General features: G+C 42.9%; 1 protein-coding gene across 4 annotated transcripts; it reads left to right on the top strand.

The window, feature by feature from the left end:
- The first annotated feature begins 21,238 nt into the window (after positions 1-21,238).
- DDX6 (DEAD-box helicase 6) lies at positions 21,239-65,544 on the top strand. 4 transcript variants are annotated; one of them, XM_023208402.3, is made up of 14 exons: positions 21,239-21,365; positions 26,440-26,908; positions 32,128-32,191; positions 33,546-33,650; positions 44,239-44,368; positions 47,323-47,469; positions 49,036-49,130; positions 51,952-52,074; positions 53,093-53,221; positions 54,733-54,849; positions 55,705-55,768; positions 57,757-57,858; positions 58,380-58,562; positions 61,190-65,544. In XM_023208402.3, the coding sequence occupies exons 2-13, from the start codon at positions 26,709-26,711 to the stop codon at positions 58,553-58,555; spliced, it is 1,452 nt and encodes a 483-aa protein (XP_023064170.1). In that variant the 5' UTR covers positions 21,239-21,365; positions 26,440-26,708; the 3' UTR covers positions 58,556-58,562; positions 61,190-65,544. The 4 variants fall into 4 exon arrangements, with proteins under 4 accessions (XP_023064170.1, XP_023064167.1, XP_023064168.1 ...); XM_023208399.3 differs by lacking the exon at positions 21,239-21,365 and adding an exon at positions 21,450-21,887; XM_023208400.2 differs by lacking the exon at positions 21,239-21,365 and adding an exon at positions 22,004-22,098.
- Positions 65,545-69,573: the final 4,029 nt, after the last annotated feature.

Genomic DNA, 69,573 nt, shown 5'->3' with positions numbered 1-69,573 from the left:
CACACCACCATGCCTGGCTAGTTTTTGTATTTTTTTGTAGAGATGGGGTTTTCCCATGTTGTCCAGGCTGGTGTCAAACTCTTGGGCTCAAGCAGTTTTCCTGCCTGGGCCTCCCAAAGTGCTGGGATTACAGGTGTGAGCCACCCTGCCATGTTGAACTCATGTTCTAATGAGGGAAACAGACTTAAGGCCTTATGGCTTTGAGCTGAGGTTTTGAGGATAAGCAGATGGACAAGAAGGATGAAGAATATACTGGGAAATGAGAATATAAGGATTAATTGAGGCTGGGCATGGTGGCTTACGCCTATAATCCCAGCACTTTGGGAGGCCAAGGCAGCAGGATTGCTTGAGCCCAGGAGTTCAAGACCAGCCTGGGCAACACAGTGAGACTCTGTCTCAAAAAAGAAAAAAAAAAAAAAGCAATTAAAAAAACAAAAAAGATTGATTGAGGAGGCTTCTGAATACATGTAAAGAGTGTGGTCCCGGCTGAGCGTGATGGCTCATGCCTGTAATCCTAGCACTTTGGGAAGCCCAGGTGAGCCCAGGAGCCTGGGCAACATACTGATAGACACACACACACACACACACTTATACATACAGAAAAAGAGACCTCTCTCTCTATAGAATCTTTATATATATTATATATATATAAAGTCTCTCTCTCTCTCTCTCTATATATATATATATGTATGTATGTATAAAGACTCACAATATTTGTGAGCAAATTTCCTAAAGTATAGTCCTCCTCTTGCAATGCAGATGTCACACAGTGTCTATCTGTTCCAGCTGCCTGGACCATTTCCAGGGCTGTCTTCCTCTTCTCTTCAGCCACTGAGGTCTTCAATCCAGATGTTTTTCTCTCCAGTTTCTGGTCCTCTTCCATCTCAGGGGTGGTTTCCAGATCCTCAGGTGGTACTGGTGGATGGGGGCTCTGCCCCATGTTGAGATGCTTGTGGGAGAAGCAGGAAAAAAGGAATGACCAATGCAGAGATAGTTCTCAACTTCCCCAGACAAATAGGTGTCTTGGCCGGGCGCGGTGGCTCAAGCCTGTAATCCCAGCACTTTGGGAGGCCGAGACGGGCGGATCATGAGGTCAGGAGATCGAGACCATCCTGGCTAACACGGTGAAACCCCGTCTCTACTAAAAATACAAAAAACTAGCCGGGCGAGGTGGCAGGCGCCTGTAGTCCCAGCTACTCGGGAGGCTGAGGCAGGAGAATGGCGTGAACCCGGGAGGCGGAGCTTGCAGTGAGCTGAGATCGGGCCACCGCACTCCAGCCTGGGTGACAGAGTGAGACTCCGTCTCAAAAAAAAAAAAAAAAAGACAAGACAAATAGGTGTCTTGCAGAGGGGGAAAAAAAAAGATTTAAAGTGTTAAATCTAAAAACCAGTGATTTCTATAAGGATTAACTCAAAGAAACTCTGCAACTAACTCTCCTAAGGTCCAGTTAAGGATGTTAATAATTTGGGAATTTGTATTTCTCTTCATTTCTCCACCGGGCCTATTTCCTATTAGAAGGTACTTTGGTTGCCATGAAAACAAACAAATACAACTAGTTTCCTCTAGTTGGACTACTGAATTCCACGCTTAGCAGAACCTCTCTGGTTCCTCTCTCACGACCACTCCCTACCACACTTCAGTGAACCTTTGCCTCTTCACATTAAGCTACCTGCTCCTCCATCTTTCTCTCCTAGGCTCCCTCTCCTGGTGTGATTGCACCCTTGAATGTGTGGATAACTATGGGTGTTTGCCTCCCAACTTAACACATTCCTTGTGCAAACTGATCTCCCACCAGTGGGTTGACTCCTGCAAAGACACATTCTTTATGGAGCTATATTAGTTGGTCATTGGAATTAGGAATACCTTGGATATTACCATTTTATTTCCTATTAAACAGCTATATGAGGAAATAGTAATCATTTTTTGCGAGTAGGAATCTAAATAGCACAGAGAATCAAGGAAGTTGTGAGATGTATACAAATCAGTACAAAATGGTGATCCAAAACCATGAGTTACCTAGGCAAAATTAAGAATCAGATTACTGCCTGGCTGTGGTGATTCATGCCTACCCAAAATGCCCCAGCACTCTGAGGGGCTGAGGCAGGTGGACTGCTTGAGTCCAGGAGTTTGAGATGAGCCTAGGCAGCATGACAAAACCCTGTCTTTACAAAAAATACAAAAATTAGCCAGGCATGGTGGTGTGCACCTGTGGTCCCAGCTACCTAGGAGGCTGAGGGTGGAGGATCACCTGAGCCTGGGGAGATCGAGGTTGCAATGAACTGAGATGGTGCCACAGCACTCCAGGCTGGGCGACCTAGAAAGATCCTGTCTCAGAAGAAAATAAAAGAATCAGTTTACTGTACAGCCCAAATATGAAGAAAAGGGATTCAGGCAAGTAATCAAAGCGTGGGAAGTTAATAAATGAACTATGAATTAATTATTCTCTCCCTTGCCTTCTCCTCCCTTCTCTTTTCTTCTCCCTACTATATAGTCATAACTTGGGGAAGGATGTGATCGCACATGGCATAAAGTACGGTGACATTGCTAATGGGATGAGAAGCAGATCAGCTGGGGAGGACATTGGGCTTTCTGAGGAAAAGCTCCTGAAATGTCCTGAAGTAACAGGTGGATCTAATGTCAGAGCTGTTTGTAAAATGGAAAAAGGGTGAAATGTGTCATCTTCTGGGATAAGTGCTGTCAGTATAATTCATATTTTACGCACCTGTTTGTGCTTTTTACTGCTGGGAGCACTTTCCACCAACACACAACTTACTAATGAGGAAATTGCAAAAGAGAACCCAAGAGATTAAACACAGATCTGCAATGAAGGATGTGTTTACATCCTACATGTGAGTAAAGTGAGTATATTTTTAGGGTAGCAAGTTCTGGCCAAGCAAGCTGAACATGTAAACATGAGAATTGCCCTACTTTAAGGGACCCACCCAATTCAATGTTCTGTTTTGGAGTGTGGAACTGAAAACGTAATTAGTATATAGTGCTTAATGTATAAATGATCAATTTAGTTTTCACTGTTTGCTGTCCTGTAATAAACCTACATCATCTTCTGAATGAGATTAACTGTCCACTAGGACAGGGTCCCTGTTAAATCACTGGCTACCTGGCAACTTTGGAAAAAGTCATTCTGGACAGACAAGTTAAACACACAGACAAGGATGACTTCTCCAGATGTGAATTTTAAAATGTATATTACACTTCTCAGTCTCACACCTGTAATCCCAGCACTTTGGCTGAGGTTGGAGGATCACTTGAACTCAGGAGTTTGAGACAAGTCTGAGCAACATAGCAAGACTCGGTCTCCACAAAAAATTTAAAAATTAGCTGGATGTTGTGGCACATACCTGTAGTCAGAGCTACCTGGGAGGCTGAGGTGGGAGGATTGCTTGAGCCCAGGTAGGTTGAGGCTGCAATGAGCCATGACTGCACCATTGCACTCCAGCCTGGGTGACACAGTGCAACCCTGTCTCAAAACAAACAAACAAACAAAAACAACCAAAAAAACCCAAAACCAAAACAAAAAACCCCCAAACCTTTTCTAAATAGATCATGATGATAATGATGTTACATAATAAAGTTTGTAGAACCATTTTTCTCTACACCAAATGTCCCAGAATGCTGCACTTCTATGTGGAATTTGTATAGTTTTTCCTGTCAGTCTCCCTGTTATCCACTTCTACTTCTCTTTGCTGTAAGGGTAGAGTTTACTTAGTACAGACTCTCTTTCCTTCTAATATAGGGTCGAATCTGCTATGGATAGGTGATAATTGTTACATTTGCACACTTTACCAATTACAAAGTGCTCATCAGACCTTTGCAGGTGATATCATTGTCTTTGGATCACAGTCCTGGGGCTGGGGACTTGATCTTGCCTGGTCAATCAGAATATTCCATCTCCCTTACCAATGATTGGTTCTGGGATGAACACATGACCCAAGCTGGGCCTGTTAGAATCGCCCTGGGAGTTTCATCAGAGTGATCAGGAAAGTGGCTATCTTGATATTCTCCTGATGGTTTTGTTTTTGTTTTTCTGTGTGTTTTGAGACAGGATCCCGCTCTATTGCCCAGGCTGGAGTGCCGCAGTGGCATGATCATAGCTCACTGCAGCCTCAACCTCCTGGGCTCAAGGGATCCTCCCACCTCAGCCTCCCTAGTAGCTGGGACTACAGTCACAAGCCACCCCACCTGGCTAATTTTTAAATTTTTTTGTAGTTTTGGTAGAGATGGGGTCTCACCATGTTGCCCAGGCTGGTCTGGAACTCCTGAGCTCAAGCAATCCTCCTGCCTCAGCCTCCCAAAGTGTTGGGATTATAGGTGCGAGCCACCATACCTGGCCCTGATGTTATCTTAGGCATAAACAAACAGGTAAACCTGAGCTTCCAGAGTCCCTCTTGCTGCCACACGAAGAGCCTAAATACAGGAAAACAGCCAAAAGAGAGACAAACTTGACAATAGCATTTGAAAACCTAGATACTGGACTTTTTAGTTTGCACAAACTCCTTCACCCACCCCACCACACATATCAACATTTTGTTTATATATATATATATATTTTTTTTTTTTTTTAATACACTTTTTTTTTTTTTTTGAGACACAGTCTCACTCTGTCACCCAGGCTGGAGTCCAGTAGCGCTATCTTGGCTCACTGTAACCTCCACTACCAGGTTCAAGCCATTCTTATGCCTCAGCCTCCCAGGTAGCTGGGATCACATGTGTGTGCCACCATGCCTGGTTAATTTTTGTATTTTTAGTAGAGACGGGGTTCGACCATTGTATTATTCCGTTCTCACACTGCTGTGAAGAAATACCCTTTATAAAGGAAAGAGGTTTAATTGACTTACAGTTCCACATTGCTTGGGAGGCCTCAGGAAACTTACAATCATGGCAGAAGGCAAAGGAGGAGCAGACACCTCCTTCACAGGGTGGCAGGATGGAGTGAGTACAAGCAGGGGAAATGCCAGACACTTTTTAAAACCATCAGACCTCATGAGACTCACTATCGCGAGAACAGCATGGGGAACTTGCCCCATGATCTAATTGCCTCCAACTGGTCCTGCCTTTGACACGTGGGGATTATGGGGATTACAATTCAAGATGAGATTCTGGGTGGGGACACAGTCAAACTGTATCAGCCATGTTGGCAAGGCTGGTCTCCAACTCCTGGGCCCAAGTGATCCACCCGCCTCGGCCTCCCAAAGTGCTGGGATTATAGGTGTGAGCCATCGTGCCAGGCCAATATTTTTATTTTGCTTAAACTAGTTTGAATTGGGTTTCTGTCATTTGCTACTAGTCCTGGTGCAGAGCTGTCTTCCGACCTCTCCTCATCACCTTCTGGAGATCCCCTTTACCTTTTTCTCCCTTTGTATCGCCTCATCCCATATTTTCCTCCTCCTTGGCTTACTTCCTCATTTTGGTGACACATATCCCCCAGTAGCTTCCTGAATAAAATATAGATGAGAAAGAAATTTTTGGAGACCTTGCATGCTTGAAAATATGTGTGTTTGTTTTCATACTTCATACAAAAGTTTGGCTCTATTTGGGGTTCTAGGTTGTACAGAATTTTCCCTCTGAAACTTCAAGGCACTCCTTCATTAGTGTGGCTGTTAAGAGGGCTAAAGTCATCTTGATTCCTAAGCTTTTCTATGTGGCCTGTTTTTGTTTAGTTTAAGTTTTCCCTTTCTGGGACCTCTTCTCTTTTGTCTTTGATTTTCTGATATTTATTGATGATGTGCCTTGCTGTAGGTCTGTTTTCATGGACTACGCTGGCACTAGATGGGACGTTTCAATCTAGCCATTCGTATCCTTCAATGTGAGGATCATTCTTTATTACTTGTTTGGTGATTTCCTCCCTTCTGATTTCTATCTTCTTTTTCTTTTGAGCACCCATTAATTAGATGCTGGATCTCCTGGCCTAATCTAATTGCCTTGGAGCTTGTATTTTGTGTTTTCCTCCTCTATTTTTTTGTGTTTGTTTGTTTTTGAGACAGAGTCTCAGCTCTGTTGCCCAGGCTAGAGTGCAGTGGTACAATCATAGCTCACTGAAGCCTTGACTCAAGGGTTCAAGCGATCCCTCCCACCTCAGCTCCCCTAAACCCCTAGTAGCTGGAACTACAGATGACTGCCACCACATCCAGTTAATTTTTTAATTGTTTGTAGAGACAGGGACTCACTGTGTTGCCAAGGCTGGTCTTGAACTCCTGGGCTCAAGTGATCCTCCCACCTTGGCCTCCCAAAGTGCCGAAATTACAGGTTTGAGTTACCGCACCCAGCCATCCTCCTCTGTTTTCTATGTTTGTCTTTTATCTCTAAGATTTCCTCAATTTTATTTTCCACATTTTCTGTTGAACACTTAAACAAATTTTCTATTTTTAATTTCCAAGAGCTCTTTCTTATTTATGAAAATTTCTGTTTATGTGTACTGTTTTTGTTCCATTAATTCAATAGCTTATCTTATTTCTCAGAGGAATTACTGATAGATTTGAAACTTTCCTTTTTCATTTTATGCTGAAAGAATTTCAAATTCAAAAAATATTTCAAGAAGCTTTTTTCTGAATCATCCAAGATTAAATTTCCAACACGATGCCCATCCTCCCTAACATGAGTATACACTTAAACAAGCATATGACAGCCATCCAATCCACAGGCCCTGATCAGATTTCTATAATTGTCCCCCTACTGTCCCCTCTCCCTCGTTTTTTTTTTCCGGACAGGGTCTCACTCTGTTGCCCAGACTAGAGTGCAGTGGTGCCATCATAGAATAATCTGGAACTGTTCTTCCCAAGGGATCCTCCTGCCTCAGCCTCCTGAGTAGCTAGGACTACAGATGTGTACAGCCATGCCTGGCAAATTTTTTAAAAAGTTTTTCATAGAGATAGGTCCGTATATTGCCCAGGCTGGTCTTGAACTCTTGGGCTCAAGCAATCCTCCTGCCTCAGCCTCCTAAAGTGCTAAGTTACAGGTGTGAGCTGCCATGCCTGGCCCTAATGTTGTCCTTTATATTAAAAGGGTCTATTCCAGGACCATGCATTGCATTTGTTTTCATGTTTCTTTCTTTCTTTTCTTTCCTTTTTTTTTTTTTTTTAACTGAGATGGAGTCTGGCTCTGTCGCCCAGGCTGGAGTGCAGTGGCGCGATCTCAGCTCGCTGCAACCTCTGCTGCCCAGGTTCAAGCGATTCTCCTGCCTCAGCCTTCCAAATAGTTGGGACTACCGGTGCCCATCACCGCACCCGGCTAATTTTTTTATTTTTAGTAGAGACAGGGTTTCGCCATGTTGGCCAGGCTAGTCTCAAACTCCTGAACTTAGGTGATCCACCCGCCTGGGCCTCCCAAAGTGCTGGGATTACAGGCGTGAGCCACTGCACACCTGGCTCATGTTTCTTTCAATCTGGAACAATTTTTCAGTGTTTCTTTTTTTGGCAGGAACAGGACAGAAGTGATACTGTGTTATTGCCTCCCATCTGGTGGTACCTGATTTCAATTTGTACCATTATTGAGAATATTAACTTTGTTCTCTTTTTTAAAACAATTTGATACAATCGTTTATTTTGTTTGCATATTTGGCTTGTTTTTAATCCAAACCTCAACAGAATGTTAATTTTGACCCTGACTAAGGTGGTGTCTGCTAGGTCTTTCCACTGTAAAGTTACTCTTTTGCCCTTTGTAATTAGTAAGTGTTTTGTGGAAAGGTACTTCTTTGAGGTACATATCCTGTTCCTTATCATAGTTTTACTCACTATTTTTAGGTTTTTTGGCTGAATGAACTATTACTATGAAGGTTGCCTAATAGTGATTTTTTTTATTTCATTGTTCCTCCTAAATTTATTAATTGTTATTCTGCTGTAAAGAAAAATGTTCTCTTCTCATATGTTTATTCTTTCATTTATATCAGTATGAACATATGGATTCCCACTTCATTTGATAGACTTTTACTGTCATTATTTATTTTGATGCTCAGAGTTGGTTAGGGGAGCCCCCTTCAAGCCCCTTCAACATCCTGTTGACATGTCTCTGTCATTCTTTAAGCACTTCTTTACTTTCTGCCACAGCAAGATGGTCTGTGGTCTGTGTTCATCTTGTATCTTCCTTACAGCCCTGAAATCAATCATTTCTCCAAGAATCCCTGGTTTCTTTTAGTGGAGAATGGTATTTAGAGACCAAGATTTGGGACTGGGGTGTTAATTGCCATTGGAGTATGACTGTTTCCAAACTGTCTTGGTGCATAGAGCTAAGGAATATGCATATATGTCTACACTTTTTTTTTTTAAACTTTTATTTTTGGTTTGGGGATATATGTGAAGGTTTGTTACATAGGCAAACGTGTGTCATGAGGGTTTATTGTACATATTATTTCATCACCCAGGTATTAAGCCCAGTACCCAATAGTTATCTTTTCTGCTCCTCTCCCTCCTCCCACCCTCCACCCTCAAGTAGGCCCCAGTGTCTATTGTTTCCTTCTTTCTGTTCAGAAGTTCTTATCATTTAGCTCCCACTTAAAAGTGATAGCATGTGGTATTTGGGGCTCTGTTTCTATCTTAGTTTGCCAACGATGATAGCCTCCAGCTTCAGTCATGTTCCCACAAAAGACATTATCTCATTATTTTTTATGACTGCATAATATTCCATGGTACATATGTACCATTTTTTCTATATCCAATCCATCATTAATGGGCATTTAGTTTGATTGCATGTCTTTGCTATTGTGAATAATGCTGCAATGAACATTCATGTGCATGTGTCTTTATAGCAGAATGATTTCATCTCGGCTCACTGCAACCTCCGCCTCCTGGGTACAAGCGATTCTCCTAACTCAGCCTCCCAAGTAGCTGGGATTGCAGGTGCCTGCCACCACGCCTGGCTAATTTTTGTATTTTTAGTAGAAATGGGGTTTCACCATGTTGGCCAGGCTGGTCTCAAACTCCTGACCTCAGGTGATCTGCCCGCCTCGGCCTCCCAAACTGGGGGGATTACACTGCGCCCGGCTTTTTTTTTTTTGAGACAGAGTTTCGTTCCTGTTGCGCAAGCTGGAGTGCAATGGTGCAATCTTGGCCCACTTTGTTGTGAGGATTAAATAAGATCATTCATATAAAACAGCGCACGCCTGTTTATTGACAACAGTCAATCAACATTAGGTATTATTATCAGTATCAATTATCCCACTAAAATCTGTCTTCTGCCCCAGTGCTATACTGGAAATGCTCTTGCCAAGGCTGGCAATGACTTTCCAGTTGCCAAAATCAACGGTAGTTTTTGGCCTTCATCTTACTTCCTTGACATTCCCAACCACTCCTTCTTCCTGAAGTCCCCTCTCTTTTTGGCTGCTGGAACACCACTCTTTCCCTGTCCTCTGCCTGTCTCTCCCTTTGCAGTCACCTTGCCAAATCCTGTTCTACTGTCTGACTCCACCTGGTGCTGCTCTTACCTGAGTTCATCCTTTCTCTCCCTTCCCAGCTGTACACACCTTTCCCTGGGAGATCATGTCCACTCCTGTGGTTCTAACTGCCATCTCTATGCAGAAGATACCTTCCCTATCTCCACCTCTGACCTCTCTCCTACTCCCAGTCCCATATTGCCAGGTAGGTTGCCTAGAGGCACCCCAGACTCAGTATTCAACTTATGCATCTCTGAAAGCATTATTTACCATGCCCACCATGAAAACTGCTCTTTCTCTTAGATTCTGACAGTTGCTATTGCCTCCAACCTCATCAAGTACACAGACCTAGTAATCTAGACATCATTCTTTCCATCTTCTTCCTCCCTGAATCCAACCTATCCCCAGGTTCTGTCGTTTAACTTATTGTCAGTGAATTCTGCTCTCCTTCCTTCTTTCTCTTCTTGCTGAGTAGAGGACGGATTAGATGGCCAAAGAGATCAGTTAGGAGCCATTTTCCATAGTCTGAGAGATGATGAGGGACCTCCTCACTGATCTGCTTGGCCCTTCTTAATCTATCTCTATTTGGTTGTCAGAGTAATAGTCCTTAAAGTCCCATTAAGTCATCCTCATCTTTGAAATCTTTAATGGTTCCCCTCACCTATAAGATAATGTCCAAACTTCATAGCCCAACACAGAGGCTGTTGATAAGTGACTCCTGATGCCTCTCCAGCCTCAGGTATCGCCACTTCTCTCCCCAACACACACGTACACACTGAAGCTACTTGAGGGACTCCACTCCTGATCTTAGTCAACTTGTTGTTGACTCAGTCAGTAATGTTTTTCCATCCTTAATCCACCTGACCATTTCCTACTCAACTTTCAAAATCCTGCTCAGAATTTCATCTTGAAACCTTCTCTGAAGCATCATGCCCTTGTCCCCTTGCAGAATTACTTTTTCCTCAGTAACCCTTCTAGCCTTAGTATATATCTTCATTATGGAATGGATCACTGTGTTATATTTGCTCATATGTCTATCTACCTTTGCTACTGATAGAATATAAATTCCTCGAAGTCAGCTATCTGTTTTCATTCATATTTTCTCCCCCATAGTCAAGTATAGTGTCTGGCACACAGTGGATGTCCAGTTAATAGTTAGTAAACTGAACTGGATTTCTGTAAAGGTGAGGCATGAAGGAGGGAGGGGAAAGAGGGTGCTGAGAGAGAGACAGGGAGGCAGGAACTAGGATTAGGAGATGACATCTTGTATGGAATCCATGAAGTTTGGATTTCACCCTATGGAAAACTGGAACCAACAGGATCTTCAAGCTGAGAAATGATATGGATAAATTTGTTTGTTTTGTTTTGCTTTTTGTTTTTTTTTTAAAGACAGAGTCTCGCTTTGTCACCCAGGCTAGAATGCAGTGGCGTGATCTCAGCTCACTGCAGCCTCTGCCTCCCGGGTTCAAGCAATTCTCCTTCCTCGGGTTCTTGAGTAGCTGGGATTACAGGCACGCGCCGCCATGCCCGACTAATTTTTGTATTTTTAGTAGAGATGGGGTTTCACCGTGTTGGCCAGGCTGGTCTCGAAATCCTGACTTCAACCGGCCTGATAAATTTGTTTTAAGAAGCCAGTTCTGGCCAGGCATGGTGGCTCATGTCTGTAATCCCAGCACTTTGGGAAGCTGAGGCAGGTGGATCACCTGAAGTCAGGAGTTCGAGACCAGCCTGGCCAACACGGTGAAACCCCGTCGCTACTAAAAATACAAAAATTAGTCGGGCATGATGGCTATGCCTGTAATCCTAGCCACTCGGGGGGCTGAAGCTGGAGAATTGTTTGAACCCAGGAGGTGGAGGTTGCAGTGAGCCGAGACCGCACCACTGTACTCCAGCCTGGGTGAGTGAAACTCCATCTCAAAAAAAAAAAAAAAAGAATAAGAAGCGGCAGCTGTGTGAGGAAAGGGGAGGAGTGCTTCAGACAGAGGAAACAGTAAATTCAAAGGCTGTGAAGTGGGAAAGAGTTGAGCTAATCAGAATCTCTAAGGGCCAGCAAGACTGGAGCTGAATGAGCAACTAGGGCGTGGCATGAGTTGAAGTGGGAGGGAATGGTAGAATTCAGATTGTGTAGGTCCTTGTAGACCAGAGCAGGGAATGTGGAGTGTATCCTCAGCTCTTTGGGAAGCAATTGAAAATGCAGAGTAGTAATACTTTCATTTACATTAAAATAATCACTAAGGCTGTGCACAGAATAGATGGGGGCTAAGGCAAGAGAATAAATAGGCAGCCCAAGTTAGGAGACTACAGCAGTAAACATGCCAATGAAAGATATCTGTCTGGATGAAGGTGAAGGCAATGAGGCAACAGGGAGTGGACAGATTCAGAAAATATTGTAGAGGTTGAATTCATAGGGCTTGGTGACAGATTAGATGCACAGAGATCTAGAATAAGGAAGTAGAGATTGAGGCAATGTGTAGGTCTTTTGGAAAGTTTATTTTTGAAGAGGAGACTAAAGGGAAGTAGTTGATTCAAAAGCTGTTTCTGGCCAGGCATGGTGACTCATGCCTGTAATGCCAGCACTCTGGGAGGCTGAGGAGGGTGTACCACTTGAGGTCAGGAGTTCAAGTCCAGCCTGGTCAACATGGTGAAACCTCATCTCTATTAAAAATACAAAAATTTGCCAGGTGTGGTGGTGAGTGCCTATAATCCCAGCTACCTGGGAGGCTGAGGGAGGAGAATCGCTTGAACCGGGAGGTGGAGGTTGCAGTGAGCTGAGATCGAGCCATTGCACTCTAGTCTGGGCAACAAGAGTGAAACTCTGTCTCAAAAAAGTAAAATAGCCTGGTGTGGTGGCTCACACCTATAATCCCAGCACTTTGAGAGGCCATGCCCAAAGCGGGCGGATCACGTGAAGTCAGGATTTCCAGACCAGCCTGGCCAACACAGTGAAACCCCATCTCTACTAAAAATACCAACAAAAATTAGCCGGACATGGTGGCACATGCCTGTAATCCCAGGTACTGGGGAGGCTGAGGCAGGAGAATCGCTTGAACCCGGGAGGCGGAGGTTGCAGTGAGCCAAGATCGCATCATTGCACTCCAGCCTGGGTGAAGAAGTGAGACTCTGTCTCAAAAAATAAATAAATTTAAAAAAATAAAAATGCAAAAATTAGCTGGGCATGGTGGCACGCGCCTGTAGTCCTAGCTATCCGGGAGGCTAAGGCAGAAGAATCACTTGAACTCAGGAGGCAGAGGTTGCAGTGAGCTGAGATCATGTCACTGCACTCCAGCCTGGGCAACAGAGTGAGACTCTGTCTCAAAAAATAATAATAATTAATTAAAATAAAATAAAATTTAAAAATTAGCCAGGCATGGTGGTGCCTGCCTGTGGTTCCAGCTACTTGGCAGGTTGGGGTGAGAGGATGACTTAAGCCCCAGAGATTGAGGCTGTAGTGAGTGGTGATTGTGCTACTGCATTCTAGCCTGGGCAACAGAGCAAGACCTTGTCTCAAAAAGAAAGAAAGAAAGAAAGATGAACATGACTTTGTTCCTGTCCTCAGTGAGCTTAGAAATAACACATCTTTACAAATGGGTATGATACAAGACTATAAATCCAGTTGTTATACAATTTATTGTCCCAATTGGGATAGTTTGGAGGATAAACAGGAGCACTAATAATAATTACCCTAGAAAATCCCAGTGTGTTCTGAAGAAATCCGATTGTATCACCTTGGCAACGAACAAGCTCAAAGTGATGGGAGCACTGGGATGAATCAGCAAAGCTCAATGGTAGAAGTGGATTTGAGTTGGGCTTGCTGTTAGGGAGGGCAGAGGCAATCAACATGAAAACAAAATACTTTCAGATTATTTAATGGTGTACAGAGTGAGGGAGAGGGGCACTACTTTAGTATCATCAGGGAAAGCAACTAGGAGGAGGTAACATTTAAGCCGAAACAAATTATGAGAAGAATCAAGAAATTCAAAGACAAAAATATCACAAGAGCTGTCTTATCCCAGCAATGATCAGAAGGTCAGATCACTCACAGGGTTTGGGGCAAGGAGGTTCCAAGGGCCTCCTACTTATTCAGAAGAGAGATAAGGGATCGAAATGTTATCCAGTAGTTAATGGAGAATTATGAAAGACTCTTCAACAGAATAGCATCTGACTGGGAAAACTACTCTGGCATTACTATACAGGATGGGTTAGAGAGGAAAAGAGGTTGAAGCAGGAAGTCCAGGAAATAGTCTAAGCAAAAGAAAAAAAAAAGACCCAGGGTTGAGACAGTGGCAGTAATCATGGAGAAGCAGAGATGGAAGTGACATCCCAGAGCAAGAATGGCCAAGATTTTGCAATGGATGTCACCTAACATAGCACATGTCCCTGGGAGCCCTTCAGTGAATACTAGTTCTTCCCTCCTCCTCATTCGACCTGGAACCAGAGTGAGGGAAGATTGTTTTTGTTTGTCGTTTAGAATGGAGAAAAACTTGGGAACAAATCCAGGTTGAGAGGAAGAAGCAACAGAGAGAGAAACATTTAATAATATTAAAAATATAAAGGAGGGCTGGGCGCGGTGGCTCAAGCCTGTAATCTCAGCACTTTGGGAGGCCGAGACGGGCGGATCACGAGGTCAGGAGATCGAGACCATCTTGGCTAACACGGTGAAACCCCGTCTCTACTAAAAAAAATACAAAAACCTAGCCGGGCGAGGTGGCGGGCGCCTGTAGTCCCAGCTACTCGGGAGACTGAGGCAGGAGAATGGCGTAAACCCGAGAGGCAGAGCTTGCAGTGATCCGAGATCCGGCCACTGCACTCCAGCCTGGGCGACAGAGCGAGACTCCGTCTCAAAAAAAAAAAAAAAAATATATATATATATATATATATATATATATATAAAGGAAAGGAGGTAACCAACGGAATATTTTATTTTAAAAAAGGATAGATTAGCCTTACATAGGAGGTGTGATGCTCTATCTACCAAGAAAGGAACAAAATGAAGTCTGTCAGGGATGGAGGTGGAAAGTTTATGAAGCTTCTGTGGATTTATGAAAGTTTATGAAGCTTCTATTTGATTTGAAGGTAAGCTTATGGATAGAATAAAATATCTGGAATGCTGTAGTAGAAAATAATTGTCCTTTAAGAACAATTAAGTGGTTCTTATTCCTGGCTGGACATTAGGATCATCTAGGAAGCCTTAACACACACAAAAAGGATGCTGGACCCCAGCCCCAAGGAGTCTGATTTAATTCTCCTGGGATGGGGCCCAGGCACTAGCGGTTTCATAAGTGCCTCTGTTGACTCTAATGAGAATCCACAATTGAGAACTAGCAGCAAAGGGTTTGTGGAGCAGCAGAAAGGGCTCAGCTGAGGTTCAGAAGCAAGAATTTATTGTTGAACCAATAAGCCTGGTTACAAGGCTCTCTCCAGCATCAACACTCCTGGAGGAGAGGCTGTGAAATTAGAGTGTGGCACTTGTTCATTAAGGTTGGTAGGGCACAAAGCTGAAGAGCTGAGTGACAATAGAGGCTGGGGAAGTAGAATTGAATTGGCCACCACAGGCTGTAATCTGATAGAATACGAAGAGTTTCAGACAAAAGTCAATAAAATAACAACAGCAACACCAACTAATTTTTTTGAGTGCCATTTGCCAACTACTAAAATAAGTGATTTATTTTATTCACTTACCCTCATGACACTCTAGGTCCTATTATCTCCATCTTACCAACTTTATTGTTTTATTTTTTGTAGAGACAGAGTCTCGCTCTGTCACCCAGGCTGGAGTACAGCAGCACAATCAATAACTTGCTGTAGCCTTGAACTCCTGGGCTCAAGCAGTTCTCCTACCCCAGCCTCCCGAATAGCTAGGACAATAGGTGCACACCACCCTGCCCAGCTTATTTTTTGTAGAGGCGTGATGTCAATATGTTGCCCAGGCTGACCTTGAACTCCTGGCCTCAAGAGATTCTCCTGCCTGGGCCTCCAAAGTGCTGAGATTACAGGCCTGACCCACGTGCTGGCCGCTTTTTACCCATTTTATAAATGGGAAAATTGAGGCGCAGAAGTTAAGAAATGGCCAGGTGCAGCAGCTCACGCCTGTAATCCTAGCACTTTGGGAAGCCGAGGAGGGCGGATCATTTGAGGTTAGGAGTTTGAGACCAGCTTGGTCAAAATGGTGAAACACCATCTCTACTAAAAATACAAAAATTAGCTGGGTGTGGTGGCACACACCTGTAGTCCCAGCTACTCGGGAGGCTGAGGCAGGAGAATCACTAGAACCCGGGAGGCAGAAGTTGCAGTGAGCCCAGATCACATCACTGCACTCCAGCCCAGGCAACAGAGCGAGACTCTGTCTCAAAAAAAAAAAAAAGGTTGAGAAATGCTTCCATGTTTATGGAGTTAATAGTTAATAAGTGGCAGAACTAGGATTATGGGATTTTGAACCCAAATCTGTCTGACTCCAGAGCCTGAGCCCTAGTTGCACAGGAGCAAAGGAATGGGAAGATGGAAGGATGGGGGCTTGTGGTAATATAGTTAGGGTTCTGAATGAGATTTTGATAGACCCAGAGGAAAGGAGATGAGAGGGTTTCTAAGGGAAACAATCAGAGGTGAGGGAATGTAACCTTTCAGGAGACCAGAGCAGCAAATGTATGGGGGGAGGAAGAGTAGGATATCAGAGAGGATAGGCATATTGGCAGTCTCAGTCTATGGAGTGTAGACTTGATGTAGTAAAAGGAAACTGGGAGCCACTGAGGGGTGTGAAGATATGATAAAAAAAAAGCAGTCTTTAAAATTCATCAGGCCGGTGAAGAGCAAGGAGGGCCACTGAGAAGATCTCTGCACTGAAATACTTTTCTCTTTGTTCCTTCCTTGTCCTGGTAGCCACAGATGTTACACAATCCAACCATGGCACTCAGGACAGAAGAGATTGCCCATTTAGCAATGGGCAATTTAATTTATAGCTATAGATTTATAGCTATAAATTACATTCCCAGGGCCCAAACCTACAATCACAGTTGTATTTTCAAGAATCAATAAAAGTCTCTGCAGATTGACTAGTGGCAGGAAACGAGGGCTGGACACTTATTCAGACTCCTGTTGCTACCTCTGCACAGATTATCAGAAGTAGCATCTTGTCACAGATTCTTGGGTACAAAGGGGGCAGATTACACAAACCAACATCAGGCAGTTCAACAAGATCGCCAGAGTGTGAATCCCCATCAGTGTTATTCCTCGGCAACTGCCCCTGAACTAACTTGAAAAATACCCAAGGAGAACAAGGTATCTTAGATGAAAATGATGTCAGTTCTTTCTTGATCTCAGTAAGTCAAAGTAAATTTATACCTAAATAGCTATTTTCCAGATTTCAGTGTCTTCCAGCCACACATATTTTCTTTTCATCTTTTTTTTTTTTTTTTTTTTTTGAGATGGAATCTTGTTCTGTTGCTCAGGCTGAAATGCAGTGGTGTGATCTCGGCTCACTGCAACCTCCACCTCCTGAGTTCAAGCGATTCTCCTGCCTAAGCCTCCAGAGCAGCTGGGACTACAGGCGTGTGCCACCACATCCGGCTACATTTTTGTATTTTTAGTAGGGACAGGGTTTCACCGTGTTAGCCAGGCTGGTCTTGATCTCCTGACCTTGTGATCTGCCTGCCTCAGCCTCCCATAATGTTGGGATTACAGGCGTGAGCCACTGTGCCTGGCCCAGCCACACATTATTTTCAAATTAATAAACAAGTTAAAATTGCTGGTGTGCAGTCATCTTAGGGAAACTGAAGAGTCAAAACGAATAGCTAGAATTCTCTGGGTGATGACCAGAACATATACTATGCTGAGTCCTGATGTGGCTGAAAGACACCGTGAGCTGAGCCAGCTAGTTAGCTTGGTTGTGGTGCACTGGGAATGGGGGTTACGTTATCTGTCAAAGGGAATATAAATTTTGCAAACTAAACCTGGCAGTTTGGGGAAAATGTGTTTAACTCACCCACTTCCCTCCTCGTTTGTACTACTGCTTTCCTACACTTTTTTTTTTTTTTTTTTTTTTTTTGAGACAGTCTTACTCTGTCACCCAGGTTGGAGCGCAGTGGTGCAATCTCAGCTCACTGCAACCTTTGCCTCCTGGGTTCAAGCAATTCTCTTGCCTCAGCCTCCCAAGTAGCTGGGATTACAGGTGCGTGCCACCACACCCAGCTAACTTTTGTACTTTTAGTAGAGACAGGGTTTCACTATGTTGGCCAGGCTGGTCTCGAAATCCTGACCTCAGGTGATCCACCTACCTTGGCCTCCCAAAGTGCTGGGATTACAGGTGTGAGCCACTGCACTGGCCAACCTTCCTACTTTTCAACTTGAGTTTACTCAGGGGTTGGAACATTTATTCCAATAAAATGTGCCTGATGTGATCTCTCAGTGATTAAAGACACCTGCTTAGTATGCATTAACTTCAGTGCAGTATGTGCACCTCTCTGAGTACATCTCTACTAAGCCCTCGGTGACTGATGCTGCTTCACTTTCTTCAGGTGTATAAATTGAAAAGGCAATTTTTACCTGCTATGAAGTCCCAAGAAAACAGGACTTGGCTCCTTGGGCATATTAGCCTTTAGTCTTGTTAGTGACTATCAGATGTTGCTTGAGCATATTTGGAAAATAACTTTGTATGTTGAAATTTTGGAAAATCAAAGTATTATACTGCAAATCACTTGAAAGAGGGCAAAAACCAAACCGTAAAGCTTAGCCAGATGTGATATAATAATTTCACTGAAGATATGAGATAGGTAAAACTTTTTTCTTCCAGGTCATGAACACATTTGATTGTAATTTGAGTTAAAGTATTATAGTTCCTTTTAAAAAAATAAGCCCAGAATGTTAAAAGTGTGAAATCCATTTCAGCAAGTTGAAAACATTTGGGTGTTTTAAGATATTATCACAGGTCTGCGTATTCCAGGTTCAACTTACTTGGAATTCTGGATTCTAAGTATTTTAAATTGAAGTTAAAGTGAAATCAAGTGTAAATTAACCTGCGATTTATTTTTTCGTTCTGGTTATTTTTAGGTAAATAAATGAGGTCAGGATGTCAGACTGGCGAATATTTGCTGAGATAACCCATTACTGTGATTGAAATTCCAGGAGGAAATTGAAGAGGGGTGATGATGCAAAGGTGATTACGAACAACATGAAAACGGCTAATACATGTTGGAAAAGTTTTTTTTTTTTTTTTTGAGATGGAGTTTTGCTCTTGTTGCCCAGGCTGGTGTGCAATGGCATGATCTCGGCTCACTGCAACCTCCGCCTCCCTGGGTTCAAGCGATTCTCGTGCCTCAGCCTCCCAAGTAGCTGGGATTACAGGCACCTGCCACCACGCCCAGCTTTTTTCTTTTCTTTTCTTTTCTTTTTTTTTTAGTAGAGACGGGTTTCACCATGTTGGCTAGGCTGGTCTCGAACTCCTGACCTCAGGCGATCCACCCGCCTTGGCCTCCCAAAGTGCTGGGATTACAGGTGTGAACCACCGCGCCTAGCCCACGTGGGACACTCTTTACCACAAATAGTTGAGTTCATTAGGGATGATAGCACACCCTCCAGAAACCATATTTACTACAGATCACTCACAACTATTACACTCAATACTAAAAGGCCAGAGGATTGGATTCATATAACATTTTAAAAAGTATACATATATTTTATAAAGATGTTATTTGCATTAGCAAACAATTTATCTGTATTCCTAAAGTGTCATACAAATGATTCTTGCAAATCTGTTTTAACTAGGGAGAAAACAATGTATTGAGATAGTTGGACTAGACCTATCAACCACTAACACTAAACTTGAAAGAAAAGATCCAAGAGTTCATAGCTTAATTCTGAACCATCTATGCTTCTCACTTGAAAACAGAGAAGGGCTGATGTAAATGAGTCGTGAGGGTATCTGACTACCCTAAAAGCAGAATGTTTGCAGGTTTTAGCCCTGGAAGGATTCCTAGGTGAGAAGGGGGTACCTATTTCATATTCTACTTTTGGTTGACTCCTTGTGTAAGTTACAATTTATTTGTGGATGTGAACCCGGGCTCCTTTTGTAGGTTATAGTTTATTTGTGGGTGTGAACCCCCTTCCTTTGCCTGGTTCAATTTCTTCAGTGGTCTAGGAAAGAGACCCTTCCGAGCAGTGGCCTGTTTTAAATCTGTAGGCCTCTCTTCCTACTACTCACTTCTTGGCCCAATCCCCCTTCACATTCCTCTGCTTAGGAAGATACTGGGGGCAAAAAAGGCCTCATACATTATTTTATTAAGAAACCATTTTCTCTCCAGGATGGGCACAAGGTGCAAGGCTATTTCCTTACATGAGCAGGTATTTTAAAAGCTGGGCAGGAGACGCCATACTGTAAATTTAAAATTTAAAAAAAATTGAAGGCGAACCTTCTTTTTAACCTTAAGAATAGTCTTCACTATTCTCCACCACCTTCCCACTGGCTGTGTAGAAATAACGACCACCAGATGAGAACAGACTATTTACTCAGAGCTGGCAAGGGAGTCAGCCGAGACCCATCACTTGGTTTGGTAGACTCATAGGCAGGCAGGGAAGTGGAAAAGCTTTACATACAGTGAAAAAAGTGAGAAACTTCAGGCTGGCTCTGATTGGAGGCTCCTGGCACCGGGAAGTTGGAGGAGGGCTAACTAGAAGCAGGGCTTCTTATGTGATTGGTGTGAGGAGCACATTCGGCTTTCTCTGATTGGCCCAGAGCTGGAAGCAGAGGCAGGAAATAGGGAAGCGGCCAGCTAAAGATCAAGTCCTGACCATTCTGGGCAGATTACTGCAGAGGTCATGGGTAGGAGGTCGTGGATAGGTTTGGCCATTCTTTGTATACTCAAATCTCTCAATTGGGCGAGACCCAGATATTGTTTCTCTTGACCTAGTTAGCTTTTAACTCCAAAGTTTTGTTTAACTTGGAAGAAGACAGCAGTTCTATTATTTCTGTCAAGGATAAACAGAGACATTGGGATCTGAAAAGTAATTATGGAAAGATACATAAATATCTTTATAGTGAGGGTCAGGCAGGAGAATCACCCTCCGCCTTCAGGTTCTCCATTTCCTTACTGAATTCCCATTTCCATTATAACTGACGCTTCAGTAGCTTCCCTCCCTTTGGGGGAGGGCCCGGCCTCCTCCGCCCCCACTTTCTTGAGTCTTGCCCTTCGACGGCAGAAGAAGAGGGTTGCGCCCTACCAACTCCTCACCTTACAGCCCAGCTTCTCCCCCCACCACCCCGGTGAGCTCCCCCTCCACTAGGCCTCCCCACTCCCCCTGCTCCGTGCGTTCCGGAGTAATCCCCCCTCAGTCGCACTCTTACAGCCCAGCCCCTGCCCCCACCTCATCCCCAGTTGTGCCTTCACCTCCCGGTTCCTTCCCAACAGGTCCCCCAAGATACGCCCTCACAGTCCGGTCCCCCGCCGTCCTCTCCCGGCGCAGGCTCAAGCCTGGTGCCCTCCCCCCGCAGCCCCCCGAGGCGCACCCTCAAGCTCGGTGCCTTTGCCCCTCCCCAGCCCCACAGGGGCGCCCTCAAGCCTAGTACACTTCACATGAGAGCCCCTCGGGCGCACCCTCAAGCTCGGTGTACCCCCCCCCCAGCACCCCCCGGCCCGCCCCCCCGCCCTGGGCCCTCCCCCCCCCCAGGCCCACCCCCACGCCCGGTGCCTGCCCCCACCCCCAACCACCCTCCCAGGCGCACTCTCAAGCCCACAGCCTTCCCCTAGCCAGGCGCGCCCTACAGGCCCGCCCTGCCCCTCCGCGAAGCGCCCCTTGCGCGCTCTCTGGAGTCCTCCCTCCTGCCTCGCGCGGCCTCCGGGCCCGGTCCGCCCCCCTTCCGGCCCCCACACTCAGACGCACGCCCGGCGTCTCCGGGCCGCTAGTCCCGCGCCTTCCCGGATGGAGGCGCGCCCCGAGAGGCTCGGATGCGGCCCCTTATGCCCGGCATCAGCCTCCCCGGCTAGCAGGAGAAGTCAGGTCAGCTTCCTGTCCCCGAGCAGCTGCCCGGGGGCCGGTTTTCAAAACATATCCTTAGACATGTAATAAAGAGATGCTCTTCTGGTCTCAACTCCCTATTTTTACTTTGGAGGGGCGAAGGCAGGGCTACCCTTGCCAGCCACCATTCCCCAATCACTTCGCAGCTGTGGAAAAGCAGCCGTCTTGTCCCTTCAGAAAGGAACTCATAGTTCCCCCTCGAACTTTTCTCGTCGGTGTGAGAGAAAGGCCTTCCATTTTCTCCTCAGGAGGCTTTCGCGGCCCGGCTTTCTCTCACCACCAGGCCGGGAAAGCAGTGACGCCGCGGCGGATGTAGCCGCAGCGGCCGAGGTTTCGCCATCTTGAGTGGAGGAGGAGCCGCGGTCGCCGCCATGCGGAGAGGCAGGGAAAGAGGGAGGAGGCGGCGGGCAGGCGAACGGGCGAGCGAGGGAGGGGACAGAGGAGCCGAGTTAGCTCAGCCCGGCGGCGACTTCGGCGGCGCCACGAGAGCGGGCAGCGGAGGAGGTAGGGCTGGACGGCCGGAGGAGCCGGCGGCGCGGGCGGCTGGGCTGCGGGCCCCTCGGAGCCGGGTGGGGGCGGGGGCGGGAGGAGGCCGTGGCGAGGGGGCCGGGTGGGGGCGGGCGGAGGTTTCCGAGGAGGAAGGAGCGGCCGCCATTTTGGGAGCTTCGAGTCAACAATAAAGGACCGAGGGTGCCGAGCGGGAGTGGCCTCCTTGGTAGGACACGGGCCCGAGCCGCGAGGCCTGGGGTGAGGTGGTGGGGTCGAGGTCAGCGGCGCTGTGGAGGCTGCGGGGAGTCGCCTGGGCCGGCTCTGGGGGACTCTCTTGGGCGGAGGCCTGAGGCCTGGCCGGGCCTGGGGAGGAAGGCGGGCGGCAGCTGTGTGGGGTGGGGGCGCCTGAGAGGAGGCGAATATAGGAATGTGGTGCGCGGCAGAGTGGGCAAGAGGAGCAGGCTAAGTACTCGGAGGAGCTTTATCGAAGATGAGGGAATATGAGGCCGAAGGGGGCGGCAAGGACTTAGGGGGATGATGGTGGAGGTTATAGGGTACGAGGTGGCCCTATAGGGGGCGGCAGGGACATGCTGTATTGGAAGGCTCGGTTCAAAGCGAACTGACCGCTGCTTGATTGCGGTAGGCCTTGCCGGTCAGTAACAAGAGGGTGTATATGGAGCCCCAGACTCTTGGAGGAAAGGAGGGGGATTTCTGGGTTGGGGGGTCCCTTTGGGGCCTCCTTCGGGGAGTCCCTATTGTTTGCTACTGATGGAGCTGGTTGCCGGCTCATATTGCGCAGATAGGATTGCAGAGCCCCAACCTTTTGTGTTTATGGTCAGAGGGAGCTGAGTTGTGTGTGTGGGGCGAGGGGCGGCAGGGGGGAGGGCAAGAAATTTCCCTACAATTATGGGGCTCCAGTCATTGACTTGTTTCTTTCCTTTATCTCTTTTCTCTTCCACAGCCCCCTTTTCCCTTCAGAATAAAACCCAGTCACTCCAACTTGCAGGCAAAGCTTAGAAAAACTGCGCTGCATTTGCAAACAAAAGCTCTTGTTGGCGATGACGATAGTGTTTTGGGTGTGAAACTGTCAATTGCTAACTACGATCTGAGAAGTGCTGTAATTAACTCCACTAGGGGCTCCTCCCAACTAGTCTACGTTTCTAGTCTGTTTCTCGTTTTTTTGTGTTTTGTTTTGAAAATGTAGAAAGATAACTTGCACATCTAAATTGGGAAGGGATAGGAGGAATATTTCCTTCTCTGAGACAAAGCTGCAGTGCAGGTTTCAGTTTAAGAAGGGAGCAGTTATCACATAGTCTCATTGTGGATTTAAGGATATAGGAGGTCTTACTGTGCATGATGGACGGTAATGATGATATCGTTCGGTCTTTAGAGGTTGCCCTTTTCATCCTCTTAGTGCTCTGCAAACAGCTAAGTCTGTGTGTGAACTGCGTGATGTCGCTGATCATAATGTAAACCCGTCAATACAGGAAAGTAGCTGTTAACCATATCTGCTTAAGATGTCAGTCAGAAGGACTTTAAAGTAAACAACTTTGTGTATGTGATAATCAGGATTTGCTTGTGAGCAACTTGTTCATTTTTTTTTTAAGGAAGGCATAATCAAGGAACATTTTCTCATAAATTTTGAGATCTGTTGACTTTAAAATTTTGAGTTTCACATGCCTTGGTATATGGCAGAAAGAATCAGCACTTGTAAGCTGTGTATTTTATGTAAGAAATGTAAGGGGGTTGCTGGGCGCGGTGGCTCACGCATATAATCCCAGCACTTTGGGAGGCCAAGGCAGGCGGATCAGCTGAGGTCAGGAGTTCGATGCTAGCCTGGCCAACATGGCAAAACCTCGTCTCTACTAAATATACAAAAAATTTAGCTGCGCGTGGTGGCGGGCGCCTGTAATCCCAGCTACTCTGGAAGCTGAGACAGGAGGAGAATCGCTTGAACGCAGGAGGCGGCGGTTGCAGTGAGCCGAGATAGTGCCACTGCACTCCAACCTGGGTGACAGAACGAGACTCCGCCTCAAAAAAAAAAAAAAAAAAAAGAAATGGGGTTAAATCAAAAGCCAACAGAGTAGAGCTTTGTTTTCGGGTCTTTGTATGTTTTTATTAACTACAATTAAGATTTCAGCTGGGCACGGTGGCTCTGGCCTGTAATCCTAGCACTTTGGAAGGGTAAGGTGGGCAGATATTTGAGGTCAGGAGTCTGAGACCAGCCTGGCCAACTTGATAACACCCCATCTCTACTGAAAAATACAAAAATTAGCCGCACTGTAATCCCACCCAGCTACTCGGGAGGCTAAGGCATGAGGATCGCTTGAACCCACGAGGTGGAGGTTGCAGTCAGCTGAGATCGGGCCACTGCACTCCACCCTGGGCAACATGTCTCGAAAGTAATAATAATAAATAAAAGTGGCTGGGCAGGGTGGCTCACGCCTGTAATCCCAGCTCTTTGGGAGGCCAAGGTCGGCGGATCACCTGAGGTCAGTTGTTCAAGACCAGCCTGGCCAACGTGTCCAAACCACGTCTTTACTAAAAATACAAACATTAGCTGGGCATGGTAGCGCATGCCTGTAATCCCCAGCTACTCAGGAGGCTGAGGCAGGAGAATCGCTTGAACCTGGGAGGTGGAGGTCGCAGTGAGCTGAGAGTGTGCCATTGCACTCCAGCCCCGGCGACAGTGCAAGACTGTCTCAAAAAATAAAATGAAAAATAAAAGTAAGATTTCCATTTACGGGATAATTTTTAAATGAGGTTGACCAGTTTTGTGTCTTTTTTTTAAGCGGAGTTTTGCTCTTGTTACCTGCGCTGGAGTACAGTGGTGTGATCTTGGCGCATTGCTGCCTCCGCCTCCTGGGTTCAAGTGATTCTTCTGCCTCAGCCTCCTAAGGAGCTGAGATTACAGAGGACCACCACCACGCCCAGCTAATTTTTGTATTTTAGTGGAAACGGAGTTTCACCATGTTGATCAGGCTGGTCTTGAACTCCTGACCTCAGGTAATCCACCAGCGTCGGCCTCCCAAAGTGTTTGGATTACAGGTGTGAGCTACCATGCCCGCCCTGCCAGTTCTTTTTTTTTTTTTTAAAGTATGAATTAGATTTACTACTCTGGGTTTCTTGGAAAGTTTTCTTAAAATTACTAGTGTGTTTAGTCTTCCACAGTTTTTTTTTTTTTAACAGGAATTTTCCTGGTTTTTTAATTAATACTATTTAAAATTAGAATAGTTATTAGCAGAGTTTGTTATAAATGAATAAAATTATTAAAGTTATCTTGTTTTTGTCAGTTTCAAAGTAAAGAATCATTTATACAAAATTTGTGTGTATCATCTGTCCTGAGGATCATTACTTGCTGAATACATTGTGGCAGAAATACACTATTCTCTTGACTGCTTCATGTATTGTTTTAAAGGAGAAAAAGGAAAATACATTTTTCTTCATAAAGTTTTTTTTTTGTTGTTTTTTGAGACAAGGTCTCACTCTGTCGCCCGGCTCACTGCAGCCTCTATCTCCTAGGTTCCAGTGATTCTCGGACCTTAGCCTCCCGAGTAGCTGAGACTCCATTACAGGTGTGCGCCACCACACCTGGCTATATTTTGTGTGTTTTTGTTGTTGTTGTTGTTTTTGAGACGGAGTCTGGCTCTGTTGCCCAGGCTGGAGTGTAGTGGCACAATCTTGGCTCACTACAACCTCCGCCTCTTGGGTTCAAGCAGTTCTTTGTAGCTGGAATTACAGGTGCCTGCCACCATGCCTGGCTAATTTTCGTATTTTTGGTAGAGACTGGGTTTCAACATCTTGGCCAGGCTGATCCTGAACTCCTGACCTCGTGATCCACCCACCTCGGCCTCCCAAAGTGCTGGGATTACAGGCGTGAGCCACCACTCCTGGCCTAAATTTTGTGTTTTTAGTAGAGATGAGGTTTGACTGTGTTGTCCATGCTGGTCTCTAAGGCCTCACCTCAAGTGATCACCTGCATTGGCCTCCCAAAGTGCTGGGATTACAGGCGTGAGCCACGAACACCCAGCCCATAAAGTTTAATAGTTGAAATTCATAAGGGCACAAAAGTGTTGTTTTTTTTTTCTGGAAGTGTGAAGTTCAAGTCAAAAGCTCACTTAACTCTATAAAGACTCTCGATTGCTATCAGAAGTAGAAGAAAATTAATGAATTGTCTTAAGTTGTGTGATACTTCAGTGAGTTGTAATGCAATTCAGTATAATGAATCACTGACTTTTAGAGATGTCAGAGACTTTTAGAGAATTCATGGGGAGGAAACTGAACAGATTATAATTTGACAAGTAGTGCTAATTTACTAGTCTCTTTCTACATAATCTCTGGATTGCTTTGAATTAACAATTTTAAATGTTTGAGATTGGCCTCATTGTGTTTTTGAGATAGTTCAAAGTTGTGTCTTTCCTAGCTTGGCTAGTGATTTGGTCTAAGTGTAGCTGTATTATTAATTCTTAAATATAAAAGAGAAGAGTTCTTTCAAAGGGGTTCTTTTAAAAAGGAAACAAAGTTTTTCTGTTGTGTTTGCTAATTTAATTTTGTTTGTTTGTTTCAGATTGACGTGAGTGAATTCCGACATAACTCAAGCTTGTTAGAGGGCTTTTTAAAAATAAAAAGTTGATTCCGTGCAAGGGAGCAAGTTACTGCTGCTTACCGTTCAGAGACTTACAGGTGCTTGCCTGCATTGCAATAAAGGACTCATTTATTGAGCAAGACTTATATTTATCTCTTCATTTTGGAGAGCCTAATAAACTGTTATTACAGTTTCTCTACTGACTTTCAAAAGTTTTGAAGTTTGAAAGACACCTTTGCAACTAAAACAGCATGAGCACGGCCAGAACAGAGAACCCTGTTATAATGGGTCTGTCCAGTCAAAATGGTCAGCTGAGAGGCCCTGTGAAACCCACTGGTGGCCCTGGAGGAGGGGGCACACAGACACAGCAACAGATGAACCAGCTGAAAAACACCAACACAATCAATAATGGCACTCAGCAGCAAGCACAGAGTATGACCACCACTATTAAGTAAGTGTTAGAGTAAATAATAAATACTTTTGGGGAACCAAGATTTTTGTTACTTTGGTATTGACTATTAATGCTTATGCCTTAATTTAACCATTTTGATTCCAAATAGAGGACAGATGACTTTGTTTTATGGCCAGTAGGTATTTGCAATAGAATAACGTTATTTCTGCTATAATTTATTCAGCATGTAGTGATCGTAAGGACAGATGATACACAGAAATTTTGTATAAATGGTTTTTGGAAACATTTCTGGCTTTTGTAATTAGTGTAAAAGTTATTAGCTTAGTTTGTTATAAATGAATACAATTATTAGTCATCTTGTTGTCAGTATAGTTTTTTTAGTGTTGTTATGACTGCACCTTACCCTAAACAGCACATAAAGCCAACTTTAAGTATTAAATTTAAAGACTCAGTCTGAGTCTTTAGAGTATTTAAAGACTTGCCCAGCCTTCTGAACTCCAAGCATTATTCACTCAGAAAATTTCCTCATAACTTTTTTTAGCTTATGGAACTTAGCTTTTTTACTTTAAAAAAAAAAAGAAAAGTTGGCTGGTTGAGGTGACTCACGCTTGTAATCCCTGTAGTTTGGGGAGGCCATTGTGGGAGGATCACTTGAGTCCAGGATTTTGAGACCAACCTAAGGAACATAACGAGACTCTGTCTGTACCAGAAAAAAAATTTTTTTAATTGTTTTTCCTTCTTTTACATATAAAACAGGAACTAAGAATTTTGAACTCACAGAACACAGTTCTGAACAGTCTGAGAAACCTTTTGTTAACCTTAAAATTGAAGAGCCTCCTCTTACTAGAGGGTATTTTTTCTTTTAAAGCTGAAAGTATGTAGGCTATTTGTTACTTGTAAGTGTATGTTTTAATTAGAGTATTTGAATGGTAACCATCACTGTAAAGATTCAGTTATAGGAAATTAACATTTAAGATTCTTGGCTCCAATTGATATTTGGCTTTTGTTAAGAACTTGCCATACAGGGCCGGGCGCGGTGGCACATGCCTGTAATCCCAGCACATTGGGAGGCTGAGGCAGGCAGATCACCTGAGGTCGGGAGTTCAAGACCAGCCTGACAAACATGAAGAAACCCTGTCTCTGCTAAAAATACAAAATTAGCTGGGCGTGGTGGTGCATGCCTATAACGCTACTCGGGAGACCGAGGCAGGAGAATCACTTGAACCTGGGGGGCGGAGGTTGCAGTGAGCTGAGATTGCACTGTTGCACTCCAGCCTGGGCAACAAGAGTGAAACTCTATCTCACAAAAAAAAAAAAAAGAAAAAAGGCCAGGTGCAGTAGCTCACGCCTGTAATCCTAGCACTTTGGGAGGCTGAGGCGGGCAGATCGCGAGGTCAAGAGTTTGAGGCCAGCCTGACCAACATGGTGAAACCCTGTCTTTACTAAAAATACAAAAATTAGCTGGGTGTGGTGGCACGCACCTGTAACCCCAGCTACTCAGGAGGCTGAGGCAGGAGAATCACTTGAACCCGGGAGGTGGGAGGTTGCAGAGAGCTGAGATCGTGCCACTGCACTCCAGCCTGGGCGACAGACTTCGTCTCAAAAAAAAAAAAAACAAACTTGCCATATGAAATAATTTAACCCTAGGAATCTTTATAAGATGTTGACACTGGGTTACTGAACTCAGGTATATGTTTTATTACAACCTAGATCTTTTCACTTCCTACAGAAAAATAGCTTATACAAGCTACCAGACTATCGTATAGTTACTGTATGTGTTTCACTAGGACCTCTAATAACTAATTTTCAACAGAATTGGTTAGGTCACTGGTAGAATTGGTATTAGTATATATTCCTATTTTTAAGGTGAATGCTTTAATTGATACAGAAATGAATACTACTTCGGTTGTAATTTGTCTTGACAGAATGTAAGTAGGTTAGCAAAATTTAGACTATTTTTAATTTTTTTATAACTTTTTTTTTTTTTTTTTTTTTTTTTTTTTTTTTTTTTTTTTTTGAGACAGGGTCTCACTTTGTTGCCCAGGCTGGAGTATGGTGGCATGATCACGGCTCACTGCAGCCTCAACTTCCCAGGCTCAAGTGACCCTTCTGTCTCAGCCCTACAAATAGTGGGGACTACTGGCATGTGCCAGTAGCAACGGGGTTTTGTTGTGTTGCCCAGGCTGGTCTGGAACCCTGAGCTCAAGTGATCTGCCCACCTTGACCTCTCACAGTACTGGGATTACAGATGTGAGCCACTGCGCCCAGCCTATTTTTAATTTTTTTTTTTGAGATGGACTCTCACTCTGTTGCCCAGGCTGGAATGCAGTGGTGTGATCTCCACTCACTGCAACCTCCACCTTCTGGGTTCCAGCCATTCTCCTGCCTCAGCCTCCCAAGTAGCTAGGGTTACGGGTGTCCACCATCACGCCTGGCTAATATTTGTATTTTTAGTAGAGACGAGATTTCACCATGTTGGCCAGGCTACCCTTGGATTCCTGACCTCAGGTGATCTGCCTGCCTCAGCCTCCCAGAGTGCTGGGATTACAGGCATGAGCCACCGCACCTGGCCTATGAGAATATTTTCTATTTAAAAAGTTCTGGGGCTGGGTATGATGGCTCATGCTGTTCATCCCAGCACTTTGGGAGGCTGAGGTGGGAAGATCACTTGAGGCCAGGAGGTTGAGACTAAGCTGAGCAACATAGCAAGACCCTGTCTCTACAAATAATAAAGGCTGTGGTGAGCTATGATGGCACCACTGCACTGAAGCCTGGGTGACAGGGCAAGACCCCATCTCAAAAAAGTAGCAAATTCTGATTTTGGGACAACAGTGGGTTTTCTTTTCTGGTTTTCCTACAATTAATGGTTTCTTTTCAATTCTGTTAGTTCTTCAGATCTCATTTTCTGTGTCGTCTCTTCCATGAAGTCCTCTAGATCCCATCAAGTGTCTCAGAACGCTTCTAATACTTACCTCTGTCACTTACTTTCTCATTTTAAATAGTTTTTTCATCTCATAAGATTATAAATTTCTGGCCGGGCGCAGTGGCTCAAGTCTGTAATCCCAGCACTTTGGGAGGCCAAGACGGGCGGATCACGAGGTCAGGAGATCAAGACCATCCTGGCTAATACGGTGAAACCCCGTCTCTACTAAAAAATACAAAAAACTAGCCGGGCGAGGTGGCAGGCTCCTGTAGTCCCAGCTACTCAGGAGGCTGAAGCAGGAGAATGGCGTAATCCCGGGAGGCGGAGCTTGCAGTGAACTGAGATCGGGCCACTGCACTCCAGCCTGGGCGACAGAGCAAGACTCCGTCTCAAAAAAAAAAAAAAATATATATATATATATATATATATAAATTTCTTGTGGTCAAGCTTTGGATTGTATCTTACGCATTATTATTCACTATTTTGTTGAATTCAACAGTATGTCATACTGACATTTTTTAATCAGAAACTTTGATGATACAGACTTAGATGAAAGGCTTTAGTAGGCTGGGCGTGGTGGCTCACGCCTGTAATCCCAGCACTTTGGGAGGCTGAGGCAGGCGGATCACAAGGTCAGGAGTTCGAGACCAGCCTGACCAACATGGTGAAACCCTGCCTCTACTAAAAATACAAAAACTAGCCGGGTGTGGTGGCGGGCTCCTATAACTCCCACCTACTCTGGAGGCTGAGGCTGGAGAGTTCCTTAAACCTCAGGAGGTGGAGGTTGCAGTGAGTTGAGATCATGCCACTGCACTCTAGCCTGGGTGACAGAGCAAGACTCCATCTCAGGAAAAAAAAAAAAGGTTTTAGTATAGTAGTCTTGGAATTGGTAGCAAAAAGTTACCAGTGTTAGAGTATTTGCATTATGTAGGACCTAGTTTTAAGTAAAGTATAAGTGGTCTTTTTTTCTATCAGTTAAGCATTTGAGATGTTTTGGGGACTCTGGTTATGTAAGAACAGCTACAGTGAAAACTTTTTCAAAGATGTCACAGTTAAATGCTTTGTCTGCAGATGTTCCCTGATCTTTTTAATTATTAGATGCTTTGAGTATTTATTGCTTGAGGTTTTTACTTGGCCCAAAAGAAAGTTTATTTATATTCTCCTTGTTTTGATTCTCTTTCATGGTTTCTGGCATTTCCGATAAAAAAAAATTTAAGAGATGCTCATTGGCTAATATTGTGCTATTATTTTGCCAGGCACTGTGCTGAGTGCATTACATCAATTATTTGATGTAACTGTTAACCTGTTTTGTTTTGTTTATTTATTTGGTACGGAGTCTTACTGTGTCGCGGAGTGCAGTGGCGTGATATTGGCTCCCTGGTTCTAGCGATTCTCCTGCCTCAGCCTCCTGAGTAGCTGGGATTACAGGTGCATGCCACCATGCCTGGCTAATTTTTGTGTTTTTAGTAGAGATGGGGTTTCACCATATTGGCCAGGCTATTCTTGAACTCCTGATCTCAGGTGATCCACTTGCCTCGGCCTCCCAAAGTGTTAGGATTACAGGCATGAGCCACGGCACCTGGCTTATTTATTTTTGAGACAGTCTCCCTCTGTCACTCACGCTAGAGTGCAGTGTCGTGAGTTTGGCTCACTGCAGTGTCTGCCTCCCAGGTTCAAGTGATTCCCCTGCCTCAGCCTCCCGAGTAGCTGGGACTACAGATGTGCCCACCATGCCTGGCTAATTTTTGTATTTTTAGTAGAGATGGGGTTTCACCATACTGGCCAGGCTGGTCTCAAACTCCTGACCTCAAGTGATCTGCCTGCCTCGGCTTCCCAAGTGCTGGGATTACCGGTATGAGCCACTATGCCTGGCCTGTTAACCTATTTTAAAAATGAGAATAGCTGGCCATGGTGGTTCACACCTGTAATCCTAGCGCTTTAGAGACCGAGGCAGGCGGATTGCTTGAACCTAGGAGTTCTATAAAATATGTAAAATCTTACAACTTTTAAATGTTGAAAACTCATTTAAACTAATTTAAATTCAAACACACGCTGTGTAGGTCAAACAAAACACCTTTTGACAACAATTACATGGTATACAATATTGCTTGAGACGATGGATGTCTTAATCCCTTCTGTTCTTGATTTTTTTATCCTCCTGAGATTGTTTCTGTATAAGAATACTTTTTCTAAAGTTGTTTAATTATCTTGTTAGATATATTAAATGGAATATATTAAACTTACCGTGCTTTTAAAAACAATTATAATTGAGACAAATCATCTTTGTTAGGATGCTATAAATTTTGATACTTCAAATTTACTGTATTCTCTCTAGACCTGGTGATGACTGGAAAAAGACTTTAAAACTCCCTCCAAAGGATCTTAGAATCAAAACTTCGGTAAGTTGGTTGTAAAATACAAGTAGATAATGGTGGGGAACTAGAAGTGAGGTACAGCTGTCCCTCGGTATCTGGAGGGAATTGGTTTCAGGACCATAACACCACTGCCACCCTCCTCCTCCAAACCAGTAAGATAGATATTCAGGCTATGTATTCCCATTTTATGGATGAGAAAACAGAAGTTCAGAGTAGTTAGTTATCTTAGTGTATTGTTTTCAACCAGGGAGAATTTTTGTCCCCCAGGGGGCATTTAGCAATTTGTAGAAACATTTTTGCTTATCAATGGGGGGATGTTAAAGGACAGCCCTTTACAACAAAGAATTTTGTGGCCCAAAATGTCTGTAGTGCTGAGCTTGAGAAATTTGACTTAGCCAAAGATATCTGTAGCTCATGAGTGGTAGAGGTGGGATTTGACTTCATATCTTGTGATTTGCAATTCATGGCATGATATTTGTGTGAAAAAATAACACTATTCCACCAGTCCTTAGAAGACTATGATCAAGGACCCGGTGCAGTGGCTCTTGCCTGTATTCCCAGCAGTTTGGGAGGGCGAGGCAGGCGGATCACCTGATTTCAGGAGTTCGAGACCAGCCTGGTCAACATGTTGAAACCCTGTCTCTACTAAAAATACAAAAATTAGTTGAGTGTGGTGGCGGGCGCCTGTAGTCCGGCTACTCAGGAGGCTGAGACAGGAGAATCACTTGAATCTGGGAGGCGGAGGTTGCAGTGAGCCAGGATCGCGCCACTGCACTCCAGCCTGAGTGACAGAGCGAGACTCCATCTCTCAAAAAAAAAAAAAAAAAGGCTATGACCAAGTGCCCTTTCCCCAAAACATAGTTTTTTAAATAGCTTGTGTGTCGAAGCAGGGACAAGTGGTTTTTCTTCAGGAAAAGTTGAAATATGGATTAAAACAAGTAATCTGCATGTATTTATATTTAAGATTGGGCAGGTAAAGTACTAAAGTCAGGTAAGTTTTCTTTCCTTGTTTTTTTTTTTAATTGAGGTAGAGTCTGGCTTTGTCCCCCCAGCCTCTGCAGTGGGTGCGATCAGGGCTCAATGCAACCTGTCTCCTGGGTTCAAGCGATTCTCCTGCCTCAGCCTCCCGAGTAGCTGGGACTACAGGTGTGCGCCACCACCCTGGCTAATTTTTTGTATTTTTCGTAGAGATGGAGTTTCACTGCATTGGCCAGGCTGGTCTTGAACTTCTGACCTCAGGTGATCTGCTTGCTTGGCCTCCCAAAGTGCTGGGATTACAGGCATGAGCCACCATGTCCGACCCAGATAAATTTTCCAAAGGACACCAAATTTACCAAACAGTGTTATTTATTCTTTATTGTTCCTTTTGTTTGACTAGGATGTGACCTCCACAAAAGGAAATGAGTTTGAAGATTACTGTTTGAAACGGGAGTTACTGATGGGAATTTTTGAAATGGGCTGGGAAAAGCCATCTCCTATTCAGGTATGGTAACCCTTTTTATAACATATATAAGGTTATGTGTCAGCCATTAAACAGTTTTCTTTTTGCTCTGCAGAAGTGGTATAGCGAACTAACATTTTTCTCTCATGTGTACACAGTTTTTCTGAAATGCTTAAGGGTAAATTAGAAAATCATGGCCTTTACAATTCTAAATATTTCAGTGTATATTTCTTAAGAATAGGGTATTCTCTTATGTAACCACAGTACAGTTACCTTCAATTAACATTGCTAAAATACTTCTATCTCATCTGTCATTCTAATTAATGGACCCAAACATGTCCTTTATAGCAGTTTTTTTCTTCTATACAGGATCCAGTCTAGGGTCAGGTATTACTTGTAGTTATGTCTTTTTTAGTCATTAGTGTTTCCCTAGTGTTTTTTCTTCTTTTTATGCCATCGGCATAGAAAAATACAGCCTGCAACCCCCTTCCCCTACCCCTCTTTTTTTTTTTTTTTGAGACAGGGTCTTGCCCTGTCACCCAGGCTGGAGTTCAGTGGCCTGATCTCGGCTCACTGCAGCCTTGACCTCCTGGGCTCAAGTGATCCTCCTGCGTTCAGCTGTCACAACACCCGGCTAATTTTTGTATTTTTTTGTAGGGATGGGGTTTTGCCATGTTATCCAGGCTGGGTTCACCATAGTGCTAGGATTACAGACATTAGCCACCATGCCTGGCCTCCTTTTTTTATTAATGGAACATTTCCCATTTTGGGATTTTCTGATATTCCGAAGTAATTAGATTCAAGTTAGGCTTTCTCAGCCTGAATAATGCAGAAATCACATTATGGCCATCTCAGGGTATAATGTTTGAAGGTGTACATAGTGTCCATTTTTTCTTTTTTGGTGATGTTAATTTTGATTACCCTGTCAAGGTGTTGTATGATTTTTCCATTCTATAATTACTGCTCTTTCTCCTCTCCGTTGAGATGAATAAGCAATCTGGGGTGTGTTTTGAGACCATGCAAATACAGTAATACTATGGCCACCCTCCTCCTTCAACCCAGTAAGATAGATATTCAGGCTAGGTATTATCCCCATTTTGTGGATGAGAAAACAAAAGTTCAGAGCAGTTAGTTCTCTTAGCGTATTGTTTTCAACCAGGGAGAATTTTTGTCCCCCAGGGGACATTTAGCAATTTGTAGAAACATTTTTGATTATCATCAATGGGGGGATGCTAAAGGACAGCCCCTTACAACAAAGAATTTTGTGGCCCAAAATGTCAGTTGTGCTGAGTTTGAGAAACTTAACTTAGCCAAAGATACTTGTAGCTCATGAGTGGTAGAGGTGGGATTTGACTTTGTATCTTCAATTCATGGCATGATACTTGTTTTAAAAAAATCACAAAATTTCCCCCCTAGTTTTAGCACCCATTGGTGATTCTTGAGCTCATCTCTGCTCTGATGGGTTATGATGACTTTCCAATTCTAGCACTCCCTCTGTATTTACTCCTATAAAGAAGAAACTTCCCTTCCCCTCATCCATATTTATCTGTTATCAGTATGGACTTATACTCACCTTTTTTTTTTTTTTTCCTAAAAATATCCTAGATCTGGCAGTGTAAGCTCTTTCAGGTTGGTTCCTGTGTGTTTATGATGTGTCCCCTTCATTTTTCTTGAGTACTTTCTTGCTTTTATTTATTCTTTTTGAGACGGAGTCTAGCTCTGTCAGAGGCTAGAGTGCAGTGGCATGATCTTGGCTCACTACAGCCTCCCTGTCCTTGGTTCAAGCAGTTGTGTCTCAGCTTCCCCAGTAGCTGAAATTACAGATGTGTGCTACCACACCTAGCTAATGTTTGTATTTTTAGTAGAGACAGGGTTTCACAGGAGTAGGCCAGGCTGGTCTCGAACTCCTGATCTCAAGTGATCGCCAACCTTGGCTTCCTGAAGTGCTGGGATTATAGATGTGAGCCACTGCACCCAGCCCCTTTCTTGCTTTTTGACATAACATGATGGCAGGCTTATCTTATACCTACCTTGGCCCAGCATTGGTATCCAAGGATCCTTGATTCTTCTTTTTTTTTTTTGAGACGGAGTCTCGCTCTGTCGCCTAGGCTGGAGTGCCGTGGTGTGGTCTCGGCTCACTGCAAGCTCCGCCCCCCAGGTTCACGCCATTAGCGTCCCGTGTAGCTGGGACTACAGGCACCTGCCTCCACGCCTAGCTAATTTTTTTTTTTTTTTTTTTGATAATTTTAGTAGAGACTGGGTTTCACCGTGTTAGCCAGGATGATCTCAATCTCCTGACCTCATGATCCGCCTGTCTCGGCCTCCTAAAGTGCTAGGATTATAGGCGTGAGCCACAGCGCCCGGCCTCCTTGATTCTTTTTAATGTGGAGTAGTATTAGGGACCAAGACCCAGGCATTAGGTATCCTGTTTGCTACTTGGTCCTTTCAGTGGAAAGAGCAGGGAAATAAATGCATGTATATACACATATCCACACACATAAATATACATGTACATATAAACATGCATTATACATAGACCAGTTTGATAAATGATGACAACAGACATACTTAAATTGATGAAATGATTGAATTCAGGCTGTGCTAAGGACAAACCTTGTGACATCACTGAGTATTTTTTCATTGAGCCAACATGTATTGGCTCAAAAAATGTGTTGAGTGACCTATAAAGTGACCTTGGGAATTCTGTGATGAATAAAACAGATACATGGTTCCTGTCTTACAGTTTGGAACGGACAGCTAATTGTACAAGTAATTCACTGTAATATGATAGGTACCCTTCTGAATTGGCATATGTATGTAGTCATTAGAGGGAAGATGGGACAACCTGGAAGAATTGAGCCATGTTCGAAGCAGAGAATGCTGGGTAGCGATTACCCAGAGTGAGTGTGCTATTGGCTGGATAAAGTATTAAGACAAGGATATGCATCATCACAGCGGTAGTTTGGGTGTAGATATTAGAAATACCTAGGAATCTACTATAATGTAGTTCATGTTAATCCATTTTATCTACACTGAAGTCTTTTTTTTTTTTTTTGAGACAGAGTCTTACTCTGTTGCCAGGCTGGAGTGCAGTGGCACAATGTCGGCTCACTGCAACCTCCGCCTCCCGGGTTCAAGCGATTCCCCTGCCTCAGCCTCCCGAGTAGCTGGGACTACAGACGTGTGCCACTGCACTTGGCTAACTGTTTGTGTTTTAGTAAGAGACAGGGTTTTACCATGTTAGCCAGGATGATCTCCATCTCCTGACGTTGTGATCTGCCTGCCTCAGCCTCCCAAAGTGTTGGGATTACAGGTGTGAGCCACCGTGCCTGGCCCACTGAAGTCTTACGAGAGTTCTTTTACAGTAGGAACCGCATCATTCAGCTTTTATTTATAGTACTTAGCATAGTGCCTGTGCTATTTAGCATGCTTTGATGAAACTTAGGTAACTCATGTCTGCAGGTGAACATGGTGTAGGGAACTGCCCAGGTTGAATCCCAGCTCTGCTCCTTCATAAATTGGTTATTTGGGAGCTGTAAGTCTTGGACTCCTGACCTATATAATTGAGGTAATAGTGTAATACCATAGGGTTGTTGTAAAGATTAAATGAGATAGTTCATGTGCTTAGTACAATGCCTAGTACATGATAAATGCTCAAAAAATGTTATGGGTTATTTTATATAATAGTTTCAAAAAAGGAAATTAGTTAATTTAGGAGACGTAATTGTTTTAAATTTGTTTTAAAGAGACCGAGTCTTAACTGAGTTGCCTGGGCTGGAGTGCAGTGTCACGATCCTAGCTCACTGCAGCCTCAAATTCCTGGGCTCGCATGATACTCCTGCTCCAGCCTCCTGAGTAAGGATGATAGTGGAGTACCACCACACCTGACTTCTTTTCTTCTTCTTTGTCTTTTTTTTCTTTTTGGTAGAGTCAAGGTTTTGCCATGTTGACCAGGCTGGTCTTGACCTCCTGGGCTCAAGCAGTCCTCCTGCCTTGGCTTCCCAACATGCTAGAATTATAGGTGTGAGCCACTGCACTTAGCCCAGTCCTCATTCTTCATGGGTATTTGTTAACTCCTATTTCTTACCTTGTATTAAAATTTAAAAGTAACTTTGTTACTCGTACTCTCAGTGTTGGTATAGCATATAGGCAATTAACACTTCAGCCACTTAACCAGTCTGACATCTAGCTTTTTCTGTAAAGTAGAAATAAGTACTCTATCATGGGATTTTCATTGTGAAGATCAAATGTAGTGTATAACCAAAGTATTTTAAAATAGCAAGGTATCGTATAAGTATATTTTAGATACTCAAGGCCACCAATTGTATTGCCTTTTTCTTTCCTATTGTTTTGTCCTGGGGATCCATGGATAGCACAAGATGAAGTGTTTCTTAGAGTCATTCAGAGTAACAAGTCACAAATATTAGGATTTTAGAACCGAAACAAAATCTACAGATCCCCTTGTAAAAAAAATTTTTTTTAATTTTTATTTTCGTAGGTTTTTGGGGAACAGGTGGTGTTTGGTTACATGAGTAAATTCTTCTTTTTTTTTTTTTTTTTTTGTTTTTGTTTTTGAGATAGAGTTTTGCTCTGTCGCCCAGGCTGGAGTGCAATGGTGTGCTCTTGGCTCACTTCAACCTCTGCCTCCCGGGTTCAAGCGATTCTCATGCCTCAGCCTCCCAAGTTACTGGGATTACAGGCGCGTGCCAGCATACCAGGCTAATTTTTGTATTTCTAGTGGAGACGGGGTTTCACCATGTTGTCCAGGTTGGTCTTGAACTCCTGACCTCAGGTGATCCACTCTCGGCCTCCCAAAGTACTGGAATTACAGGCATGAGCCACCACGCCTGGCCAAGTACATTCTTTAGTTGCGATTTCTGAGATTTGGGTGCACCCATCTCCCCCCGGTAAAATATAACCTCATGGCAGGCTGTCTTCTAGTATTCTTTCCATTATCTACCTTCTCTCTCTCTTTTTTTTTTTTTGTCATCCCTCCCCCGTGCCTAAAAGTGTGTCTTCTGTCATGCTTGGTTTTACAGTTTCATCCAGCCATTTTTTCCCCCTGAATATTAAAGCTGCCTTGATTAGTTGGATGAGTCTTCTGCATTTGAATATTTGTTTGAGATGGAATTCAGTTGCAGTTTGGCTGTGAGATTATTGGAGAATTGACTGGGTGCAGTGGCTCACACCTGTAATCCCAGCACTTTGGGAGCCCAGGGGTTCAAAAGCAGCCTGAGTAACATGGCAAAACCCTGACTGTACAGAAATTAGCTGGGCGTAGTGGACATGTAGTCTTAGCTGTTCAGGAGGTTGAGGCTGCAAGTGAGCCAGGATTGTGCCACTGCACTCCATCCTGGTCAATAGAGCAAGACCTTGTCTCACCAAAAAAAAAAAGGTTGGAGAATTAGGCACTTGAAATTATATGTTCTCAAAAGAGCTTTTACATTGATAGCCTGGAACCGGATATACTACAGATTGCTCCCACACATATTTATTTGATAGAGCCATCTGTGACCAGTTCTAGGTGTGGATGCTGTGGCCAGCAGAATAACTGCCATTCTAAAGGTGTAGCTTTATAGGAACATAGACTTCTATGGAAGGCCTAAGAACTGTATTTGTCTGCTTAGCATTATTTGAAAGTTTATATTAACTTTGAGATTATGATTGAGAAAGATGGCCTCTCTTGTTGCTTCCAAATCCTGGGCACACCTCTTGAACACTTTTTCGAAAATCTAAGAAGGTGAAGAAATGAGTAGTTCATTATTGAGGGAAACATGGAAGCTCCTTACTGTTGGCAACAAAATTTTGTGCCAGGTCTAATAAGGATTAATAGTTTACTATTTATAGTTAGGAATTACAGCATTCTGAATCCTGTAATAAGTCATTCCTCCTGCTTATAATGTGTTTATTGTGATTAAAAAATTATTTCCTAAAAACTCAGTTTTTTTGGTTTGTTTTTTGTGTGTGCGTTCTGTTTTGTTTTGTTTTTGGGTGGGGTCGGGGAGACAGTCTCTTTCTGTCACACTGACTGGTCTTGAACTCCTGACCTCAAGCAGTTCTGCCTCAGCCTTCCAGAGTGTTGAGATTACAGGCGTGAGCCACCATCTGCAGCGTAAATTAGAGAGATTATTAGAAATTACTATCTCCCCCTTTTTCTCCTGGTAAGCAGCGAACATCTGTAACAATCACTGCTACCTCCTCTGCAGTACCCATAGGGTTTTTTTTTCCTCTTGGAAATTAAGGTTTGGAAAATAAGAGGAAGCAGTCAGTGTAAATGCAGCTAGTTGGGCAATGTTGAGCTTTTTTTGGTACCACACTTTTGTAAAATGCCTCTCAATACTGGGAAATTGGAAAGTATACCGTTAAAGGCCGGGCGCGGTGGCTCAAGCCTGTAATCCCAGCACTTTGGGAGGCTGAGACGGGCGGATCACGAGGTCAGGAGATCGAGACCATCCTGGCTAACCCGATGAAACCCCGTCTCTACTAAAAATACAGAAAACTAGCCGGGTGAGGTGGCGGGCGCCTGTGGTCCCAGCTACTGGGGAGGCTGAGGCAGGAGAATGGCGTGAACCCGGGAGGCGGAGCTTGCAGTGAGCTGAGATCTGGCCACTGCACTCCAGCCTGGGTGACAGAGCGAGACTTCGTCTCAAAAAAAAAAAAAAAAAGTATACCGTTAATTATAGGCATCAGAAACCAACTTGATCTAACTTAAGCAAAAGGAAATTTATTGGAAAAATAACAGGAATTCACAAGATTGAGAAGGCTAGAGAAACATACTTGGAAATGACTGAGAACTGAGATAGCTCTGAAGGACTTAGGAAGCTGTAATGGATGCACTGTAACAATTTAGATTCTTAGGAGGCAACATTCCGCTGGCCTAGTGTGGGCTATGTGTCTACCACTTGGCTTAGAAAATCGGTGAGGCTTGGTCTGTTGGGACAGGGGAGAGCAGGGCGTATGTAATTCCTTAGAAGGAAATTGAAGTATTACTTAGCAAAGGGATACTAGAGAACCCATACACAACAAATACTCTTCAGTCAGTATCTAAATGGTACAGTGAATGTGAACTTGGAGACCTAAGGTGGCAGGTGTCAGCCCTAAGCTTGTGGAGTTGGTTTTTTTGGGGTAATAGCTCTATTGAGATATGAACAACAAATCACACATCAAAAGTATAAAATTTAATGCTTTTAGTGCATTTAGAGTTGTGCAGCCATTACCACAATAAATTTTAGAACATTTTGATCAGTCCCACAAAAGAAACCCTTTTAGCAGTCACACCTCATTTTCTCACACCCCTAGTATACTTTCTGTCATTCTAGCTTTGCCTAGTCTGGACATGTGGTATAAATGGAATCCTATAGTATGTGATTTTTTTGTGACTGGCTTCTTTGACTTAGCATAATGTTTTCGGAGTTCATCTGTGTTGTAGCATGTATCAATATTTCATTCCTTTTTGCTGAATAATATTTTATTGTATGGCTTGAATACTTCTGATTTATCCACTCATCAGTTGGTAGATATTTGGGGTGGTTTTCCAAGGACTGAGGAGTTAATGTGCTATTTTGTGAAAATCTGAGAAGTAGGAAGGGGATTTAATGATCTCAACTGCTATCCGTTTGAAAAACCTAACTTGTGATTTTTAAATAAAATAGCAGGCTGCCTTCCCCGTTCCCTTTTTAAAATAGAAACTGCCCCTGCTTTTAACCTTATGAAGTTTTACTTATGAATAAAGTTTGTACTGTTATTAAAAAAATACATAGAAGGAACTGACTATTAAGGATAATGCTGCTGTGAAAATTCAGGTGCAGGTTTTTGTGTGGAGATATTTTTATTTCTTTTCACTGTATACCTAGAATTGCTAGTTCATATGGTAACTCTGTTTAACCTTTTGAGGAACTGCAAGACTGGTTTCCAGCATGACTATACGTTCCCACTAGCAGTGTATGAGAGTTCCATTTTCTCCACCTTCTTGCCTACATGTGCAGATCTACATTCAAGTACTGGCTACAGCATTTCTTGCTTTGTGACCTTGGGCAAACTAATCCTGTCAAGACAACAATATTTTATTCTCTTTTCTCTCTCTCTCTCTCTCTTTCTCTTTGTGTGCGTGTGTGTATGTGTGTGTAAAAGACGGAGTCTTGCTCCATTACCCAGGCTGGAGTGCAGTGGCGCGATCTTGGCTCACTGCAACCTCCTCTTCCCGGGCTCAAGCGATTCTCCTGCCTCAGGCTCCCAAGTAGCTGGGACTCCAGGTGTGCGCACCATGACAATTTTTGTATTTTTAGCAGAGACGAGGTTTCACCATGTTGACCAGGCTGGTCTCGAACTCCTCAGGTGATCCACCTACCTCAGCCTCCCAAAAAGTGCTGGGATTACAGGCGTGAGCCATCTCGCCCGGCCAACAACATTTTCACAGTTGTTCTGGCAGCTGTGTTGTTCTGACCATATGCTACCCATTTATATCCTGTGATTGGAGCTCTAGGTAGAAAGAGTGTTGTGGGAGATGGAAGTCGTCCTGCTTATTATTTAGTCCTTTCTACCAATAGCGGCTTTAAAGGGCTAAAGCTGTTTTTTGTTTTTTTTGTTTTTTGGGGGTTTTTTTTGGTCATTAGCCCAGGCATAGAAGGGAGAAATGTCAGTGACTGTGAATTTGATTCCTAGTGTCTTAGTTTTAGAAATTAAAAATTCAGGCCAGACGCAGTGGCTCATGTGTGTAATCCCAACACTTTGGGAGGCCAAGGTCGGTGGATCATCTGAGGTCAGGAGTTCAAGACCAGCCTGACCAACATGGTGAAATACCCTGTCTCTACTAAAAATACAATCATTAGCTGGGTGTGGTGGTGCACGTTTTTAGTCTAAGCTGCTCGGGAGGCTGAGGTAGGAGAGTCGCTTGAACCAGGAGGCGAAGGTTACAGTGAGCCAAGATCGTGCCATTGTACTCCAGCCTGAGTGACAAGAATGAAACCTTGTCTCAAAAAAAAAAAAAGAAAAACATTTAAAATTCCACATCACGGCCAGGCGCGGTGGTTCACACCTTTGTAATCTCAGCACTTTGGAAGGGCGACGTGGGCGATCACAAGGTCAGGAGAAGACCATCCTGGCTAACATGGTGAAACCTCGTCTCTACTAAAAATACAAAAAAAATTAGCTCAGTGTGGTAGCGGGCACCTGTAGTCCCAGCTACTCAGGAGGCTGAGGCAGGAGAATGGTGTGTACCCGGGAGGCCAAACTTGCAGTGAGCTAAGATCGCGCCACTGCACTCCAGCCTGGGCGACAGAGCGAGACTCCGTCTAAAAACAAAAAAATTCACATCATTTCCTTTTAACAATTTTAACAACTAATTGAGCCTTTTCGTTGTTGTTTGTTTTGTTTTTGTAGAGAGGGGGTTCTTGCCATGTTGCCCAGGCTGTTCTTGAACTCCTAACCTCTCTTTGTATATGTCTGTCTATTTTTCAGTAACGTTTGGGAATCCTTTGCTGTTGTCTGGGAAATTTAAGTTAATATGAACTATTATTATCGTTTGCAAAATATGTAACAAAGTAAGCCAAATATTAAAATTAGAGGTCACTTTTAGTGATGTGACCGTATTTGAGGTAACTGCAATAGAATTGAACCCTCAATAGAGAGCACATTTCAGAACAGAGAAGTAGGCTGTGAGACAGACATTGGAGATTTACTTATTATATAAATAAATGACAAGTAGGACCTGAGATTAAGCTTTCCCAGCCTATTCGTGTTTTGTTGCAGGGATGAGGTGTCCAAGCTACAATTTTTCACTGGTCAAATTGGTTTGCTAGTCTCAAAATACATATAGTCTTACCTTGGAATTGTTTTGCTTTTTCCTTTTAAAATTTTTGTAGAGATGGGGTCTCACCATCCTAGCTAGGCTGGTCTCAAACTCCTGGACTCAAGTGATCATTTTGCTTTCGTCTCCCATAATGGTGGGATTACAGATGTGAGCCACTGTGTCTAGCCTTTTTTTTTGGGGGGGGGGGAGACAAGGTCTCACTCTTTCATGCTGGAGTACAGTGGTGCAATCATGGCTCACTTCACCCTTGACCTCCTGGCTCAGCCTCTCAAGGGTTATAGACTCCTACCACCACACCCAGCTAATTTCTGTAATTTTTGTAGAATTGGGGTTTTTCCATGTTGCCCAATTGCCCAGGCTGGTGTTGAACTCCTGGGCTCAAGCCATCCCCTACTTCTGCCTCCCAGCGTGCTGGGATTACAGGCACGAGCTGCTGTGCCTGGCCACTTTTCCATTTTTTGTTTGAAGGAGGCTTTGCTTTTGTTTTGTCTGTATTTTCAAGTGCTATTTATGGGTCAGCCTGAGTTCCTCCACTTTCTTTGTTGTTTTCTTCAGACACACACATAACACAGTTTTTATGACATTGGGTTACAATTTAAAATTCTGTGAGCAGTTCTGGTAAATACTGGTTTATAATGATGTTGATGTTGACTGGTCCTGCTGATTTACTTGGATCTCTGCTATTCATGTAGAATTCAAATGTAGGATACTTAGGATACTTAAAGCAATACCGAAAAGAGGTATCCCTTCAGTGTATTTCAGAGAGAAATTTGCTTGTGTACTAAATTCACAAGTAATTTTGTATTGTCTTATCTCTTTTAGGAGGAGAGCATTCCCATTGCTTTATCTGGTAGGGATATCTTAGCTAGAGCAAAAAATGGAACAGGCAAGAGCGGTGCCTACCTCATTCCCTTACTTGAACGGCTAGACCTGAAGAAGGACAATATACAAGGTTAGTTGAACAAAAGTTTGTTTTTAAACTAAAAATGGGGGTTTCAGCCTTGGAACTATGTGTAGAAGATACGCGTTTTTTTAGTCAGAATTTACATTATCTAAAATCTGTATTCTTTCTTTTCAGGTTTTTTTTTAGCCTGATGATGGTCTTTTAAAAATGATTCCCAACTTTTTAGAGATTTCTAGTTTTAAGAGTATTTTTATATGATACACAGTTTTGACAGCATTCCAGTGAGACAGGAAAAACAAGTATTAGTGCCCTATAGGTAGGAAAGCTGAGGCTGGGCACGGTTCCTCACAGCCTGTAATCCCAGCACTTTGGGAGGTCAAAGTGGGTGGATCACCTGAGGCCAGATATTTAAGACCAGTTTGGCCAGCATTGCGAAACCCTGTCTCTACTGAAAATACAAAAATTAGCTGGATGTGGTGGCGCACACCTGTAATTCCAGCCACTCAAAAGTCTGAGGCACGAGAGTCACTTGAACCCAGGAGGTGGAGGTTGCAGTGAGCCAAGATTGTGCCACTGTACTTCAGCCTGGGTGACAGAGTGAGACTCTTAACTCAAAAAAAAAAAAAGACAGCTGAGATCCTAAGAGGTTAAATTAGTTGACACTGCTACTTATAAACTATGGAACTATTTCTTGTGGCAAATGAATGTTAGCAGAATTCCTTGTGGAAACATGAACTTCTGTTGAAAGTCTGTGGGTTCTGAGATTTTAAGAGCCTCGGCAGCGGGGAATAAACAATTTTCATGGTTATATTCAGTGTAAGTTAATGGAATTAAGATTTCACCTCTGAAACTTTACGTTTTTAGCCTTCTTAATCTGTAATTATCGTTTCTTCCCATATTTCATATGATGTAAATAGAACCTAGATAGCAGGAGTTTCCTACTTAGGTATTTTACATTGGTGAATCTGACTCAAATGTAGTTGGGGCTCTTAGAAATATTAAGTTAATAAACTTTGAGCTAGTAGTTGCCAACTCAACATGCCAAAAGTTTGTAATTAAGAAAGGGTATTGGCTGGGTGTGGTGCCTCACGCCTGTAATCCCATCACTTCTGGAGGCTGAGGTGGGCAGGTCACCTGAGGTCAGGAGTTCAAGACCAGCCTGGCTAACATGGTGAAACCCTGTCTCTACTAAAAACACAAAAATTAGCTGGGTGTGATGGCAAGTGCCTGTAGTCCCAGCTACTCAGGAGGCTGAGGCAGGAGAATTGCTTAAACCTGAGAGATGGAGGTTGCAGTGAGCCAAGATCATGCCACTGCATTCCAGCCTGGGCAACAGAGCGAGACTCTGTCTCAAAACAAAAAAAGAAGCAGCAGCAGAAGGCTGGGTGCAGTGACTCACACCTGTAATCCCAGCACTTTGGGAGGCCGAGACAGGAGAACCGCTTGAGGTCAGGAGTTTGAGACCAGCTGGGCCAACATGGTGAAACCCCGTCTCGACTAAAAATACAAAAAATTAGCTGGGTGTGGTGGCAGACGCCTGTAATCAATCCCAGTTACTCAGGAGGCTTAGGCAGGAGAATCGCTTGAACCTGGGAGGCAGAGGTTGCAGTGAGCTGAGATGGCGCGACTGCACTCCAGCCTGGACAATACGGCAAGACTCCATCTCAAAAAAAAAAAGAAGAGTGTAATATTTATATGATAGTATTGCTGAGGGAAAGTCTAAATCTGGGACACTATAATAAGTTCTCTTTTTGTAAAGAGATTTATCCATTTTAGTTTTCATAATGTCCTGTGATGATTCAACTTTTAGTTTTTTTGATTTTTTTTTTTTCTTTTTTTCTTTTTTGAGACGGAGTCTGGCTCTGTCGCCCAGGCTGGAGTGCAGTGGCTGGATCTCAGCTCACTGCAAGCTCTGCCTCCTGGGTTCCCATTCTCCTGCCTCAGCCTCCCAAGTAGCTGGGACTACAGGCGCCTGCCACCACGCCCGGCTAATTTTTTGTATTTTTAGTAGAGACGGAGTTTCACCGTGTTGGCCAGGATGGTCTCGATCTCCTGACCTCATGATCCGCCCGTCTCGGCCTCCCAAAGTGCTGGGATTACAGGCGTGAGCCACCGCGCCCGGCCCCGATTTTTTTAGTAGAGATGGGGTCTTGTTGTGTTGCCCAGGCTGGTCTCAAACTCCTGAGCTCAAATGATCCTCCCGTCTCAGCCTCCAAAAGTGCTGGGATTCCAGGTATGAGTTACTCACTGTGCTACCCAGCCCAATTTTTTAATACATCTCGGTATCTAGATTATAAGGGCAGTGTTTCCTTTTCTTTTCTTTCCTTTTTTTTTTTTTTGGAGATGGAGTTTTGCTCTTGTTGTCCAGACTGGAGTGCAATGGCGCGATCTGGGCTCACCGCAACCTCTGCCTCCTGGGTTCACGATTCTCCTGCCTCAGCCTGTCTAGTGGCTGGGATTACAGGCATCATGCCCAGCTGATTTTGTAGTTTTAGTGGAGATAGGGTCAGGCTGGTCTCAAACTCCAGACCTCAGGTGATCCAACCACCTTGGCCTCCCAAAGTGCTGGGATTATAGGCGTGAGCCACCACGCTTGCCCCCCCCCTTTTTTTTTTTTTTTGAAACTGAGTCTCATTCTGTTGCCCAGGCTGGAGTGCAGTGGCGTGATCTTCGCTCACTGCAACCTCCGCCTCCCGGGTTCAAGTGATTCTCCTGCTTCAGCCTCCCTAGTAGGTAGGATTACAGGTGCGTGCCACCAAGCCTGGATAATTTTTGTATTTTTAGTAGAGATGGGGTTTCACCATGTTGGTCAAGCTGCTCTGAAACTCCTGACCTCGTGATCTGTCCATCCTGGCCTCCCAGAGTGCTGGGATTACAGGCTTGAGCCACTGCATCATAAGGGGCAGTATTTCTGTAGCTTCTTAAATTTTTTAAATATAATGTATAGCATGTTCTCCTACCTCACCCCATATTTTCTCATATGTTCCTTGATGTTGTTTCAGCAATGGTGATTGTTCCCACTAGAGAACTTGCTCTACAGGTCAGTCAAATTTGCATCCAGGTCAGCAAACACATGGGAGGGGCCAAAGTGATGGCAACCACAGGAGGAACCAATTTACGAGATGACATAATGAGGCTTGATGATACAGGTAAGAAATGATTACTAAAAGGTAGTGTAGCTCTCTGTAATTTTAGTCTCAAGTATTTCAATAAATTATTAAAAATTGTTTTTAAGAATTAAGGAACAGAAATCCTGCAGTGAAAACAGGGAATGACCATTGCATTCAAGAGAAAAAAACAAATTGACCGTAATTGAAAACAATATTTGACTTTATTAGTAATTCTAAAACAGCAAGTTTATAGTAATTTTACCTGTTTAATTGGTAAAGCTAAAAGTAGTAGTAGACGATAATGTGAGTTTGTGGAGAAATAGGATATGTTGTAAACGTGGGGGTGTCAACTTATATCTCTATCATGAGCAATTTGGTGGTCTTACTTTAAAATTATAAATTACATTTTTAAAAATCTTTCCTGAAGAAAAAAGTTGGGCAAATGCAGGGCTGTATTTACAAAGTTGTTTACTATGGGGTGGTTTGTCGTGCCGAAAAATTGGACCAACTTAGAAGGAGATTGGCTAAATAAATACATTAAAGTATAGTCTGAATAGTATTCTACATAGTCATTAAGGAGTGAAGTTGATCTGTATTCATTTTCATGAAGATTTTCATGATACATTGCTGAGTGGAAAAAGGTAACAAAACAGCAAGAATGAGATCACTCATAAAATTATATCTAAAATTTTAGTTAGAATACTATATGTAATTATGTGATATATTCTTTGTATTGCATAGGTTTTTTAAAAATTGTTACCTTGTTTGATCCTTTTAACAATACTCGGTTCACTGTTCCAGATTAAAGGCATTGCTTTTATGTCAGAAGTCTGGTGTGCTTTCTGTTATTAATTGGGAATTATCCTAAAACAAGAAAGTATGCCTCCTGTTGGAAGCAGGTGATTTGGGAAGCTGTACCCCACCCAGTGTAGAGGTGAAAAGTATTTTTTAAGCATCCTGTGGTGAAATGGAAGTCTTTATCCTAAAACACATCTTTGGACCTTTTTGTGTTATTCCCACCTCTATAACACAATGTGTTTCTTTTCTTTCTTTCTTTTTTTTTTTTTAATTTGAGGCACAGTCTTACTGTGTTGCCCAGGCTGGAGTGCAGTGGCGTGGTCTTGGCTCACTGCAACCTCTGCCTCCTGGGTTCAAGCGATTCTCCTGCCTTAGCCTCCCAAGTAGCTGTGATTACAGGCTCCCACCACCACAGCCAGCTAATTTTTGTATTTTTAGTAGAGACAAGGATTCACCATGTTGGCCAGGCTGGTCTCGAACTCCTGACCTCATGTGATCCACCCACCTGGGCCTCCCAAAGTGCTGGAATTACATGGATGAGCCACTGTGCCCGGCCTAGTGTTTCTGATAAAAGATAGTCATGTGCTGCATAACAATGTTTTGGTCAGTGACGGACCGCATGTATGTCGGTGTTCCCATAAGATTATAATGGAGCTATACAATGGAGTAGGCTGTACCATCACATAGCAATGCATTTCTCAGAATTATCATTAAGCAGCTCAGGACTGTAATATGATAAACGTTTATGGCATCCTTTTTGCCCAAATTAAAATTAATGAGAATATATGTTTTCTAAATCTTGCATAGTGCACGTGGTGATTGCTACCCCTGGGAGAATCCTGGATCTTATTAAGAAAGGAGTAGCAAAGGTTGATCATGTCCAGATGATAGTGTTGGATGAGGTAATATCTCTTCATTTGGCATTATACTATTCTGTACTTTTCTGTGCTTTGCTTATAACTGCCAGTGAATGAAGTAAAATCTGCTTATGTTTATGATCTAATAAACACATAAGCAATCAGTTTAAATTAATTTGCTTTTAAAATGTGTTTTACCCGTTAGAGGGAGTAGATTATAGGCATTCATTGGAATTCTCCTTTTTGTCTTTTTCTTAGAGATAGCAGAGATTAGGTTTTATTTTAATTTTTTAGAAGAGGAGTGAATAACCTCAAAGCCAAATTTATTCTACATCTCTTTCTACTTGGCGATTAATTTTTAAAAGCATATAATATATATTGTCTCATTTTGTGCATACTGCTTTGTACTGTTTGGTTATTAATCTCTGTTAGACGTATTATCTCACCATGTTATAAATGCCTTTTAAAAACTTATTAAAATCTGTTGTCCTGGGATCTAGCCATGTTTTGTACATATACAGATGGTCCCTGACTCATGATGGTTCACTGGTTTTTCAGTGGACGTGATAAGCTTTCATTAGAAACCGTACTTTGAATTTTTAAGATTAATATTTTTCCTGGTTAGTAATATGCGATATGATATTCCCATGATACTGGGCATTAGCAGCAAACTGCAGCTCCCAGTCAGCCACGTGATCATTGAGGGCAGACAGCCGATACTGTGCAGTATACGGTGTTGTCAAGTGATTTTGCCCAACTATAAGCTAAGTGGAGCATGTTTCAAGGAGGCTAGGCTAAGCGATGATGTTCAGTAGGTTTGGGTAATATTTTCAACTTAGGATGAATTTATCAGAACATAATCCCATTGTAAGTCAAGGAGGATCTGTAGTGTATCAGTGTTAATGTTTTGACACGAGGTTATTTTCACATTTGGTTTGTGTTTTATTATTATTACTATTTTTTTGAGACAGACTCACTCTGTCACCCAGACTGGAGTGCAGTGGCATGATCTCGGCTCACTACAACCTCTGCCTCCCAGCTTCAAGTGATCCTCGTGCCTCAGCCTCCTGAGTAGCTGAGATTACAGATGTGTACTACCCACGCTTGGCTAATTTTTGTATTTTTAGTAGAGGTGGGTTTTCGCCATGTTGGCCAGGCTGGTCTTGAACTCCTAACCTCAGGTGGTCCTCCCGCCTTGGCCTCCCAAAGTGCTGGGATTGCAGGTGTGAGCCACAACACCCGGCCTGGTTTGTGTTTTAGGTAACATTTAATTCAAATCAGGCTTTTATCTTTAAGTAATGAGAGATAACATTTATTAGTCACTGGGTACCAGCACTAAGTGCTGTACTTTTTTGTTTTTCATTTAATTTTTACAAGAAACCTATAAGGTAGGTATCCTGTCAAGTAGTTATGATAGTATGTAGACATCCAAATTTTAATTTGCTTATAAAGTATGTTTTATACTTCAGATGCAGTAGCTAGGCATTTGTAGGAATTCAGCTTTTGTCTTTTTCTTACAGGTGCCAGAGTTTAGGTTTAATTTTTAAGAAGAGGAGTGGCTGGATAACTTAAAAGCCAAGTTTTTTCTTTTTTGTGTTTTTGGTTTGGTTTGGTTTGGTTTTTTTTGAGACGGAGTCTCTTTGCCCAGGTTGGAGTGCAGTGGCACGACCTCGGCTCACCGCAGTCTCAACCTCAACTTCGTTCAAGCGATTCTCCTGCCTCAGCCTCCCGAGTAGCTCGGATTACAGGCATGTGCCACCATGCCCAGCTAATTTTGTATTTTTAGTAGAGACAGGGTTTCTCCATGTTGGTCAGGCTGGTCTTGAACTCCTTACCTCAGTGTTCTGCCTGCCTCAGCCTCCCAGTGTGCTGGGATTACAGGTGTGAGCCACCACACCTGACCTTAGCCACGTTTTTTCTAAATCTCTGTATAGTTACCACATTATGTAAACATCCAAATTTTAGTTTTACAATTTTACAGTTGTGGAAACCGAAGTACAGAGTAGTTCTGTAACATTCCCACACAGCTAAGAAATGAAGGAGGCAAGATTTCAACCTGGCAGTTTAGCTCCAGAACCTGTACTTTTTTTTGAGACAGAGTCTTGCTTTGTTGCCCAGGCTGGAGTGCGGTGGTGTGATCTCAGCTCACTGCAACCTCCACCTCCCAGGTTCAAGCAATTATTCTGCCCCAGCCTCCTGAGTAGCTGGGATTACAGGTGTGATCCACCACACCTTGCTAACTTTTGTATATTTAGTAGAGATGGGGTTTCAGCATGTTTGTCAGGCTGGTCTCGAACTCTTGGCCTCATGATCCTCCTGCCTCGGCCTCCCAAAGTGCCAGAATTACAGGCGTGAGCCACCGCGCCCAGCCAGAACCTGTACTTTTAAACACATACAGCATACTACCTCTTTAATGAGAATCATCACATTAAAATTCTTTTGAGCTGGGCGTGGTGGTATGTGCCTGTAGTCCTAGCTACTCAGTAGGTCAGTAGGCTGAGGCAAGATGATCACTTGAGCCAGGAGGTTCAGGCTGCATGCAGTAAGCTATGATTATGCCACTGCATTCCATCCTGGGTGACAGAGCGAAATGCTGTCTCTAAAAATTAATTAAATTGTGTTACAGAAAGGGGGAGGTTTATCTGTGTAGTGTAGCGTTTTTCTTTCCCCTGGAAGATGGGGATCATAGATTCTGCCCCCTTAGGCGTATTTGACTCTGCAGTGTTGGAGAGAATTTATTGTTTTCCACCAGGAACATTTCATGGATGCTTTTGTTGGATGATGCCTTATTATTTGACCATGTATTAACCAAAGACCTTAGACGTTATTTTATTGTTTTTAAAATTGTCTTTTCTTTCTACTGCAGGCAGATAAGTTGCTGTCACAGGATTTTGTGCAGATAATGGAGGATATTATTCTCACGCTACCTAAAAACAGGCAGATTTTACTATATTCCGCTACTTTCCCTCTTAGTGTACAGAAGTTCATGGTGAGTGTAAATCTGTACTTGGAACCAGTGCCATCCTGTGACCTATGAGTATGTTTTTATTCGTAATTACATCTTCCTATCTGTGAAAATACTTTATACTAATTATTTCAAGCCTTTGGCTCTTTCTTCAGTTGATCAATTAAAGATTTGTTTTACATAAATTAACTGACTTTTTAAGAAGGTTGTAATAGTAATTAATTAAATTCCTCATCTTTCACTTAGTTTTTGGTGTCATGATGACATAGCCATAGGTGCTAGCTGAATTGATTCCAGTATTGTTCTATATACAAAATAGAGCTTGAGTATCGTAAACTGAAATCCAAAATACTGCAGAATTTGAAACCTTTTGAGCCACAAACATGATGCTAAAAGGAAATGTTCTTTTGATTTTGAATTTTCAAATTAAGGATGCTCAGTCACTAAGTGTAATGTGCATATTCCAAAATTAGAAAAAGTTTAAAACCTGAAACACTTTTGTTCCTAAGCATTTAGGATAAGGAATACTCAACCTGTAGTAACTTAGCTGCATTTTTGAGATCTTATATCTTAATTTATTTCTATTGAGTCTTGCGTGGTGGCTCAGGCCTGTAATCCCAGCACTTTGGGGAGCCAAGGCGGGCAGATCATAAGGTCAGGAGTTCGAGACCATCCTGGGCAACATGGTGAAAAACCGTCTCTACTAAAAATACAAAAATAAGTCTGTTGTGGCAGCGCGTGCCTGTAATCCCAGCTACTCGGGAGGCTGAGGCAGGAGAATCACTTGAACCCAGGAGGTGGAGGTTGCAGTGAGTGGAGATGGTGCCACTACACTCCAGCCTCGGTGATAGCAAGACTCCATCTCAGGGCGGCAGGGGGAAGATTCTGCAATGACAGATCATATATTTTGTTTTGAAGAGAGTTGCATCCCTTATAGCAAGAGTTGATTAGACAGAAACCTATAGGGTATATTTTGAATTTGAGATGAACTCTCATTTAATTTAAGAAGAAGAACCATCTTTTTTTTTTTTCCCTCCCCCAGAATTCCCATTTGCAGAAACCCTATGAGATTAACCTGATGGAGGAACTAACTCTGAAGGGAGTAACCCAGTACTACGCATATGTAACTGAGCGCCAAAAAGTACACTGCCTCAACACACTTTTCTCCAGGGTAAGTAGGCTTCTGCTGTTGAATATTATCTCTCGAGTCCCAGTAAAACATTATTTCATCTTCATTTCAGTTTTCCCACCACCTTCACTGTATAAAAGTTCATAGTGTTTCTGGCTTGGCGTGGTGGCTCATGCCTCTAATCCCAGCATTTTGGGAGGCTGAGGCAGGCGGATCATGAGGTCAGGAGTTGGAGACCAGCCTGGCCAACATGGTGAAACCCCGTCTCTGCTACAAAAAAACAAAAAAACCAGCTGGACGTGGTGGCGCATGCCCCGTAATCCCAGCTACTTGGGAGGCTGAGGCAGGAGAATTGCTTGAACCCAGGAGGCAGAAGTTGCAGTGAGCCAAGATCACACCATTGCACTCCAGCTCTGGGCGACAGAGCAAGACTCCATCTCGGGAAGGAAAAAAAAGATTTTTAAAAAATTCATAGCTATGTTTCCTAAAAGGCAGTTTTAGTTGTTGACCTAAAGTTGATACTAAATGATTAAGTCACAGATACACTTTTGAATAGTTTTTCTGAAATACTTAGACCTTTACTAGGGTTAATACTCATTTTTCACATATTCTGTATTTGTGAATTTGCTTAGTCACTAGAATTTATTTGTAACTCCAGAATTAATACTCTAGGCAGTTTAGCAGTCATTTGTGGATGTGTACAGTGTGGCAGAGAGTCTAAGTCACCTGACACGCACATTCCCAGCTGAGGTTGAAGAAGACAATGCTCTGTCCTCTTGTTTAGCTCTCATACTGTGAACAAGCGTCCTTTTCACTGTCTGTGCCATATTTTTCAAGTTTTTGTTGCTGATTTCATGGTTTTAATTGGTCCCTACTCATGGTGCTGAAGTGCTGCCCATTGCTAGTGGCATTGGTTGTGAGTATATTAAAGAAGATATTCTTGTCTGGGCACGGTGGCTCACGCCTGTAATCCTAGCACTTTGGGAAGCCGAGGTGGGCAGATCACCTGAGGTCAGGAGTTCGAGACCAGCCTGACCAACATGCTGAAACCCTGTCTCTACTGAAAATACAAAAATTAGCCAGGCGTGGTGGTGGGTGCCTGTAATCCCAGCTCCTCAGGAGGCTGAGGCTGGAGAATCACTTGAACCCAGGAGGTGGAGGTGCAGTGAGCTGAGATTGTACCATTGTACTCCAGCCTGGGCAACAAGAGTGAAACTCCATTTCTCTCTCTCTCTCTCACACACACACACACACACACAAAGGTATTCTTAAATGGAAAAACATAAAACATAACTACTTGGAATCAGATAATCAATTGTATTACTCTTGTTGACAGTTATGTGGCCCTTAAGAAACATACTCTAATACAGTAAATCTTAGATATTATTATATTCCATCTATTAAAGTACTTAGAATTTACTCTCTCTCTCATATCGTGAGATTCTAAGTTTTAGACCATGTTAATGTTTCTTGTTTGCTGGTTAGTGTTTTCAAGATTTGGCAAACCAAATGAAGATTTTTATTTTTCTCATACTTATTTTTTCTGTGCTCAGCTTCAGATAAACCAGTCGATCATTTTCTGTAACTCCTCTCAGCGAGTTGAATTACTAGCCAAGAAGATTTCTCAACTGGGTTATTCTTGCTTCTATATTCATGCTAAAATGAGGCAGGTGAGTATAAAACTAGAACTTGCACAAATTTAACAAGAAATCTCTTATTTTATTTTGTTTTAATGTTCTTCTAAATGTCCTAAGTTTAAGAATAAACTGTTCGTTAGTAGCCAAAGGACATTTCATTTTGACCTCCCTAAGGTTCATTTTCTAGCAATAAAATAGAGATAATAGTACATATTCATAACTTACAAGGTAGTTAGGAAAATTAAGATAAATGAGTTTAAGAAAATTAAGTTTAAATGAGTACTTTGTAAGCTGTCAGGCATAACAAATGTAAAATTGTATTCTTCCCTTCATTCCCATGTTTAATTCTCTGTTTAATCCAGTAACCACTAGCCACATGTGGCCATTTAAATCACTTAAAATTAAAATAAAAAGTCAGTTTCTCAATCACAGCCACATTTCAAGTGCTTAGTTAGGCACGTGTTGCTGCTGGATACTGTATTGGAAGTGGAAGTACAGACACAAACATTTCCTTTATTACAGAAATTTCTGCTGGACAGCAGTGCTCTGGATTTTTAAATATGGCCCCTCAGCTGGCTGATTTTTCTTTTTTCTTTACTGTTTGCCTTTAGAGAACGATGCAATGTCTACATTTCAGAATTTGATTTAGCAAAAAATAATTTAAAACTAGCAAAATGACTTTTTGTTAACTACATTATGAAATTTCATAAGTAAACAGTTTCTGTAGATGAAGAGATCAATAACTTATTTGGTTTTGAAAGCAGCTTAATGTCATGGATCACTTATAAACAGATTTTGGGTAGAACCGATCGACTAGGAGAAATAATCATGGGAAATTTGGGGCTGTATATGAGTGCTAATCAAATGGAATAAATTGCTTTCTCCTAGGAACATCGAAATCGTGTATTTCATGATTTCCGAAATGGCTTATGCCGCAATCTTGTTTGCACTGGTAAGTATTTTTGTATTTCCTTTACCCAGTGTTTTTCTCCCAAGTTCTTTTTTGCTTTCTCTGTTCATATTACACAGTGCAACCTGTGACATAGTCCAGCACACCCTACCACTACTTCTAGGATTTCCAAAGTTGAAAATGAACTCTTGTTAGCTGCTGATATTGGGTTCCATATCTGAATCTTCAGAAGACTTATTCTGGCACTCATACCTCCTCTTTTTTTTTTTTTTTTGAGATGGAGTTTGTGTCACCCAGACTGTAGTGCAGTGGCACAATCTCAGCTCACTGAAACTTTCACCACCTGGGTTCAAGTGATTCTCCTGCCTCAGCCTCCCAAGTAGCTGGGATTGTGGGCGCCCGCCGCCACACCCAGCTAATTTTTGGCTAATTTTTGGTAGAGACGGGGGTTTCACCATGTTGGCCAGGCTGGTCTTGAACTCCTGACCTCAGGTGATCCGCCTGCCTCGGCCTCCCAAAGTGCTGGGATTACAGGTGTGAGCCACCGCGTCCAACAGTTGGGCTTTTAAAAATCACTACTTGCTTGCAAGATTTCTTCAGATAAGTTCTTGAAGGACCAATACTGAAGGGCATATATAAAATACCACCCCTTTGGGGGAGTGTGGTTTAATTGGAGAGATAAAAAGGTAAACATTAGGAGTCTAAGGAAACTCCCGCATACTTTTCCTATGAAGTGCCAGATAGTAAATTTTTTAGACTTTGCACATTAATTGGTCTTTATTACAGATACTGAGTTTTGCTATTGTAGCTCAGAAGTAGCCTAGACAATACATAAACAAATGGGCATGGCTATATTGTAGTAAAACTGTTTACAAAATCATTCACTGGACTAGATCCACAAGGCAGTAAAGGTGACTTGCAAATGGAAAGTATGTACATAGTAAGTAATCCCAAGTGTTCATATCAGAGTAATATAATTGGCTGAGGTGGTTTGAGAAGAGATGGGATTTTAATTGGCTTTCTAGACTAGATAAGTTTCAAACACATGGATTAAGTTTTAGGGGACTGATGGTCAGATGGCTAAAGAAGAGAAGTTTGATAGAGAAGAAAAACAGATGTGTTAGGGAAGTAAATTAGGACAAAGCATAGCATGGAGGACTTTGTTGTTGTTCTTGTTGCTGAGACGGAGTTTCGCTCTTGTTACCCAAACTGGAGTCCAGTGGCATGATCTCGGCTCGCTGCAGCTTCCGCCTCCCAGGTTCAAGTGATTCTCATGCCTCAGCCTCCCGAGGAGCTGAGACTACAGGCGCACACCACCGTGCCCAGCTAAATTTTGTATTTTTAGTAGAGGGAGTGTTTCACCATGTTGGCCAGGCTAATCTCCAACTCCTAACCTCAAGTGATCCATCCACCTCTGCCTCCCCAAAGTGCTGGGATTACAGGTGTGAGCCACCAAGCCCTGCCTGGAGGACTTTGAATATCAGTCTATTTTTTTTTATTTATTTTTTTTGAGACAGAATTTTACTCTTGTTGCCTAGACTGGAGTGCAATGGTGCAATCTTGGCTCGCCACAACCTCCGCCTCCCAGGTTCAAGTGATTCTCCTGCCTGAGCCTCCTGAGTAGCTGGGATTACAGGCACCCGCCACCACACCCAGCTAACTTTTTTTTTTTTTTTTAGTAGAGACGGGTTTCTTCATTTTGGTCAGGCTGGTCTCGAATTCCTGACCTCAGGTGATCCACTGACCTCGGCCTCCCAAAGTGCTGGGATTACAGGCTTGAGTGCACCCAGCCTCTTTTAGACACATTTTTTAAAACTTGCTTACAATTACTGGAAAAAAGTAACTTGTGAGCAGAAAGTTATTTATGATAATGTGATTATGAAAGGTAATGCCAGTAATATGCAAATGCATTTGAATAACTGAATTAAATTAATAAACTTAGGTTATGCTGTGTGTGTTAGAGAGTATTGTACTGAGAGACATTTCTAAATTGAAAGATAAAATGAAAATTATCTTTTTTTTTTTTTAAGATCTGTTTACCCGAGGTATTGATATACAAGCTGTGAATGTGGTAATAAACTTTGATTTCCCAAAGCTGGCCGAGACCTATCTCCATCGTATTGGAAGATCAGGTGAGGAAAAAAGACGTGATATTCTTGGTAGAAGTGCTTTCTTGAGACGTGTAATGACTACATTTTGTTCCTTGTGAAAGAGTACAGTAGCTATGAGAACAGTGAATTAACACTAATTCAGTTGTTTGGTATTTAAGACTAATTTCTAATTCTTCTGTAACATTTATTAAGAAAAGTTAAAATAACTTTGCTTAATTTGAGATGAAATTAACAAATGAGAACTTCACTCATTAGATGGTATGGTCTGTGACTGTTTAGTGTATATTTTATGACAATTTTTGACACAGATGAGTAGCCATTTTGTCATTTGAGAAAGGTAAAATAAAGTACTACTTTGGGCTGCAAAACCTGAAGTTGTAGGGAAACCTGTGTTTGAAGACCATTAAGAAGTTGTTTTGCATACTAAGAGTGGCACTGAACAGACTTACCAATCCTGTGTGGTTTTGCCACTGCTTGACTTGCACAATTTGCATTGATTTTCATATTTTATTCATTAAAATTTTTAAACAATTATTTTTTAGGTCGCTTTGGTCATCTTGGCTTAGCCATCAACTTGATCACATATGATGATCGCTTCAACCTGAAAAGTATTGAGGAGCAGCTGGGAACAGAAATTAAACCTATTCCAAGCAACATTGATAAGAGCCTGTATGTGGCAGAATACCACAGCGAGCCTGTAGAAGATGAGAAACCTTAACAAGCATGTACGTCCCTGACAGAATAGCTAAGAGGAACCTTTAAATGCAGGAAATAAAAATCTTTCCTGGGGGAAATTTGATGTCACACCATATATAATAGCAATAAAGGGTAAAAATACCAACTAGCATGAATGACAGTGAATATGTCTTGTGGGAGGTTGTAGTCTCGTTAGAGAATCTGTAAATGTTGTTCTTGAATGCAGCTTCCTGAGTAATGTGGTAGGTTAGCAGTACTGAAATTCAGAGACCTCAAATAATGAAAGCAAAAAAGAATCTTTTTCAGCAGTTTGTTTTTCTTTTTGAGACAGGGTCTTGCTGTCATCCAAGCTGGAGTGCAGTGGTGCTATCATAGCTCACTGCAGCCTAGTTCTGCTGGGCTCCTGAGTAGCTGGAACTGTGGGCACATGCCACCACACCTGGCTAGTATTTTAAATTTTTGGTAGAGACAAGGTCTTGCTTTGTTGCCCAGGCTGGTCTAGAACTCCTGAACTTCAGCAATCTTCCTGCCTTGGCCTCCCAAAGTGTTGGAATTATAGGCTCAAACCACTGTGCCTGGCCTTTTTCAGCAGTGGCGGGGGGCGGTTTGTTGTTTTTGTTTTTTGAGACAGTCTTGCTCTGTTGCCCTCATGGCTCACTGCAACCTCTGCCTCCTGGGGTCAAGCGATTCTGGTGTGCCTCAGCTTCCCAAGTAGCTGGAATTACAGGCATGCTCCACAATGCCCAGCTAATTTTTGTACGTTTTAGTAGAGATGGAGTTTCACCATACTGGCCAGACTGGTCTCGAACTCTTGACCTCAAGTGATCTACCCGCCTCGGCCTCCTAAGTGCTGGGATTACAGGCATGAGTCCCCACACTCTGCCAGCAGTTTTGAATATGAAAGTATTTACATTTCTGAAAATGTAAAATGTTTTTAGCATTTATTCTTAATTTCTAGGAAGTACGTTAGTAACTCTGGTAAAACTATCTATAATAACCTTATTACCAAATGTTTCATCAGATTATGAGGAGGCCGTCTTTTTAAAATACCCACTCTGGGCCGGGTGCAGTGGCTCACACCTGTAATCCCAGTACTTTGGGAGGCTGAGGTGGGTGGATCACGAGGTCAAGAGATCAAGACCATCCTAGCCAACATGGTGAAACCCTGTCTCTACTAAAAATACAAAAATTAGCCAGGCTTGATGGCACACACCTATAGTCCCCGCTACTCAGGAGGCTGAGGCAGGAGAATCACTTGAACCCAAGAGGTGGAAGTTACAGTGAGTCAAGATCACGCCACTGCACTTCAGTCTGGGTGACAGAGCTAGACTCCATCTCAAAAAAAAAAAAAAAAAAAAAAAAAGCCACTCAGGCTGGGCTCAGTAGCTCACACCTGTAATCCCAGCACTTTGGGAGGCTGAGGTGGGTGGGTTACCTGAGGTCAGGACTTCAAGATCAGCCTGGCCAACCTGGTGAAACCCTGTGTCCACTAAAGATACATAAAATTAGCCAGGCATGGTGGTGGGCACCTGTAATCCCAGCTACTCAGGAGGCTGAGGGAGGAGAATCTCTTGAACTTGGGAGGCAGAGGTTGCAGTGAGCCAAAGTCTCTTGAACTTGGGAGGCAGAGGTTGCAGTGAGCCAAAGTCAGGCCATTGCACTCCAGCCTGGTCAGTAAGAGCAAAACTCTGCCTCATAAGTAAATAAGTAACCCACTCTGATTTCCTAGGCAATAAGGGTGAAACTCTGTCAAATGCATAAATAAATAAAATACCCACCCTTGATTTCCTGGACAACCTATTCTCCATCTTTTTTTATTTTTATCAAGATGGGGTCTCACTGTGTTGCCCCGGCTGGTCTCAAACTCCTAGGTTCAAGTGATCCTCCCACCTTGGCCTCCCAAAGTGCTGGGGTTATAGGTGTGAGCCACCACACCTAGCCTCTATCATCTTTTGATGACTATTGGGCTCTAGTTAGAAATGCACAAAACAAGGCTCAGCTTTAAGCATGATAGGTTGTTACAGTATTTCCTAAAGAAAATCTGATTTGACAAAGGACAGTTTCCAAATTATAGGTGAACATCTTACCTATTTAAGTAACCTAATATTACTTAAAATTTTTGTTTCTTTCTTTTTTAAATAGAGACAGGGTTTCACCATGTCGACCAGGCTGCTCTGAAACTCCTGACCTCAGGTGATCTGCCCACCTCAGCCTCCCCAGAGTGCTGAGATTACAGGCAGGAGCCACCTCACCCAATCAATTGTTACTTAAATAATTTTTGAATTGCTCTTTACTCTTTTTTCTTTAAGTTAAACATCAAACACAAACCCCTGGACAAGCATAAAACTAGCCAATGTTTGCTAGTACTTGGGCAGAGTATTCAGTTTGTTTAAGGTGTAATTTTTTCCCCCTGATTTAATTGTTATGAGTGAGGGTTGCCTGCTGTCAGAACATTCACATTCATTCAGGCCCCCAATCTGTCTCAGAGTTGCCTACCAGAAATGATTTAATCCTATAACCAATAGATTCTGTAGTAGGCACAGGGTCAGTAGAAACTACTAGAAAAGAGCATTTGGGATGAGAATTGTGAAAACCTATGTGTATCCTAGTTTGTGTTGCTTTCAAAATGTTAATTTTATATTCCCTTTCTCTGTAGGCTTTGACAAACTACAAAAGGCTCGTTTGGATCTGTGACACATCGTTTTGGGGGGAATGCTCTTCTCTTTGTGGGTTTTTCATCTTTTATTTTGGAACTACGAAGACTTAAAAGAGCTCAGACATTTTTTCTTTTTTTAACTGGTGAAGAGAAAAAGGCTGAAAAGAAGGAATATACCTTTTTTGTTCCACTTGTTTGCACTGTGTGCTGACTGAACATTAGTTGCACTAACTGCTGGTTTTTAAAAAATGTTTTCTGGGGAAAGGGGACAAGGAAGGAAAAGAAAGAAGGGGAGAAACCCTAAAAAGAGAAGAATCTTAATGAACACACAAGCTTGTCTATGATTTCAAAATTCTCCAACAGCTGACTCTCGAGTGCATTTCAACTTCTCCCTGATTACTCATCCGTTTTTTAAGCCTGAAGAGCTTATTACTTATTTGTGCGAAGTGCCTTATGCTATGAGACCATTCAGAATATCATCTTTTAGACACAGCCCGAGGAATCAACAATAGTAACTCTTTCTTTCCTTTTTTTCTTTTTCTTTTAAAAAATGTTGTCTTTTCATTATTGGTTTCAAGTTGAAGTCTCTTCCCTTTCTACCCAGTACTCAAGCCCAGGGCTAGAAGTTGAAACTTACTAGTAATGTTAAACACCTTTTTTTTTTTTTTTTTTTTTTTGTGGAGGAGTTGATATGCAACTGCAGTTCATCCGCACTGTAAATACATGTATTTAAAAAAAAAACCCAAGTAAAAGTTTCTTCTGGGCTGAGTAGATAAAACATCATCGCTCCCAAAGGAAAGAGCAGTCTATCATTGCAGGAGCCATATGACAAGCCTTTGTGCTGTATAGCAGACACTAAAGACTGGTTTACATACGCCTCCAGTAGCAGTATGGCACTTGATGTGTAGACATGTCAGAGCCTTGACCCTCTTTCCTCTGTGGCAAAGCGTGTCCCATAGAAAATTGGGTGTGTATACTTGTATAAACTTTGTAAATAAGTTTTTTTTCTGGGTTCATATATATATATATATATATATATACATATATATATATTTTTTTTTGGATGAAGGTTGCTGGGATTAAGGGGATTAGAGTGATTATGGGAGCAGCTAAAGATGAGAGGGGCTCAGTTTTACGCAACACTAAACTCTAGAAAGTACTTTGGCCTCTTGCTGTAGAGAGCAGAGTTCTGTGGTACCCTGTGTTAGTAAAGGGGCCCAGAAATCTGGGATGTACTGTTTGCTGCCACACTGTCTCATCTAGTACCTTTGGAGTAGGTTTCCCAGAGAGCAAGGAAGCTTCAAAACGTTGATAATTCAAGATTTATTTTGAGAAGCTCTGATTTTGCTTCTTCCCCCTCTCTAAAAGTTTGAGGAATATTTCAAGCTCTGCAACGGGGGGCAAAGATTAATCTACCTTGCAGTGTGGGAATTCTATTGAGTGGCAGTGTCATTGAGCAGTATATATATAAAGCACAGATTTGCATTTCAGAATATTAGCCAGTACCAGCTTTGGTAACGTTAGCAGTTCTGGAGCTTAATTTTCTGTGGATCATTTCCTGTAGTGTGTAAATGTGTTGCCCTCTGCCCACTTCGATACATAAACTTTTGCAGGAATGGGCAACCTGAGAGCTGTTAACTTTCATGCTACAGAAAGCTGCTTGCCATTCTCTTGCGTTGTGACAAGAATTGTTATCTATCATTTTGCACTGTAAATTGCTGGCAAATGCTTTACAGTCAATAGTGTTGCTTTAAATTGTGCCCCTCCCAACATGCTTGATGTTTGGCCTGATCTCCAGGCAAAAGGAGTGAGATGAATCAAAACCAGTGAAGTTTTTTTTTTTTTTTTTTTTTAATGTTTTTAATTCCCTTTTAACCCAGTGTACTAGGTCAATCAGGAGGCATCGGGAAAGGGTGGAAAAAACAAAATTTAAAAAAGTTGATTTCCGTATTTTATCGTTTTTCAAAACCCTAAAATATTACAAAATAAGTCCTGCATATACTTTAATGTTTTAACTCTTTTGGACAAAGAAATCAATTACTTGAAGTTGCTTTTTTGACTCTGCCTACTTCTGAGCAAACGATTTGTGACTCACCCACAATTCTTTGGAGATGAAAATCCTACAGATGCCTCCTGATGGGACATAGCCCTAACTCCTTAACAACTGTAGCAAGAGCTGCACGGTACAAACCCAAAAAAGAGCAAGCTCATCTATTTGGAACCCAAGCCTCATATGTTCTGTCCAGTTAATGTTGGTTACTAAATAGAAAACCTAATTAAGGAAGTAACTTTTTTTCCAGGGAGGGGTGGGAGAGGGAATTTAAAAGGTGTCAACTTTTGACCAAAAAAGTTTGCCCTCGTACCGATGCAGCTCTCTTTCTACCCCACCTCTTGCGAGATAAGAGGGATCATTCATATAGAAGAAAAGAGTATAAATGCAATTCTGTATCTCGCTAGAGAACATGTGGGTGACTAAACAAAAAGTGCAGTCTCCTTTGCCACCTTGAGACTGCCTGGTGCCACATGCCTGTGGGTCCCTCTTAAAGCACAGACTTAAAATTGAAAGTATTACTGAAGTATAGCCTCTAATGAGGAGTGGCACTTAAACTATCTGGGACACCATTACTGGACAAGGTCTTGTAGAGGCAGCTGTCCAGTTTTGGTGCTTGACTCGTGAATAGGAATTGTTCAATGGAAAGATGCTCTAAGGACTAGGTCAAAGCCTGGTCTTTTTTTTTTTATTTTTGTTTGTTTTCTTTTTTGGGCCCTCATAATAAGGAGCATTGTTACTGTTGGAAGTTGTTTTCACATTCTTTCCAATATTGGATATGTATTTTTTTAAAGTAACAATATTTTCCAGTGGCTCATTTGGATGAGAACTACCCCCTATTTTTAATGTTAAAACTACATCGAACTCATGGTTTAGCCTTTGGTTGTATAGTTGTGTAATGGGCTATGGACTGTTACACACCTTGCCACCTCTAGGCCTATGTTTTTTCTTTCCCCATATATTCTGATGGGGATAAATACTGTTTTGCCTTTCCCATAGGAATGGAATACATTTATTCTAAAATGATCTTTCACAGAAGTAAGGGAGAGGGAAACCTAAATATACTTCTAAATTGTTTCAAGTTGGTCCCAGCAGCATAAAATGGGTTGGCCCCAAAGGGTTGGAGGGTGGGCTTGGTTATCAGTATTTGTTTTCAGAATGAGATGGGAGCATCTTTCCTTTGCCACGTGCTTTGTGCTTGATACCATCATGCTTGGTTCAAACGACAACTCAGCACAAAGCCTTGAGTGTAAATTGTTGGAAATCAAAACATCTCATTCTGATGACGTTTAATTTTTTAATTTTTGTTTCTTGTTTTTTTTTTTTTTTTTTTTTAGGGGGGGGGGGGGGGGGGTACTTTGCCCCAAAAGGGAGGGTGTCTGCACTAAGGATTTAGAAACACTTTGGAAGCTCATAACCTCATCAGAAATTGCCTTTAGCCACACTCCTGACCTTCTAGATGAGTAACAAAAAATGAAATTAAGTTCCTGGGAATTAAGCCATGTTATTTTAATTTGCTATTTTTTCCACGTTCTTGGTATCTTTAAATTTGTTATTGTGGAATCATTTTCTTGCCAAATACCTTTATCAAAATTATTGGCTTCATGAGAGCTGAAGTAAGTCATCTTTTTGGTGAACTTGAGTGGACTTCTGTGAGATAGTAGTTGTACATTATATCTCTAAAGATAGTTTTTTAAAACTCCCAAAGAAAATCTACTCTCCTTTCTGATCTAAAAACTCATCTTTGGAGTAAAGAGTTAAGTGTCCAAAGGTTGTCACAGTTCATGAGGTCAGAGGGAGCTAGCCTGGCACCTGGACTCTGCCCCTCCACAGCTGACAGATTCCAACAGAAGTGTATTTAAATTCTCCAGTAGACAATGCTGGGCAAGGGAGGGGGTAGGGCTGGGTTATTAAGATACAGGCTGCTGTGTTTTAACCATTGGTTTTGGGGAAAGGGGTGCCTGGAGAAAACAAAGTCACTGTTCCCTTTTTTGAAACAAAGGAAAAAAATTATTTTTTGTTCAGTAAAAATGGTAGAGAATTCCAATGTCCCTAGCCACAAGGGACCAGTTCCACTGAGAAGTGAACAGTGGGAACTCAAAATTTCTGAAACATCGGGGGAAGGGAAAATTGGCTTTCTCTTAATTGGCAGATGTTCCAGTGGGGCTCTGTTTTTGTTGGGATGTGTTATGTTGTATGTACACGTATATGGACCAGAGTCTGCTGAGTTTATAAGGTTCAAAAAATATGGTAAAATCTTGGTTTTTGTTAATTTATCTCAATAAAAACCCACTGGAACTCCAAATGTGTGTGTGGTATGTCCTTAGTAGCATCTGTGCGCATAGGAATCTGAGCGTTTTGCTCATGTAATTCATACTGTGAAGCAGTAAGACATTTCTCAACACATCATTGCTGTGAAGCCCAGGTTAATTCAGAGCCCCTTCATCTGTTCTAGATACTGTTCTACCATGCTGTCAGATTTCACACCCTAAATGGAGAACCAAGATAATCAGTTGGGAAGAGGGGAGATGTCCATAATATGTCCAAATATATCAGTAATTATCACCACCTACAGTTCTTCTCAGATGTAAAACTGAACATACCCCCAAAACTGAACATACCCCAATAGTACATCTAACAGTATGAACAGAATTCACACTGGGAACTACAAACCACTGATGAAATAGAAGATCTAAGTTGGGAAAAGCAGACACTTGAAACTGAGCACACCACTCACTACCCCTCTACCCAGAGAAATGCTTAAGTATAACTGAGAAAATAGAGTCAGTCCCATGTATCTGGGTTTTCACATCTGTGCATTCAGTCAACTGCAGACCAAAAGTGTTAGGCTTACAATGGTTGGGTCTGTACTGAGTATGTACAGATTTGTCTTAGTTCCCTAAACTACAGTGTAACAACTATCTACATAGCACTTACTGTACTAGATAGGACTAATCTGGAGATGACGAAGTATACAAGATGATGTCCAGAGATTATATGCAAACACTACATCACTTTAGGGACTTGAGCATCGAGGGTTTGCGTATTTGCAAGGGAGGGTGGAATCCTGGAACCAACCCCCATGGATACCAAGGGACAAACAACTATGTGCAATACGTATATGCTGATGCTGCAAAATAAACTTGACAGAAAAAATAAGATCTAGATAAATGGAGATGCCATGGACTGGAAGAATGAATCTGAGTTTCACCAATTTGGTCTAGAGGGTCAATGCATTTCTAGTCAATCCCAATAGGCTTTTTTGTAAATACCCATAAGCTGCTTCTATAAAATATATGTGGAATGCCGGGTGTGGTGGCGTTCACCTATAGTCCCAGCTACTCAGGAGGATAAGATGGGAGGATCACTGGAGCCCAGGGGTTCCAGGCCAGCCCGGGCAACATAGTGAGACCTTCTCTCTAGTAAAATTTATGTGGTAAGGCAAATTGTGCCAAAACAATTTTGTAATAGGAAGAAATTGGAGGAGTCGCTACCTGATTTGGACTCAATATAGATGCAGTAACATACTGTTGGCAAAAGGATAGACATGTGCGAACAGAATAGCCCAAAAATATACCTGCACAAATATAATTGATTTTTGACAGTGCAAGGCCATTCAATGAAGAAAAGATAGTCTTCAATAAGTGATACCGAATATGTTGCAAAAACAAAAATCTTTCCTCCATTCCTTGTGCCTTCTATAAAAACCCAAAATGGATCATACGACCAGGCACGGTGGCTCACGCCTGTAATCCCAATACTTTGGGAGGCCAAGGCGAGCAGATCACTTGAGACCAGGAGTTCAAGACCAACCTGCCGAACATTGCAAAACCCCATCTCTACTGAAAATATAAAAATTAGCTGGGCATGGTGGTGAGCGCCTGTAGTCCCAGGTACTTAGGAGGCTAAGGCACAAGAACCGCTTGAACCCGGGAGAGGGCAGTTGCAGCGAGCCAAGATTGCACCACTACACTCCAGCCTGGGCGACACAGCAAGACCCTATATCAAGAAAAAGAAATGGATCATAGACCTAAAAGTAGAACATTAAACCAAAATTTCTAGAAGGAAAAGAATCTGTGACCTGGTTGGGTTTGGCAGAAAGCTGAATATGCTGTTATGGAGATTGATGAGCAGTTGTTAAAACTTTCTTATCAATTAAGTGAGCTGTGGAGGATATAGAATAAGTAGTAACTTAGAATAATGGGAATTATAATTTAGTTCAAGTAAATTCAGAAGTTAAGGAGAAAGCTGGGCAAGTGGCACACACCTGTAGTCCCAGCTACTCGGGACGTTAAGTCTGGGGGATCACTTGAGTCCCTGGAGTTCAGATCCAGTTTGGGCAACGTAGTGAGACCCTGTATGTGTCTCTCTGTCTCTCTCTCTCTCGCTCTCTCCTGTCTCAAAAAAAAAAAAAAAAAAAAAAAGTCGTTAAGGAGACTTCAAAGATTTACAGATTGTACATTGGAAAAGTACACTGACCAGTCGCAGTGGCTCACACCTGTAATCCCAACATTTTGGGAGGCCAAGGTGGGGTATTACTTGAGGTCAAGGGTTTGAGACCAGCCTGGCCAACATGGTGACACCCTGTCTCTACAAAAATGCAAAAAATTGGCCGGGCGCGGTGGCTCAAGCCTGTAATCCCAGCACTTTGGGAGGCCGAGACGGGCGGATCACGAGGTCAGGAGATCGAGACCATCCTGGCTAACACGGTGAAACCCCATCTCTACCAAAAAATACAAAAAACTAGCCGGGCGAGGTGGCGGGCTCCTAGCTACTAGGGAGGCTGAGGCAGGAGAATGGCGTGAACCCGGGAGGCAGAGCTTGCAGTGAGCTGAGATCTGGCCACAGTACTCCAGCCCAGGCGACAGAGCAAGACTCCGCCTCAAAAAAAAAAAAAAAAAAAATGCAAATATTGGCCGGATGCAGTGGCTCACACCTATAATCCCAGCACTTTGGAAAGCCAAGGCAGGCAGATCACGAGGTCAGGAGTTCGAGATCAACCTGGCCAACATAGTGAAACCCCATCTCTACTAAAAATACGAAAATTAGCCGGGCATGGTGGCACATGCCTGTAGTCCCAGCTGCTCAGGAGGCTGAGGAAGGAGAATGACTCGAACCCGAGAGGTGGAGGTTGTGGTGAGCCGAGATCGCGCCACTGCACTCGAGCCTGGGCAACAGGATGAGACTGTCTCAAAAAATAAAAAATAAAAATAAGCCGGGCATGGTGGTGGGCACCTGTAATCCCAGCTACTGGGGAGACTGAGGCAGAGAATTGCTTGAACCCGAGAGGCGAGTGAGCCGAGATTGCACCACTGCACTCCAGCCTAAGTGACAGAGCGAGACTCCATCTCAAAAAAAAAAGAAAAAATTAGCCAGGTGTGGTGGTATGCACCTGTAATTTCAGCTGTTCAGGAGGCTGAGGCAGGAGAATCATTTGAACCCAGGAGGCGGAGGTTGTACTGAGCCAAGATCGTGCCAGTGCACTCAAGCCTGGGCAGAGTGAGACTATGTCTCAAAAAAAAAAAGTCGGCCGGGTGCGGTGGCTCAAGCCTGTAATCCCAGCACTTTGGGAGGCCGAGACGGGCAGATCACGAGGTCAGGAGATCGAGACCATCCTGGCTAACATGGTGAAACCCCGTCTCTACTAAAAATACAAAAAAACTAGCCGGGCGAGGTGGCGGGCGCCTATAGTCCCAGCTACTCGGGAGGCTGAGGCAGGAGAATGGCGTAAACCCGGGAGGCGGAGCTTGCAGTGAGCTGAGATCCGGCCACTGCACTCCAGCCCGGGCAACAGAGCAAGACTCCGTCTCAAAAAAAAAAAAAGTCAAATCAGGTAATCTGTCTCCATATTCAGTTCTTTCAATGCACTACCCTGTCTATAAAGGAATGTGGGGGGACATGCCTTCAATCAGAGGAGCAAAGAGAACGGATATGAAAATCACTTAACAGTACTGTACAGTCTGGTCTAAGGTCAGATTTCTTTGTAGACTCTGTGGGAAAGTATTTATTCTTAGATCCCCGGTTGCCTTTCCATTATCTCATTAATCTAATTATGGAATAGAGAGTGTAGCAGGTGCCTACATCTTCAGGTCTGTTCTCTAAGCTCACTGTCTCCACAGATTGGCCTGCATGAACCACACTAACATTCCCTCTGGTCCGTGGCTTCCCTTTGGGTTTGCTCACCAGGGATCCCCCCAAGGAAATCAGTGATAGGGAAGACAGTAAGGTCCTCTGATTCCCTAGTTAGAGTTTGTCTGCCTCTAATTCCCTCCCTGCAAGATTGTTTCTAGCTGCTTTGTCCCTCAACCTGAGGTCTCTTACTGAATCTGAATCT

Source organism: Piliocolobus tephrosceles, chromosome 13, assembly GCF_002776525.5.
Source record: "Piliocolobus tephrosceles isolate RC106 chromosome 13, ASM277652v3, whole genome shotgun sequence".
NCBI classification, from domain to species: Eukaryota; Metazoa; Chordata; class Mammalia; order Primates; family Cercopithecidae; genus Piliocolobus; species Piliocolobus tephrosceles.
Note: the sequence above shows the minus strand (reverse complement) of the source record. Positions and strands in the feature narration are given on the sequence as shown.

Coding starts and splice junctions, on each gene's coding strand:
- DDX6 (XM_023208402.3), top strand. CDS start 26,709: ATGAGCACGGCCAGAACAGAGAACCCTGTTATAATGGGTCTGTCCAGT. Junction 54,850..55,704: donor TTCATGCTAAAATGAGGCAG/GTGAGTATAAAA, acceptor GCTTTCTCCTAG/GAACATCGAAATCGTGTATT. Junction 57,859..58,379: donor CCATCGTATTGGAAGATCAG/GTGAGGAAAAAA, acceptor ATTATTTTTTAG/GTCGCTTTGGTCATCTTGGC.